We start from the raw sequence: 72,089 nt of genomic DNA on the forward strand, positions 1-72,089 counted from the left end.
TTGACCAACAAAACTCTAACTATCCATCGAAAGTCTATCTATATATTTTAAAGTTGTTTAGAAATGCTTTGCAGAGCATCAGAAACAACTGAAATAACAGTGAAGAGAAACAGTTTTATTGTAGAAATATTCTGTTTATTCCTTATACAATAAACAAGTACAGAAAAATATTTTAAAAATACAAGCAAGCACTGCGCTGTGAATACCTGATCTAATGACAAAACTATGAAAAATAATGGGCAATTCTGATCTTGGTTCCCGACCAAAAACTATGGGTGAATTTTACAACTTGCAATTAAATTTGTTCATTAATAGAATTGTAGTGGATACACCAGGAATCTCGTTAAACAGGGTTTTGAGTTGGGAATTTGAATTCCACTCTTAATGTTAAGCATCGATTGACGAGAATGACCAGTATGAGGAATTTTGGTTATGTGCAGAGACTAGAAAACACTGGGATTGTTCACCATGGAGCAGAGAAGGTTCAGGGGAGATTTATTGGAATTGTACAAGGAATGAGGGACTTCATTTACGTGGAGGGACTGGAGAAGCTGGGGTTGTTCTCCTTAAGCAGAGAGGGTTAAGTGGAGATTTAATAGTGGAGTTTAAAATCATGAGGAGTTTAGATCGTGTAGATACGGAGAAACTGTACCTACTGGCAGGAGGAGACAGATTTAAGATAATTGGAAAAAGAACCAGAGGGGGAGATGAGGACAATTTTTTTTACATCGTGAGTTGTTATGATCTGGAATGGCGGTGGAAACAGATTCAATAGTAACTTTCAAAAGGGAACTGGATATATACTTGAAGGTGAGGACACTGGCTGGGCTATGCTGAATGACTAAGCTCTAATTGGATAGCTCTTTCAAAGAGCCGGCACAGGAACGATGGGCCAAATGGCCTCCTTCTGTAAGATTTCATTCATAAATTCAACGATTCAATATTAAGATTTAAGGAACACCGATTAACAATTAATGGTAAACCATATAATCCGTAAACAGAAAAGCTCGTGTATTGCTCAATTCTTAACCTATTTAAACAAAAAACGGAGTGCCAAAAACATGAAAATAGTTATTAAAATAGAAAAGACAGAACGGGGCGTAAATCTGCTCACAGATTTCCCCGCTTAGCCGGCAGAAGTTCAGGGGTTCTGCTGGAGTTACACCAGAGCATCGGTGGACGTTTGGACCAAATTCACCGTAGGTATTCACAACACACTTAACCTTTATCCCTTTCCCAAACGTTTATCTTTGGCTTCATCGTTTTTCTGACCATCAGTCAAACCTTTTGCTGTAAGATGCCTTGTGAATATCAAAAAAGACACCGTTATTAGCATCAGTGAATCAGAGAAGGATACAGCACAGAAGGAGGCCATCCGGCTCATCGTGCCTGTGCTGACTATTTTAACAGTTATCCCATTAGTCCCACTCACCTGCCCTCTCTCCATAGCCCTGCAAATTTTTCCCTTCCATATATTTATCCAATTCCCTTTTCAAAGTTACTACTGAATCTGCTTCCACCACCATTTCAGGCAGTGCATTCCAGGTAGAAACTACTCGCTGCATTAAAAAAAATCTCCTCATCTCGCCCCTGGTTCTTTTGCCAATTGCCTTAAATCTGTCTCCTATGGTTACCGACCCTCCTGCCACTAGAAAAAGTTTCTCCCTAGCTACGCTATCAAAGCTCTTATGATTTTGAACAACTTGATCAAACCTCTCCTTAAACTCCACACAACTGAAGTCCCTCATGCCTGGTACCATTCTGGTAAATCACCTCTGCACCCCCTTCAAGGCCTCGACATTATTGCCCTGCCAAGATCAATACGTTCAGTAATAATTGGGAGGCAATTGACTCATATAAAACGTTAATTGCTGGTAATACAATCTTAATCATGAAAAACTATCTTCTAATATCACGATAAAATATTTTAAATTTCAAAATGAATATTGTAAAATCTCTGCTTAATGCTTCGACCTAAATCACCGAGCACGGTATAATGGAAATGGCTCGGGGGTTTATCATTTTAAACAAAAGGAAGTCTTGCATTTCTGGCGCACCTTTCACAACCTCAGGACGTCCCAAAGTGCTTTACGGCCAATGAGGTATTTTTTTCTAAAGAAAAGTCGCAACTGCAACGTAGGAAACTCGGCAGCCAATTTGTGCCCAGCATGATCCCATATAGAGCATTGTGTTAATGACCAGCTAATCAGTTTTTCAGTGATGTTGGTTGAGGGATAAATGTTGGCCCAGCACACCGGGGAGAACTCCGCCTGCTCGTCTTCTAAACAGTGCCTTGGGACCTACTGCTAATCTTTAGTGGGAGTGGATTCGCTTATTGTAATTCAGTATAATGGAGGATTATTCTCAATATTGTGACTGAGGAGTAAATTTGTGTATTAGAGCTCTGTACAACAGGAGTGGGGAATCCAAATCTAAGGATCATAATGTAGGTAGTCACTAATAAATCCAATATGGAATTCAGGAGAATTTTACCCAGAGAGTGGTGAGAATGTGCAACGTGAATTATTTGAGCTGAATAACATAGATGCATTTAAGGGGAAGTTAGATAAGTACATGAGGGACAAAGGAATAGAAAGTGTGAGGAGGCTCCTTCGGAGCATTAACCCCGGCTTGGATCAGTTGGGCCGAATAGTCTGTTTTCTGCTGTGAGTGAACAGATAATGGATTTCACCACTAGAATTGTGTGCAATGGGAATAGTTGGAATGAACGTGGAATGGAGTTTTGCTGTACAAAATCTACGGGATGGGAGTGCACTTGTGTGTAGGGAGCCAAGGACTGAACGAAAATTGATCTTTTACCTTCTCCGGTTATCTTCAGGAATAAAGGATCAGGAGTTGGCCATTTCGCCCCTCGAGCCTGCTCCGCCATTCAATGAGATCATGGCTGACCTGTGACCTAACTCCATATACCCGCCTGAGCCCCAAATCCCTTCATAACTTTGGTTAACAAAGAGCGATCAATCTCAGTTTTAAAATTAACAATTGAGCTAGCATGAACTGTTATTTGCGGACGACAGTTCCAAACGTCTACCACCCTTTGCGTGTTGAAGTGTTTCCGAACTTCACTCCTGAAAATCATGGCTCTAATTTTTGGGCTATGTTCTTTAGTCCGACACTCCCCAACCAGCGGAAATAGGTTTTCTTTATCAACCCCATCAGTTCCCCTTAAAATCTTGAAAACTTCGATCAAATCATCCCTTAATCTTCTAAACTCCAGAGAATATAACCCTAGTTTATGTAATCTCTCCTCGTAATTTACCACTTGGAGTCCAGGTATCATTCTGGTACATCTACGTTGCACTCCCTCCAAGGCCAAAATATCCTTCCGAAGGTGTGGTGGCCAGAACTGAACACAATACTCCAGCTGTGGTCTAACCAGGGCTTTGTATGGCTGTAGAGTATCTTGTAACCCCTTGTATTCTAGTCCTTTAGATGGAAAGGCCAGCAATCCATTCGCCTTTTTGATTATTTTCTGTACCTGTCCATGACATTTTAATGATCTGTGTACATGGACCCTTAAGTCTATTTGGACCTCCACTGTTTCAAGCTTTTCACCATTTAGAATTTTCTCTGATCTATCCTTCTTAGGTCCAAAGTGGATGACCTCACACTTGCGTACGTTGAAATCCATTTGCCACAATTTTGCCCATTAACTGAATCTATCAATATCTCTTTGTAATTTTATGCTTCCATCCACACTGCTTACAATGCTTCCTATCGTTGTGTTATCTGCAAATTTGGATATGTAGCTCTCTATCCTGTCATCTAAGTCGTTAATAAAGACAATGAATAGTTGAGGCCCCACCAGCCACATCCTGCCAATTTGAGTTCCTTTAAATGTGGAGGTTAATGTTGTGAATGCATATTTCATGAACTTTAGTCATCTTACCTTAGTTTTCCAAGCGAGTATTGAGATGAAGGCTGCGTACAAGATGCTTTTACAGATCAGGATCAGATAGGACAATTTTGCTGTCCCCATGCTTTGCATTTTCTCTTCTGTTAAGTGAATACAATGAACAATGATGTCATTTTTGATCTCTCAAGGAAAAAACGCTGGCAAATTAAACACTTCCCATTTCAAGAGCCCCGTGTCAGCGTCATTTTCCAAATCCAGCTGTGACAGAACTGGTCAACAAAATCAGCTCTATTTTGACCCACGAACTTGCCCTGGGGCCTATCTCAATACCGCAAGTCTGTTCCATTTTTTAAAAAAAACATTCGTGGGATGTGGGCGTCGCTGTCGAGGCCAACATTTATTGTTCATCCATTATTGCCGAATACGTGACATTTCCAATTTCGCAAACTTCTCGCTCCTGGGGAGTGAGGAGGGTGCTCTCTGAGCGAGACAAATGTTTACCACCAAATTTTTGGTAATTTTTGCACTGGGAACTCATTAGGTTTTGAGTTGAGAGTCATCGTTAGCCGCCACTCAGATGGTAACACTCTCCCCTCTGAGTCAGAAGGTGGTGGGTTCAAGTCTTACTCCAGAGACTTGAGCACATGATCCAGACTGACACTTTCGGTGCAGAACTGAGGGAGTGCTATACTGTCGGACCTTCAGTGCTGAGGGATTGCCGCCCTGTGGGAGGGCTAGTACAGAGGGAATGCTGTACTATTGGACAGGCAGTACTGAGGAAATGCTGCAGTGTTGAAGCTTCAGTGCTGACAGAGTGCTGCACTGCCGGAGGTGCCGTCTTTCGAATGAGAGTTAAACCATGGCCTGGTCTGTCCTCTCAGTTGATGTAAATGATGCGACGGCCACTAGTGGAGGAAGAGCATAAGAGTTCTCCTCGGTGTCCCAGCTAATATTCATCTCTCAACCAACAGCTAAAACAGATTATCTGTTCATTTATCTCATTGCCATGCATGGGATCTTGCTGTGCGCAAAATGGTTTCCGCGTTCCCGACTATACAACAATGACTACACATCAACAAGTTATTTATTGGCTGCAAAGTGCTTTGTGAAGTACTGAGGTCGTGAAAGGCGCGAAATAAATGCAAATCGTTCTTTGACTGGAGAAAAGAATTCCATCTCTCAGCCCAAGATCTCACAGAGTAAAGTGTAAGGTTTAAGACAGATCTACCCCCATCCAGGTCTTCCCTCTCCTGCATTACGGGGGAATTGCATTTCCTATGTGGGTGACATTAACCCAAGTCCCAGAGAAAACAGGATTTCGAAGCCAATCCATTGGAACTGATCTCGAAAGCCCGTTGACATGCAACGTTAACCCAACCTTAATATCCCCACAGATGTTGCTCATAAAGTTGAAAAAAAGAAACAACAGTTTGCAAATTTTGGAAGGAGAGAATATTTGAAATGATTGACACCGTAACAATGCTGGAATTCTCACACATGCGCTCAGATCACTTCAGAGAAGCAGTGGGAAACTCACCTTTACTCACACCACAGATTTCTGAAAAAACAAGAATGAAGAGAGAGAATAAAGGGTTAGCATCAGAGTAGTTCATGAAATTACTTCATAGATTCAGATTATCATATTTGTAAGTCAGACTCCAGTCTAATATATTGTGGTCGTCGTTTCAATGGAGTTTTTAATTGATGTTTCCTGCGAACATTTATTCATTTATTTCTCTATTAATTCAATCATCAATTTATTTCGTTATTTCTTGAGTTTTACTTTATTTATTTCTTTAGTTGCTTCGTTATGTAAATATTGGTTTACTGATTTATTTTGTTATTTATCAATTTACCGTTTCATCTATTATTTAGTTATTTATCGATTTTTGCTTTATTTATTGCTTGAGATGTTTAGTTATGTAAATATTGATTTACTGAATCATCTATTTATTTACTTGCTAATTTATTCATTCAGCCATTCATAACGAAGTAACTTGCTCACACCCTGTATCTACTGACGGTAATGCAAACATTCTTTGCTCAAGATTTGCCTAAAGGATATCTTAGGTCATTAATTACGCATCGATTTCCATCCGAATCTGTGTACATTGTATATTATGGGCATACTGATATGAATTACAGAACCTAGTTATACACGTGTTTATATGTCTGCAGGAATATGATTGAAAACGTATTTTCGAGTGATACATTCCGCCTTTATCAGTATACACATCCATTATAAATTTCGATGTACACACTTATAATACAGATTGCCTTTGCAAACTTAAAAGGGGTGCAGCAACAGCGAAACCTAGGCGTTTACATACAGAAATCATTGAAAATAGAAGGACAAGTTCATAAGTCAGTTAAAAAAGCATATGGGTGCTTGACATTATAAACAGAGGCACAGAGTACAAAGGCAAGGAAGTTTTACTGGTTGGGCCTCAGCTGGTGTATTGTGTTCAATTCTGGGCGCCACTCTTTAGGAAGGATGTCAAGGCCTCAGAAAGGGTGCAGAGGAGATTTACTGAACTGGTACTTGGGATGAGGGACTTCAAATACGTGGAGAGACTGGAGAAACTGTGATTTTCCTCCTTAGAGCAGAGAAGATTAGGGGGACATTGAATAGAGGCGTTCAAAATTATGAAGGGTTTTGAGGAGAAACTGTTTCCATTGGCAGAAGGGTCGGAAACCAGAGGACACAGAGTTAAGGTGAATGTAAAAAGGTGAGATGAGGAGAATTTCGTTTTTACGCAGCGAGTTGTTATGATCTGCAATGCACTGCCTGAAAGGGCAGTGGAAGCATATTCAAAAGGATCTTTCAAAAGGGAGTTTGATAATTACTTGAAGGGTGGGAAATTGCTGGGGTTTGGAGGAAAAACAGGGAAATGAGACTAATTGGATAGCTTTTTCAAAGAGCGTTCACAGGCACGATGGGTCGAATGGCCTCATTCTGCTCTGTATGATTCTATAATATCAATCAAAGATTGGGAACAGTAGGTGACGGTGACTAAATACAGAGAGTGACAAAACTGGCCCTGGAATGAAGGCGTGATTATGAATGATGGGAGGTTAACCGAGGACCGTGTCTGCTCTATCAATTGAACTGAAAAGATCCCCCGGCTACGATTGAAAGAAGGGCGGGGTGTGTGGGGGAGGTGTGGGCGGTCTCCCCGGTGTCCTGGGGGCAACATTTATCCCTCAACCGACGATCTGGTCATTGTTTGTGAGAGCTTGCTGTGTTCAAATTGGCTGCCGGGTCTCCTACATTTCAGCAGTAACTACTCTTCAAAAAAGTGCATTATTAGCTGTAAAGCGCTTTGGGACACCCTGAGGTCGTGAAAGGCGCGATAGAAATCCAAGCTTTTTCTTTCTTTTAAGCTAAAAATAATCAAATGTTACGGATCTCATTAGTGCGCCTACCAGCTTTGATATCTATTTTGGCTTTGAATGTTTCATGTTTTGATCCGATTTGGTAGTGCTCCACTTCACAAAGAACATTCTTAGACACAGCCCAATCCTTGGCTTCGAATCTCAGCCGACTGCTGATGCTGTAGTGTTTACCCCCTTCCCCTGCGATGGAATTACTGTCGGTGTGAATGCTTGTATCTTTGGAGTCTTTCTTCTTGCCATCGACCAACCAATGGATGTAAATGTTATCTGGGTAGAATCCGGTCACCAGGCAAACCACAGTCGCTTTCTCCTTTTTTTGGATCTCTTCGGGAGAGGGCTGGAACACAACGACTTTGGGATCTTGAATCTCATGTTCTGTTTGGGATTTTGTTTAATTACATGGAGAAGAAAACAAGTTTAGTCAACAAGTCAATCTGCTCAATCATATTTTACATGGAATTTCATAGAATCTACAGCACAGAAACAGGCCATTCGGCCCAACTGGTCCATGCTGGTGATCATGCTGCACACAACCTCCACCGCTCCTCACCCCTCTTCTTCTAACCCTCGTGTGTTTATCTCGCTTCCCCTTAAATGCATCAATGCTATTCGCCTCAACCACTCCACGTGGTAGCGAGTTCCACATTCTAACCACTCTCTGGGTCAAGATGTTTCTCCTGAATTCCCTATTGGATCCACTAGTGATCATTTTATATTTGTTCTCCCTGGTTTTAGTCTCCCCCACAAGCGGAAACATCTTGTCTACGTCTATCCTGATAGGATTAGATGAAGAGGGGTGGCAGGAGGCTCGTGTGAAGCATAAACACCGGCATAGACCAGTTGGGCCGAATGGCCTGGATCTGGGCTGTACATTAATGTGTACTCACACTTTACAAATGTTTTGATGGATTGCTAATCGTGAGCAGCCTTTAAACTGACTGAAGCTGACTGTTAATTTATGGAAGTTATGCTACAGTTGTATGAAGCTCTGGTCAGACCACATTTAAGGGAATGTGTTCAGGGCTGGGCACCGCACCTCAGGAAGGATATATTGGCCTTCGAGGGGGTGCATCCCATATTCAACAGAATGACACATGGGCAAAAATGATTGAATCATGAGGACAGGTTGCACAGACAAGGCTTGTATTCCCTCGAGTATAGAAGGTTAAGGAGTTATCTGATGGATGTGTTTAAGATGATTAAATGAGTTGATAGGGTGGATAGAGAGAAACTATATCCTCTGGTGGGGGAATATTTAGAGCTAGGCCGTTCAGGGGTGAAGTCAGGAAGTACTTCTTCACAAAAGGGTAGTGCAAATTTGGAACTCTCTCTTCCAAAACGCTGTTGAGGCTGGGGGATCAATTGAAAATTTCAAAGATTATATTGATAGACTTTTGTTAGGCAAGGGTTTTCAGGGTTAAGGAACCAAGGTGGTCAGATGGAGTTAAGATACAGATGATCTAATTGTATAGCGGAACAGGCTCGAAGGGCTGTATGGCCTCCTCCTGTTCCTGTGTTCCAACCTATGTTTGATTAGACCAGACTACTCGGGATGTTGGCTCCTTTACAAAAATTGTTGACAGGGGTTTCCATCCGTTTCTAAATTTACAGCGGCCCTCCCGGGCTGTTTTTAGTTTTCAAATAATCACTATGAGTTCAGGATTACGTTTTTGTATTTAACTTTGTGAAAATAAATGCATTTGGATTAACCAATGGAAGCGTAATTTGTCAGTTTCACATATTCCACATTGTTAATGTTGTATCATCGCGAAAGTAGAGAGTGGATTTCAGTACAGAGCACATTATTATAAAGCATTATGAAAACTCCTGGAGCATAATGATTTAAGAATACAACTTCGTCTGACAATAAATGGCACCAAATCTAACTCTCTGACACCATGTAACATGTTCTGTTCAACTAACTGCAGCATTTATATTTATCCGGTCTTTTCTATTCTATTCATTTCTTGATGGTTAGAATTTAACAGAAGAGAAGTTACATTAAACTTGTATAGGACTTTGCTTAGACCACACTTGGAGCACTGTGCACAGTTCTGGTCTCCATACACCTGGGTTAGACCACACTTGGAGCACTGTGCAAAATTGGTCTCCATATACCTGGGTTAGACCACACTTGGAGCGCTGTGCACAGTACTGGTCTCCATATACCTGGATTACACTACACTTGGAGCACTGTGCACAGTTCTGGTCTCCATATACCTTGATTAGACCACACTTGGAGCACTGTGTACAGTTCTGGTCTCCATATACCTGGGTTAGACCACACTTGGAGCACTGTGCATAGTTCTGGTCGCCATATACATTGATTAGACCGCATTTGGTGCACTTTTACATTTCTGGTCTCCATATACATTACTTTGACCACACTTGGAGTACAGAGAAAAGTACTACTCTCAATATTATAGAATGGTTTTAGAGGCACTGGAGAAGGTGCAAGAACGATTCAAAAGGATGATACCAGAACTAAGTAGGCTCTACTTATTCGGCAAGGCTGAACAGGCTGGGGAACTTTTCTCTCGAAAAGAGAAGGCTGAAGGATGACCTGATCGAGGTCTTACAGGTTATTAAAGGGTTCAATAGGGTAGACGAAGGGAAAATGTTTCTTCTTGTTAGGGAGACCAAAACTCGGGGTCATAAATAAAAGAAAATCATTACTAAATCCAATAGAAAATTCAGGAGTAACAGTTTTACCCAGAGAGTGGTGATAATGTGGAACTAGCTACCACAAGGAGTAGTTGAGGCGAATAGTGTAGATGGATTTAAGAGGAAGCTGGATAAGTACATGCCGGAGAAAGGGATAGAAGGACATGCTGATAGGGTGAGATGAAGAAGGGTGGGAGGAGGCTCGTTTGGAGCATGAACACAGGCATGGACCTGTTGGGCTGAATGACCTGTTTCTGAAATATAAGTTCGATGCATTTCTATGTAATTTAACACTGTTGACGATCTGCACTATAAATCCCAGTCCTTTCATCTCTCTTAATCCAATCTTCCATTCCCTCTCGTTACTTCTCTTTCTGATTTGACTCGAATTCACCCCTTTGTAATTCACCCTCTTTCCCAGTCGTTCCTCTGTATCTTTCTCCATCATTAAATCTCAAGCTTTAGAGAGATACACTGTTGGTCCCGCCTTTCAGTAAGGACCCACAGGGCCCTGTAGGCTTCTCCCCGCCGTTGTCAGCTCGCACGTCCAGCAAGTAATAACGCAATTTTAAGGAAGGGTGCATAAAAAATCCTAAATAACGGCCGACACCTCGAGATACTGAAAGCAAATTGTCGGACTATGAATAGTGCAAATAAACGACAGGTGCGTGTCTCTCTCCCTCTGTGTTAGTTAAGGGCAGGGAGGAAGTCACAGATCAGGCTGAGGCACATTGTAGCGGAGATTAAATGGAATGATGTAACGTTTAATATTCATGTTATTATCAAATGGAACCAAAATAATCTTTTTTCATTAGGTCAAGAGGTTAGCCATAACCCCCCATTGGAGGTCACCCAGTAACCATCAATCTGTAAGATGAATATAATGCTTTGATTCGTTCACCTACCTAAAACTACTAACTTGGTCCCATCGCCAAACGTACACTCATAGCTGTTTGAACACAATGCTACAGGACAGTCTTAAAACTGCCAACTGGTTAGCAATTTAAAATGCACCGTCATCAGATAGATCCTCAAAACGGTAAACTTACATACTATTAATCTGTGATGTAAAGATAGCGAGTGTTCACTCTGCAGCAACAACTTGCATTCATATAGCGTCTTCAACGTAATAAAACGTCCCAAGGTCATTCACAAGAGCATCATCAGACAAACATTGCCAGCGAGCGATATAAGGAGATATTAGGATGGGTGACCAAAAGCTTAGTCAATGAGATAGGTTTTAAGGAGCGTCTTAAAGTAGGAGAGAGTGGCGAAGAGGTTTAGGGAGGGAATTCCAGAGCTTAGGGCCTAGGCAGCCGAAGGCACGGCCGCCAATGGTGGAGCGATGGGAATCGGGGAGGCAACAATTAGAGGAGCACAGAGATCTCGGAAGGTTGAAGGGCTGGAAGAGGTTACAAAGACAGGAAGGGGTGACGACATAGAGGGATCTGAAAACAGGGATGGGAATTTTAATATCAAGGCGTTGACAGAGCGGGAGCCAACGTAGGTCAGCGAGGGGAATCTGATGCCAAGTGTATGAAGCATTTTACAACATTTAAGTTCATCTTCATAACTCAAGCGTCCTTATTTGGGGGGAACTACAAAAGCTTTAGTTCTGTAATCACCTAACATGATCATTTTTGTCCCCTTGCTGAACTAATACTGACTATTCTCTGTAAACAATGTTACCGGGCTGGAGTAAAACCACAGGCCTTCGAGGAACTCGGCTAATGCATTGTTGCAACATTTAACACGCAATCGACTGTTCATTCGAGTCCTTATATTCAGGGAGTTATGATATTAATTACAAATTCACTTTAATTGGTAACTGATTAATTCCTGGGATGAAAGGGTTGTCCGATGAGGAGAGATTGAGTAGAATGGGCCTATACTGTCTGGAGCATAGAAGATTGAGAGGTGATCTAAATGAAAGATATAAGATTATGAGGGGGCTTAACAGGGTAGATGCTGAGAGGTTATTTCCCATGGCAGAAGAGTCTAGAACGCGGGGGCACAGTCTCAGAATTTGAAAACTGAGATGAGGAGGAATTTCTTCACTCAGGGGATTGTGAATCTTTGGAATTCTCTACCTCAGAGGGCTGTGGATGCTGAGTCGTTTTATGTATTCAAGGCTGAGATCGATAGATTTCTGGACTCTAGGGGAATCAAGCGATATGGGGGTCGGGCAGGAAAGTGGAGTTGAGATCGAAGTTGAGCCATAATGTGATTGAATGGCGGGGCAGGCTCGGGTGGCCGTATGGCCTACTCCTGCTTCTATTTCTTATGTTCCTTCTTATGAACTGAATTTCAATATAGATAAGCGTGAGCTGGTGTATTTTGGTCGGAATATTAAAGAGGCCACATACAACTTGGATAATAAGAGACTAAATAGGACAGAGGAGCAAATCGATCTAATGGTACAGATACACAAATCACTAAAAGTAGCGTTGCTGGTTAATAATGCCATAAAGGCAAACCAAGCACTGAGATTCATTTCTAGAGGGATAGAATTGAAAAGCAGTGAAGTTATGTTAAACTTGTATAAAACGTTGTTCAGACCACACTTGGAGTACTGTGCACGGTTCTGGTCTCCATATTATAGAAATGATATAGAGGCAATGGAAAGCGTGCAAAAAAGATTCACAAGGATGTTACCAGAACTGGGAAGATATATTATCAGGAAAGGATGATCAGACTGAAGCTCTTTCCTTTAGACAACAGAAGGCTGAGAGGTGACCTCATAAAGTGCATTGAGATAATCAAAGGGATTGATCGGGTAACGTAGAGGAAATGTTCCCATTTGTGTGAGAGTCTAAAAGTAGAGATCATAAATACAAAATTTTCGCTAATATATCCAACAGGTAATTCAGGAGAAACTTCTTTACCCAGGGGGTGGTTAGAATGTGGAACGCGCTACCAAAGGTAATAGTTGAGGCAAATAGCATAGATACATTAAAGGGGAAGCTGGATAAACACATGAGGGAGAAAGGAATAGAAGGACATGATGAGAGAGTGAGATGAGGTCGGGGGGGAGGTGGCTCATGTGGAGCATAAACACCGGCTCAGACCAGTTGGGCCGAATGGCCTGGTCTCTGCTCTAGTTTCATTGTAACCCGATGTGATTCTCTGTCGCACTCCAATCTGACCTCTCTGGCCTCGGCCTCCTCCATTGTTTCAATGAAGCTCAAACTCAAGGAACAGCGCCTCATCTTTTAACTAAGTATTTTACAAGCTTCCGGAGTCAATATTGAGTTCAACAACTTCAGATCATGAACACCGCTCCCATTTTCTCCGACACCTCCCCTGGACCTATCTTTTAACAGAATCATAGAATCATAGAATGAGACAGCGCAGGAGGAGGCCGTACGGCCCATCGTGCCTGTGTCAGCTCTTTGAAAAAGCTATCCAATCAGTCCCATTCCACTGCTCGTTCCCCATAGCCCGACAAATGTTACCCCCCTCAAGTATTTACCCAATTCCGTTTTGAAAGTTATTATTGAATCTGTTTCCACCACCCTTTCAGGCAATGCATTCCAGATCAGAACAACTCACTGCGTAAAAGTGTTTTTCATGTCACCTCCTCTCTTCTGCCAATTATCTTAAATCTGTGCCCACTGGTTACCGATCTTTCTGCCACTGGGAACAGTTTCTACTTATTTACTCTATTAAAACCCTTCATGACTTTGAACACCTGTATTAAATCTCCCCTTAACCTTCTCTGCTGTAAGGAGAATAACCCCAGTTTCGCTATTTATATGATTATAAAAGACTTTGGGTTTCCTTTTGTGTTACCCGCTTAAATCTTCTCAGACACTGTACTTGCCCCTTTTATTTCCTTTCTCAGTTGTCCCCTGTACTTTTTGTATTCACCTTGTTTCTCTACTGAAATATGAACCTAACGTTTATCATAAGCCTCCTTTTACTATCCATTTTTTATCTCTATATCTTCAATCATCCGGGGAGCTCGAGCTTTGGGTGCTCTTCCTTTCCCCGCCATGGGAGTGTGTCTGGTCCGTACACGAACTCTCTCTACTTTGAAGGTGTAACATTGTTTCATTACTGTTTTACCTCTTGGTTTCTTTAATGTCCCATTACCACCACACTTTTTCCTTGCATCATCATTCTTTTTGTCATTTAATCACTCCTACCCTCCACCTTATCAACCGTTTGTTCTTTCCTCCCTTTCCCGACTGCAATCCCCCCGCCCCCGCCGCCCTTCAACCCGCACTCCCCCACCCCGCCTATTTTTCCCTGGCTCTACACTCACTAAAAGAATGTTAAATATCCAACTTATTTCAGTTCTAGTGAAAGGTCATCGACCTCAAACGTTAACTCTGTTTCTCTCTCCACAGAAGCTGCCTGACCTGCTGAGTGTTTCCGGCATTTTCCGCTGGTATTTTAGAATTCCAGCATCTGCAGTATTTAGGTTTTGTTATGAAACATATTATGATTTGTTACTTTCCATTTTTGGGAAGAACAATTATATCCATTTGTGTACTAGAATAACCTGCAACTGTTTAATTTTCCCTCTATGAAAATTAACATCTTTCTCTGTATATTTTACATTAAAGTCACCAGTTCTTATTTTGCAATGAGCCCTGTTTTAATACTCATTCGATTGCCCGTCTGAAATGTCTATTTTAGAAATAAGGCGGAATGATCCATTGTTCTGTGCAATTTTTCGGTTGCAAATCGGAAACTATAAACAGCAGAAGCTACAATCGTTTTATTTTAAACTTCAACTCACCCAACTCCGTCAGTTTAGCCCCGTCACCAAAGAAATAATCGTCGCCTTCAGAACACAATGGTTTAACCCAGTAGCAAAACTAATCTGACCCCTAAAGCTGCGGGGTATTGGGGGATTATAAAGGTCATGTTTGTTTGTCCACAACAAGCTAAAAATTAGAAATTCCCCATTTTTAACCACGTTTCCTTGCATACAATTCAAGAATTAGCCTTGAACCTTCTCTCCCTCTCTCACTCTCTCTCTCTCTCTCTAGTCTGGTAGCGTCCATATCTTAAAATATTGAAAATAAAACAGTCTTTCAGGAACCTTCAAGCTCTTTCCTACGAATCTTGACAACATGCATTTTCAGAGTTGACCCAACATTTCTCGACTCACCGATCACCATCAATGTGATGCCACTTCCGAAGTAATATTGATTTCCAGAACACAGTGAGAGACTTTTGTATCAAAACCTCCTGAGGCTAGATTGGTGTTTTGCCCTTTATTACAATTGGCCCCATATTCATGTTATCTGCTTTCTTTAATTGATACATTATCAACTCTACATTTCTAGTTTGCGAACAAACTCAAAGAATCATAAAATGATACAGAATAGAAGGACGCCCATCGTGCCTGTGCCCTGCTCTTTGAAAGAGTTCTCCAATTAATCCCACTCCCTTGCTCTTTCCCCGTTGCATCTGAAAATTTATCCACTTCCAGTATTGATCCAATTCCGTTTTGAAAGTTACTATTGAATCTATTTTCACCGCCCTTTCAGGCAGCGCATTGCAGATCAGAACAACTCGCTGAATTAACAACAAAATCGCCTCATCTCGCCTCTGGTTCTTTTGCTAATTATCTTAAATCTGTGTCCTCTGGTTACCAAACCTTTTGCATAGAAACAGTTTCGCCTTACTTACACTATCCAAATCTTCACGATTTTGAACACCTCTATTAAATCAACCCCTTAACCTTCTCTGCTCTATGGAGACAAGCCCAGTTTCTCCAGTCTCTCCACATAACTGAAGTCCCTCATCCCTGGCACCATTCTAGTAAATCTTCTCTGCACTTTCTCCAAGATCTTGATACCCTTTGCGATGTGTGGTGGCCAGAATGGGACGCTACACTGCAGCTGGGGTAATTTATAAAGGTTTTCCTTGTTCAATTCCTTATAAATCCTTAATATTTGAATGTTCTTTTCATCTTTATCAAATTTTCATTGCAAACCCCTTGACTCTTTATCGTTCTAGCTCAGTCACCTCAGCAACTCGCGTTAAACATTAGGTACAGGATTAGATCATTCAGCCTCTGATATCATTGATAGTTATCACAAGGCGATTCCCACAGGCACAATGGGTCAGCAATTTTGTTTTCGGAAATATTTGATATTCCATATCGGGTTCAGAAGCAATCGATGGAATCGAAGCATGAATAAGATTATGGTTACACTCATGTGTTCGTATACAGTGGAGTTCCCAGGGGTCAGTATTAAGACCACTGCTGTTTTTGACATTTATATTAACGACCTGGACTTAGGTATAGAGGGTATAATTTCAAAGTTTGCAGATGACACGAAACGCGGAAATGTAGTGAACAATGTTACGGACTTCAGGAGGACAGAGGAAGCTGGTGAAATGATCAGACACATGGCAGAGAGAATTTAATGCAGAGAAGGGACTAAAGGTAATGCATCCAAGTTTGCTGATGACACAAAGCTAGGTTGGAAAGTAAGCTTTGAGTAGGACACAAAGAGTCTGGAAGGGGATATAGACAGGTTAAGTGAATGGGCAAGAATATGGCAGATTGAGTATAACGTGGGCAAATGTGAGGTTATTCACCTTGGTAGGAAGAATAGAAAAACAGAATATTTTTTAAATGGTGCGAAATTATTGAATGTTGATGTTTAGAGGGATTTGGGTGTCCTCCTGGACGAAACACGGAAAGTTTACATGCAGGCACAGCAAACAATTAGGAAGGCTAATGGTATGTTACCCTTTATTGCAAGGGTTTCGGAGTACAAGAGTATGGAGGTTTTGCTGCAACTGAACAGGATTTGGTGAGACAACACTTGGAGTACTGCGTACAATTTTGGTCTCCCTATCTAAGGAAGGATATACTTGCCTTAGAGGCGGTGCAGCGAAGGTTCAGTAAATTAATTCCGGGAATGAGAGGGTTGTCCTGTGAGGAGAGATTGAGTAAAATGGACCGATACTCTTTGGAGTTTAGAAGAATGAGAGGTGATCTCCTTGAAATACATAAGATTTTGAGAGGGGTTGACAGAGTAGGTGCTGCGAGATTGTTTCCCCTAGCTGGAGAGTCTAGAACTATTGGGCCTAGTCTGAGGATCAGGGGTCAGCCATTTCGGACTGAGATGAGGAGAAATTTCTTCACTCAGAGGATTGTGAATCTTTAGAATTCTCTACCCAGAGGTCGGTGGATGCTGAGTCGTTGATTATATTCAAGACTGATATCGATAGATTTTTGAACTCTAGTGGAATCAAGAGATATGGGGATTGGGCAGGAAATTGTTGAGGCCGAAGATCAGCCATGGTCAGTTTGAATAGCGGTGCAGTGTCGACGGAACGTATGGCCTACTCGTGCTCCTATTTCTTATGTTCGTATGCTCTTAGAAGTGTGAAGGGATAAGTTTTGGTAGGAAGAATGAGGAGAGGCAATAAAAAGTACATGGTACAATTTTAAAGTGGGTGCAGGAATTGAGAGATCTGAGGGTGGATAATGCTTCGAAGGTGGTAGGACAAGTTGATAAGGTTGTTAAAAAGGCATATGCGATCCTTGGCTTTATTAATAGAGGCATGGAGTACACAAGCAAGGAAGTTATACTAAACCTTTATAAAACACTGGTTAGGCCTCAGCTAGAGTATTGTATTCAATTCACGGCACCGCACTTTTGGAAAGATGTCAAGACCTTAGAGAGGGTGCACACGAGATTTACGATAACTGTGCCAGGGATGAGGGGCTTCGGTTATGGGGAGAGACTCGGGAAGCTGGGATTGTTCTCCTTAGAACAGAGAAGGTTAAGTGGAGGCTTGAAAGAGGTGTTCAATATCATGAACGGTTTTGACAGAGTAAAGGAGTAGAAACTGTTTCCAGTGGCAGAAGGGTCGGGAGACAGAGGTCACAGGTTTGATGTAAGAGTCAGAGGCGATATATGATGATCTGGAAAGGGCGGTGGAAGCAGATTCAATAATAACTTTCGAAAGGGAATTAGATAAATACTTGAAGGGGGAAAATGTTAAAGGGCTACGGGGAAAGAGCAGAGGAATTGAACTAATTGGATAGCTCTTCCAAAAAGCTGGCACAGGCATTATGGGCCGAATTCCCTCCTCTTGTGCTGTACCTACTATGATATTATATATCAGGCCCATGGCGCTGTATCTAGGTTGATAGCATGGCCATTTTCAATTTCAATGAAACAATACTCTCTCAGCTCTCATGACGTGAATCTCTCTGACACCACTTTAATATGACGAGCCAAACTGGTTCCATATCACTTACCGACAACAACGAGTTTTGAGCCATGGCCAAATATATAATCGTTATTTCCTGACACACCGTTACACAGTCGTAATAAAACTAGTGACTCCTCAATTCTCCACACAACTGCCAGTAAGCACAGTTGGATCACTTTGGGTTGTGCTAAATTTATTTCCCCTCCCTGTCGCTCTCCATCTCTTTCTGTTATACTTTTTCTCCTCGTCTCTGCCTCTTTCCTCCTGCCATTCTCTCAGTTCCCAATTCTGTGCCGTTCTTTCTGTATCTCTCTCTCCTCCAGTCTCTCTCTATAGGTTGCCTCTTCCTCTCTGCCTATCGCTCCCCTCAAACTAACTTTTCTCCTACGTTTACTTGTTTTAATTTGTGCTTCTTTATTACAACTCGTCTTTCCTCTACATTTCATATTCTCTCCACTTTCAAACTCGTCGACACAATCAGTGCCCAGCCACCAGCAGTTAATTGATATATTTTGATTAAGATCTCATTTACCCAAGACGGTTAACTTAATGCCGTCTCCAAAAAATGGAAGACGAGTTGTTCCTGCTCCCACATCATAATCTCCCATCAAAAAATATTCTTCAATGGTGTTGCAGCATTTTGGACCGCCCCACTTACTTATATCTGATATTGGCCCGTAGCTAATACGAACTAACTAGAACAACAAAAACTTGCATTTATACATAAGGAGATATTAGGACAGGTGACCAAAACTTGGTCAAAGAGGTAGGTTTTTAGGAGCGACTGAAATGAGGAGAGGCAGAGAGACGGAAAGGTTTAGCGAGGGAATTCCAGAGCTCAGGACCGAGGCAGCTGAAGGCATGGCCGCCAATAGTGGAGCGATTAAAATCGGGGATGTGCAAGAGGCCAGAATTGGAGGAGCACCGAGATCTCGGAGGGTTTTTGCGATGGAGGAGGTTACAGAGATAGGGAGGGGCGAGGCCATGGAGGGATTTGAGATTAAGGATGAGAATTTTAAAATCGATGGTTTCCCGGACCGGGCGCCAATGTCGGTCAGCGAGCATCGCGGGTGATTGGAGAACGGAACTTTGTGAGAGTTAGAATACGGGCAGCTGAGTTTTGGGTGAGCTCATGATTCTGGAGCGCGGAAGATGGGAGGCCGGTCAGGAGACCATTGCAGTTGAGGAGTCCAGAGGTAAGAAAGGCACTGATGAGGGTTTCAGCAGCATATGAGCTGAGGTAGAATCGGAGGCCATAATCTAATCTAAACTCATAAACTAACCAGGATGTTTGCAATTAAAACTGACAACATCCCCAATACGTCCTGTACAGTTAACTACTTAATCCTCTTACTGTTCTCAGAACTCTTATCAGGACGGAGTTAAAACCTCTGACCTATCTCGAACTTGTGCACCCGGCGTGTTTAGATCAGCTATGATCTCAGTGAATGGCATAGCAGGCTCGAAGGGCCAAATGGCCTACTCCTGCTCCAATCTCTAATATTCTTATGTGTTCTTCGGTAGCTCTTCAACAACTGACAACATAGGAACAGGAGCAGGCCATTCAGCCCCGCGAGCCAGTTCCACCATTCAAAATGACATGGACGATCTGTTTCTCAAGTCAATCTACTCGCCTTGGTTCTGTAACCTTAATACCCCAGCCCAAGAAACAAATATCAATCTCAGTTTTGAAACTTTCAATTGACCCCCAGCCTCAACAACTTTTTGTGGGAGAGAGTTCCAAATTTCCACTCCCCTTTTTGTGAAGAAGTGCTTCCTGACATCACCACTGAACGGCCGAGCTCTACTTTTAAGAGTATGCCCCCTTGTTCTGGACTCCCCCCACCAGAGAAAATACTTTCTCTCCGTCTACCTGATCAAATCCTTATGGAGGATACATAGAGTTATATACAATGTACAGTACAGAAACAGGCCACTCGGCCCAACTGGTCTATGCCGGTATTTATGCTCCACACGAGTCTGCTCACATCCCTCTTCATCTCACCCTTTCAGCATAACCTTCTATTCCTTTCTCCCTCTTGCGTTTATCTAGCTTCCCCTTAAATGCATCTATGCTGTTCGCCTCAACTACACCTTGTGGTAGTGAGTTCCACATATTTACCATTTTTCTGAGTAACGAAATTTCTCCTGAATTCCCTTTTGGATTTATTACTGACAGCTTATATTTAAGGCCTCTAGTTCTAATCTCCCCACAAGTGGAAATGTCTTCTCCACATCGATCCCATCAAACCCTTTTCATAATCTTAAAGACCTCTATCAGGTCACCGCTCAGCCTTCTGTTTTCTAAAGAAGAGAAATCCAGCCTGTTCAGCCTTTCCCGATAGTTACATCCCCCAGTGTTGGCATCATCCTTGTAAATCTTTTTTGCACCTTCTCGTGTGCCTCTATATTATTTTCATAATATAGCGACCAGAACAGTGCACATAAAAATGCAATCTCATATTTTGTAAATTCTACAGCCGTGTCCTCTTTTAGTGATCAAGTTGAATACTTCTGTTTGCATCTGCACTGATCTGAGTATTTTAGTAAAACTCCTCTGTGTTCGCTTTCAAACCCCTTTCCTACAGTGAAAACTAATTCGTCTCTCCAAGTCTCCCTTCATAAGCTAAAGTTTTACAATCAACTTAATTCGTTCCTATATTTGCAAATTCGTGAATTGAGCCAACGTTTCTACCATTGGACATCTTTTCGCTTACCTAACACGACCAGCCTCGTCCCATCTCCGAAGTAAGCTTCCTTGTTGTACACAGCAGTATGGGGCAGTAAGAAAACCCCTTCTGCAGTCTCGATCGCTCGATCTATTCTAGTGATGTTTGAGACGGTTTTGACTATGGTAATGTCCCGTAAAGGTTATCGGAACATAAGAACATTGGGACATCGAGATATAGCGACATAGGGAAATAGGATCAGGAGTAGACCATTCAGCTCCTCGAGCTTGCTCCACTATTCAACTGGAACATGACTCATCAGCATCTTACCTCCATTTGCTCGCCTTGGTCCATTAACACCCTCGACTAACAACATTCTATCAATCTCAGTTTTGAAATTTTCAATCGGCCAACAGCCTCAACAGTTTTTTGGGGGAGAGAGCTCTAGATTTCAACTAACCTTTGTGTGAAGAAATGTTTTTTGCCATCACCCCTGGACGGCCCAACTCTAATTTTAAGGTTATGCGCTCTTGATCTGGACTCCCCACCAGAGGAAATAACTTCCCTCTATCAACCTTATGAAATCCTTTAATCATCTTAAACACCTCAATTAGAACACCCCTTTATCTCCTTTACTGGAAGGAATACAAGCCTAGTCTGTACAAACTGTTCTTTAACCCTTTTATATATCAAATATCGAAACATTACCCCAACCAATCGTTGACCCGTGTTTAGACATAGATTCTGAACGAGAGAAGAAACAGAAAAGCACAGATACCTTACCCAAAATAGCCAACTTGGTCCCGTCGCCGAAGTAAAGTATGTTCCCTGCACAATGTTCAATTCTTAGTCATGAACAGGCCCGGGATCTTTCCATTCTAACTGAAAGCGGGGGCTCTTACATGCAAACATTAACGAAGCATGTCTCGTATAGAACAGGTTTTGTAAAACTAAACATTTTAATCATCAGTAAACAATTTATCTGCCGTTCGGGGGAGAGGTTAGAGACATTATAATTGACTCACCCAGAACTGTTAATCTGGTGCCTTCTCCGAAGTAATACACTTGTGCACAGTGATACCCCACCGTCCCAAAATAGTTAGGTCTGAGTCCCAGTCTAATCTGTACCATCCCATTCTTATCTGAATTATCCCGTTCTAATCTGGATGGTCCCATTCTAATCTGTATAATCCCATTCCAATCGATAGAATCCATGTATGATTCAATTCTAATCTGCATGGAACCGATTCTAATCTGCAGGGAACCCTTTCCAATCTGCATCATCCCATTCTAATCTATAGATTCTAGGCTAATCTGTATGAGTTCATTTATAGACTAAGCATCGGTTATATTAAGTCTGTGTTCTGAGCACGGTACATTTCCCACTCTTGTATTCAACCAATTGTTACAACCACCTCCAACTTTATTGAGTTTACATACATCTTAAGGGAGGAGAGAGAGATAGAGAAGCGGAGAGGGTGAGGGACGGAATTCCAAAGCTTAGGTCCGAGGTAGCTGAAGGCACGGCCGCCAATAGTGGTGCGATTTGAGTGGAGGGATGGACAAGAGGCCAGAATTGGAGGAGTGCTGAGCTCTCGGAAGGTTGTAGGGCTAGAGCAGGTTACAGAGATGGGCAACAACGTTAGAATGCATACAGCTGGACAGGAATTTAAATAAAAACTGCCGTTTTCTTACCTAATACCGATAGTGTGCTGCCTGTTCCGAAGTAGGGAGTGGTCCCAGCACGTCACGAATTCCTCTTACATCAACACCTTCGGAAAGAAAGAGCTAAAAGTGGGTGTCTAAGCATTTCACCAACTCAGGGCGTCCCAAACCACTTGACAGCAAATTAAGTACATTTTTGAAGTGTGGTCACTATAGCAACGTAGGAAATACGGTAGCCAATGCTGCCACATACTGCAAAATGGCAATGATCAGATCGGCTGTTTTTTTTTTGCAATGTTTTTCTGAGGTTTAAATATTCGCGTTCACGGAGCTAATTGAAGGCTCGTTTATTGTAATGATACAAAACGATTAGGTTTTCCATAAAAGAGCCCTGGGTTATATGCGTGGATTATTTTAATGCACTTTTTAAAAATAAATGTCCCAGCTCTCACAATGATACAAGTGTGAAGCTCACGCTTTTAGCCTGTCCCCTGCGCCCTTGCTGATCTTTCGAGTCACGTGTAGACGTAGGTTTTTGTGCGGGGGTTGCATTGGATTCTATCACCGTGCCCCCGCTGTTCCCACGATGATACAAAGTCCTACAAAAAAGAAATATCAGATCGAGAGCAACACCGCCCCGCCTCTTGAGCAGGTACTGGAGGCTTCAACTGGTGACGTCGCTTTGAGATTCAGGTATCGGAGTTTATTTAGCACTCGGGAACATAGGAACAGGTCATTAACACCTAGAGCCTGTGACATGTGAATAGGAGTCGGCCATTCTGCCCCTTAGATCCTGTTATATAGGAAAAGGAAGAGGCCATTCAGCGCCCTCAAGGCTTTCAGATTGGAACAGGAGGAGGCCATTCAGAACCTCCAGTCTGTTACACGGGAACAGGAGGAGGCCATTCAGAACCTCCAGTCCGTTACACGGGAACAGTATGAGGCCATTCAGAACCTCCAGTCTATTACACGGGAATAGTGGGAGACCATTCAGAACCTCCAGTCTGTTACACGGGAACAGGAGGGAGCCATTCAGAACCTCCAGTCCGTTACACGGGAACAGTAGGAGGCCATTCAGAACCTCCAGTCTGTTACACGGGAACAGGAGGAGGCCATTCAGAACCTCCAGTCTTTTACACGGGAATAGGAAGAGGCCATTCAGAACCTCCAGTCTGTTACACGGGAACAGGAGGAGGCCATTCAGAATCTCCATTCTATTACACGGGAATAGGAGGAGGGAATCCAGAACCTCCAGTCTGTTACACGGGAACAGGAGGAGGCCATTCAGAATCTCCAGTCTATTACACTGGAATAGGAGGAGGCCATTCGGAACCTCCAGTCTGTGATGCGGAAAAATGAGAAGGCCATTCAGAACCTCCAGTCTGTTACACGGGAACAGGAGGAGGCCATTCAGAATCAGCAGTCTATTACACAGGAATAGGATGATGCCACTCAGAACCTCCAGTCTGTTACACGGGAACAGGAGGAGGCCATTCAGAATCTCCAGTCTGTTAAACAGGAATAGGAGTAGGTCATTCAGCCCCCTCGAGCCTGTTAGAGAGGAACAGGAGGAGGCATTTCAGCCCTTCGAGTCTGCCAGGCTTTTTTCTTGTGTCACTTGAAAATGTCCCCACAACGTGCAGGACCTCGGGAAGTAACGGCACTGTCTCTCAAACAGAGCACATGTTATACATAAATACAATAACTCTTGCACACTGTAATCTCCGAACCGATCTCTCAGAGCACCCTGTGTACCAGGTGCACGCTCGTCGGCCAGGTGTCGTGTTTAGATTTGTAACGCTATTATCTTTTCAGTTTATCTTTGTTCAAACCGCCGCACTTCCCCATACGTCTGCCCCAAACTAAAACGCCGAGATACCAAACGTTTAATTCGCTTCATATGGAACGTTATCTCCATCTGAATGAAGCTCCGGGTTATGGTCTAAACACGAAGTGTCTAACAACAAAAGCAGACGTTAAAAGAAGAAATGGGAAACCGGCGTTTGAATATTTGCAAAGAAAGGCGAATGTGCGTTCAGTTCAGTAAGTAGATTTCTCGTTGTCCTTTTGCAAACATGGTACAAAGTTTAAATCAATTGTTGCTTTCAAATGTTCCCCGGACGCAACAGAGTTATGAGCAATTATGTCATTCTTGTTTGGAAATTATTCCAGGGATAGTGGACTTTAGTTACGTGGATAAGCTGGGGTTGTTCTCCTTCGAACAGAGACGGTTGCGAGGAGATTTGATAGAGATGTTAAAAATCATGAAGGGCCTAGACAGAGTAGATAAAGAGAAACTGTTCCCATTGGCGGAAGGGTCAAGAACCAGAGGACATAGATTTAAGTTGATTGGCAAAAGAACGAAAGGTGACATGAGGAAAATCTTTTTTAGACAGCGAGTGGTTAGGATCTGGAATGCACTGCCCGAGGGGGTGGTGGAGGCAGATTCAATCGTCTTTTTTAAATGCAAACCGAATAAGTCCTTGAAAGGACAACATTTGCAGGGTTACAGGGATAGGGTAGGCGAGTGGTACTAGCTGCATTGCTCTTGCATAGAATCGGTGCGAACTTGATGGGCCAAATGGCCTCCTTCCTTGCTGTAAGCTTTCCATAATTCTATAAATTTGGTTAGACCGTACTGAGAGTACTGCGCTCAGTTCTGGATTCCTTATTACAAAAAGGGTATAGAGGCACTGGAGAATGTGCAACAAAGATTTACAAGGATGATACCAGAATAGAGAGGTTATACATATCAGGAAAGACTTAACAGGCTGGGGCTCTTTTCTCCAGAAAAGGGAAGTTGAGGGGTGACCTGATGGAGGCCTTTAAGATTATGAAAGAGTTTGCTAATGGAGACGTAGAGAAGATGTTTCCACTTGTGGGGGAGACCAAAAATAAGGGCCATAAATAAAAGATATTCACTAATAAATCCAATAGGGAATTCAGGAGAAACTTGTTTCCCAAAAGAGTGATGGAGCCGAAAAGCATAAGTGCATTTAAGGGGAAAGTACATGAGGGAGAAATGAATAGATGGATAAGCTGATAGGGTGAGATGAAGTAGGGTGGAAGGGAGCTCGTGTGGAACATAAATACCAGCATAGACTAGTTGGGCTGAATGGACTGTTTCTGTGCTGCAAACTCTATGTAATACTCGAATACATCGACTTCAGCAGCATTACACATGTGAATGTGGTTCCTATTATATGAGTTATTTGGTTTATAACCTAAACGCTTGTGTAAAATGCTGTTAAGAGGATTTGTCCACCATTAGGTTTGTGACATCGCTAACATAATAAGATAAGAAATAGGAGCAGGAGTAGGCCATTCGGCCCCTCGAGCCTGCTCCGCCATTCGATAAGGGCATGGCTGATCTTCAACCTCAACTCCACTGACCTGCCCGATCACCATATCCCCTGATTCCCTTCGAGCCCGGACATCTGTCTATCGCAGCCTTGAATATATTCAACAACTCAGCATCTACAACCCCCTAGAGTAGAGAATTCAAAAGATTCACAACCCTCTGAGTGAAGAAATTCCTCCTTATCTCGGTCTTAATTGTCTGACTCCTTATCCTGAGACTATGCCCCGTGGTTCTAGACCCGCCAGCCAGGGAAAATAATCTCTTAGCACCTACCCTTTGAAGCTGCCTCATAATCTTATGTTTCAATTAGATCACATCTCATTCTTCTAAACTCCAGAGAGCAGAGGCCCATTATGCTCAACCTCGCCTCAAACGACAACCCTCTCATCCCAGAAATTAATCTAGTGAACCTTCGCTGCACCACCTCTAAGGCAAATATATCCTTCCTTAGATAAGGAGAACAAAACTGTACACAGTATTTCATGTGAGGACTCACCAAAGCCCTGTCCAATTGTGGTAAGACTTCATTACTTTTGTGCTCCAACCCTCTTGCAATAAATGCCAACATTCCATTTGCTTTCCTAATTGCTATACCTGCTTGCTAATGTTTTGTGTTTCGTGTACGAGGACACCCAAGTCTCTCCGAACACCAACAATTAATAATTTCTCACCATTTAGAAATTATTCTGTTTTGCTATTCTTCCTACCAAAGTGAATCATCTCACATTTCCCCACATTATACTCCATCTGCCACCTTATTGCCCACTCACTTAACCTGTCTATATCACTTTGCAGACTCTTTGTGACGTCCTCACAGTTTACTTTCCCACTTAGCTCTGCATCATCAGTCAACTTGGTGCATTACATTCGGTCCCTTCATCTAAGTCATTCAGAGAGATTGAAAATAGCTGAGGCCCCAGCACTGATCCTCGCAAAACCCCACGAGTTCCAGCTTGCCAGCCTGAAAATGACCCGTTTATCCCTACTCTCTGTTTTCTGTCCGTTAACCAATCCTCGATCCATGCTAATATATTACTCCCAACCACATGAGCCCTTATCTTGTGCAACAACCTTTTATGTGGCGTCTTATCGAGCGCCTTTTGAAAATCCAAATTTACTACATCAACTGGTTCCCCTTTATCTACCTGTGAGTTACATCCTCAAAAAACTCGAATAAATTTGTCAAACACGATTTGTCTTTCATAAAACCATGTTGACTCTGCCTAATCATATTATAATTTTCTAAGTACCCTGTTACCACTTTCTTAATAATGTATTCCAGCATTTTCTCGACGACTGATGTTAGGCTAACTGGCGTGTAGTTCCCTGTTTACTCTCTCCCTCCTTTCTTGCATAGCGGGGTTACATTTGCTACCTTCCAATCCACGTGGTCTGTTCTAGAATCTAGAGTTTTTTGGAAGATAATAACCAGTGCATCCACTATCTCTGCAGCCACCTCTGTTAGAACCCTCGGATATAGGGTCAAGGGGATTTATCAGATTTTAGTCTCATTAGTTTCTCAAGCAACGCCTAAGGAAAAGAAAAAAGTCGCCGTTTTTTAGTCTAAATGGTTGCGGTGCAAATAATGTTTAATCCAGCAAATTGTCCGTCGCCGTTAACTACAGTGGAGATCTGAGCAGCGAGAATGGACTTTTTTCAGCTTTCGACAGGGTGACGCAAATGGTCCATTGATTTTGCGATGGATTGGGACATGGCTTATCTCACGTATTCCGCAAATCGCTGAATATTCTTTTCTTAAAATGTAATAATGGCGCCCGCCGTTAATACATCGTTAATATGGCTCAATTTCCCAGCAGTTCCAGGCCAGAATGGACGGTTGGGTGTATTGTGCGATAGATAAATATGTAGCAATTGTAGATGAGAGAAACTTTCCAATGGCGAATAATGGCAAGATATCAATTTGCTCGAATGACACGATTACTGACACTTTCAGACACTATTACTATTCGACACTCTTACTGCTCATGATACTGATAATGATATACTGCTGGTCCAGTTACTGATAATGACACTATTGCTGCTCCAGTTACTGATAATGGCACTATTACTGTTCCAGTTACTGATAATGGCACTATTAATGCTCCAGTTACTGATAATGACATTATTACTGTTCCAGTTACAGATAATGGCACTATTACTGCTTCAGTTACTGATATTGGCACTATTACTGTTCCAGTTACTGATAAAGACACTATTACTGTTCCAGTTACTGAGAATGACACTATTACTGCTGCAGTTACTGATAATGGCAATATTGCTGCTCCAGTTACTGATAATGACACCATTACTGCTCTAGTTACTGATAATGACACTATTACTGATCCAGTTTCTGATAATGGCACTATTACTGCTCCAGTTACTGATAATGATACTATTACTGCTCCAGTTACTGATAATGATACTATTACTGCTCCAGTTACTGATAATGAGACTATTATTTCTCCAGTTAGTGATAATAACACTATTTCTGCTCCAGTTACTGATAATGACACGACTACTGCTCCAGTTATTGATAATGATATAATTACTGCTCCAGTTACTGATAATGAGACTATTACTTCTCCAGTTACTGATAATGACATTATTACTGTTCCAGTTACTGATAATGGCAATATTACTGCTCCGGTTAATGATAATCACACTATTACTGCTTCAGTTACTGATAATGATACTATTACTGCTCCAGTTACTGATAATGACAATATTATTGCTCCAGTCACTGATAATGACACTATTACTGATCCAGTTACTGCTAATGACATTATTGCTGCTCCAGTTACTGATAATGACATTATTACTGCTCCAGTTACTGATAATGTGAAAACAAATGCATCATTGCGTGGCTTTCTCTGAACCAGGTGTGCAGTTAATCATCGAAAGCAATAATTTTCATTTTTATAGCGCCTTTCACCACCTCAGGTCCCAAAGCGCTTAACAGCCAATGATGTGCCTTTGAAGTGTAGTCACTGATGTAATGCAGGAAAAGCGGCAGGTAATTCGCGCATAGCAAGATCCTGCAGACAGCAATAAGATAAATTACTGGATAATCTGACGTAAATATTTTCTCGGACACCAGGAAGGACTCTCCTGCTCTTTTTCCAATAGTTTCAGTGGGAACGGCGCCTCGGTTTAACGTCTCATCCGCAAGTCGGCACCTGCGACAGTGTTGAACTCCCTTACTTCTGCCCCTCTGACAGTGCAGCACACCCGCAGTACTGCCCCTCTGACAGCGCAGTACCACTCTCAGTACTGCCCCACCAATAGTGCAGCACTCCGTCAGTACCGGATGTCTGATAGTGCAGCACTCCCACAGTACTGCCTCTCCGACAGTGCAGCACTCCCTCAGTACTGACCCTCCGACAGTGCAGCGCTCCCTCAACACTAGCTGTCCGACAGTGCAGCACCCTCACATTACTGCCCCTCCAACAGTACAACACTCCTTCAGTACTGGATGTCTGAAAGTGCAGCGCTCCCTCTGTACTGCCCCTCCAACAGTGTAGCACTCCCACAATACTGACCCTCTGGCAATGCTGCACTGGGAGTTTCAGCCGAGATTATATGCTCAATTTTCTGTAACGCACTACCTCTGACTCAATGGCGAGAATGCTACCCACTGAGACACGCCTGACATTCGTCATCGAAAGGACACATTCCTCCCCACGTGTTGAAGCTCTTGCATTGGTTGAAAGGAATCTGTTGTGCGATGTTTGCACATAAACTGTCATCTTAGAAATCCCAAGATTCACAATGGAGGCAGAGATCCTTGCATTTTTTCATTTCGTTTCGAACCGTGACTCAGTTAACAAAAGGCGTTTGAAGCATTGGCGGAAAGTTGGTGCTAGATGGCGCAATTGCTTTCATAATAGTACTGGGTTTGCACATCATTTCCTGCCGCCCCCGTTCCGATTAAGTCTCTCCTGCTTTATCACACTCCCCATTTATTCCAACGCCCCCACCCCCACCCTGCGCTGGGTCAAAATCCTCGAACTCCCTCCGTAACTGCACTGTGGGAGATCCTTCATTACACGGGCTGCAGCGGTTCAAGAAGGCGGCTCACCACCACGTTCTCAAGGGCAATTATGGATGGGCAATAAATGCCGGCCACGCCAGCGACGCCCACATCCCATGAATGAATAAAAGAAAAAGAGTCCAGTCTTTTGCAGTGGATCAAATTCTCTGCATTCGTGTCAGAGGCAGACAACGAGGTCATGTTGACCTCGTATCCCCATGAATCAATTTAGTCCTGGCCTATCAGCAACTTTCATTGTGGAGAGTCGACACCTGTTTGCCACTGACCCATATTGACCGTTTCCACTTCCACTAGGAATCTACTCTTAAGATAACATTCTCCGTCTCCTGTCGTTTTTCAGTCCACACTACCATGTGGCGAGTGTTTACATACTGTACTGTGACTGCCGCCGGCCGACACACGAATTAAGAGCAGGAATAGGCCATTCGGCCCCTCGAGACTGCTCTGCCTTTTGAAAAGATAATGGCTGATCCTATTGTGACCTCAGCCCTACTTTCCCGTCTACCTACTATAACCTTTGAATCCCTTGTTAATCAAGAATCGATCTAACTCAGCCTTAAACATATTCAATGACCATGCCTCCACCGCCCTCTGGGGAAGGGAATTCAACAGACTCAAGACCCTCTGAAAGAAAAACATTCTCCTCATCTCCGGGAGACTCTTATTGTTAAACTATGTCCCCTTGTTCCAGTCTCTCCCACAAGGGGAAACATCCCCTCAGCATCTACCCCTTCTAGTCCCCTCAGGACCTTATATGTTTCAATAAGATCACCTCTCATTCTTCTAACCTCCAGGGCATAACTTGTCCAACCTTTCCTCATAAGATAACCCCCTCATCCCAGGAAACGAGTGAACCTTCTCTGAACCGCCTCCAAAGCAATTATGTCCTTTCTTATATAAAGAGACCAAAACTACATTCCAAATGTGAATCTACCATCTTCTCCTTATCTCTTTCTCCTCCAAATCCCCCAAGCTCTTTGTGCCTTGGTCAAGTGACCCCATACCACAGTATGTGACGTGTCAGTGTCAGCTAGCAATAGTTTTGGGCGGTCTTCAATCCGCCCTTTGGAATTGGGTCCTCCATACTGCTGCTGGTGCAACGCACATTCGGTTCCCTTGAACAAAGAGGCTGCAAGCCGACATTTCATCTGTCACTGACTTTCATGAGGTGGCGCTGAGCTGTTTATGCTTCGACGCCTGGGGGTGGGGCAAGAGTGTGGAATGCTGGGGAATGGTAGAATTCTATCACCTGTCGCGGAGCATCTTTCTCAGATTTTAATCTTTCCTCCAACTCCTGCATTTTCTTTTGACAGTGGGTATGATTCCCCTCTCCTGCTGCACGAGGCTGGTCGCCCTGTTTCAGACTTAGGACTCCCCCTAGGGCACTACTTATGTCACCGACCTCCTTTATCCACCTTTTAGCCTGACCTTCCTGTCGTTGTAGCTCGGCATTACATACTAAATTTCTGTCTATATTTGCCCCTACGGGTTGAAGGTGGTCTCCTGACTCAGTCAAAGTCCCGTTGTAAGAAGCTATACGAGCTAAGTCATTTTCTTATTTTTTGTTCCATAAACTTTTTGTTGAGCTCTGCTTCGGTTTCTAATTGTTACTTGAGTTTTAGAATTTGACGTCCTTCCCATAACACGACTATAATTTTCCAATTTTCCTTATTCACATGTTTTTCTTTGGTTGGTGTCTTAACCAACTCTCCAAACTGTTCTAGGTATTCTGCATTCTCTGTCAAAGAGATTTATTAACTCTTCGATTATAGAACGAAACGACATTTCCAAATTCTTGTCCTAGACTTAAGAGACATCCTTTATTTCGTCTTTTCTATTTTTCAGTCTCTTTTTTCTTGTCAATGCCAATCACAAGATAAAAGGGGTGCTGTCAGTTTGCTGACAGCCATCACATTTCAGTACAGTGGAGATGATTATCACAACGTTTTAAAAATTGATGCCCTGTAATTGACAACAAGACATCGTTTTTTGATTACTGTTACACACAACATTGACACTTTACACATCAATTCACACTCAGGAATACTGAACACGACTATAATCAGATCAATTCACACTCACCAATATTCAACACAACTTCAATCAGATCAATTCACACTCACCAATACTCAACACAACTTCAATCAGATCAATTCACACTCACCAATACTCAACACAACTCGATTCAGATCAATTCACACTCGCCAATACTCAACACAACTACAATCAGAATAATTTATACTCACCAATACTCAACACAACTCCAATAAGATCAATTTATACTCACCAATACTCAACACAACTTCAATCAGATCAATTCACACTCACCAATACTCAACACAACTTCAATCAGATCAATTCATAGTCACCAATACTCAACACAACTCGATTCAGATCAATTCACACTCACCAATACTCAACACAACTCCAATAAGATCAATTCACACTCACCAATACTCAACACAACTCCAATAAGATCAATTCACACTCACCAATACTCAACACAACTCGATTCAGATCAATTCACACTCGCCAATACTCAACACGACTACAATCAGAATAATTTATACTCACCAATACTCAACACAACTCCAATAAGATCAATTTATACTCACCAATACTCAACACAACTCCAATAAGATCAATTTATAGTCACCAATACTCAACACAACTCGATTCAGATCAATTCACACTCACCAATACTCAACACAACTCCAATAAGATCAAATCACACTCATCAATATTCAACACAACTCCAATAAGATGAAATCACACTCACCAATACTCAACACAACTCCAATCAGATCAATTCACACTCATCAATACTCAACACAACTCCAATAAGATGAAATCACACTCACCAATACTCAACACAACTCCAATCAGATCAATTCACACTCACCAATACTCAACACAACTCCAATCAGATCAATTCATAGTCACCAATACTCAACACATCCTCAATCAGATCAATTCACACTCACCAATACTCAACACAACTCCAATCAGATCAAATCACACTCACCACTACTCAACACAACTCCAATCAGATCAAATCACACTCACCAATACTCAACACAACTTCAATCAGATCAATTCATAGTCACCAATACTCAACACAACTCGATTCAGATCAATTCACACTCACCAATACTCAACACAATTTCAATCAGATCAATTCACACTCACCAATACTCAACACAACTTCAATCAGATCAATTTATACACACCAATACTCAACACAACTTCAATCAGATCAATTCATAGTCACCAATACTCAACACAACTCGATTCAGATCAATTCACACTCACCAATACTCAACACAATTTCAATCAGATCAATTCACACTCACCAATACTCAACACAACTTCAATCAGATCAATTTATACACACCAATACTCAACACAACTTCAATCAGATCAATTCACACTCACCAATGCTCAACACAACTCCAATCAGATCAATTCACACTCACCAATACTCAACACAACTCCAATAAGATCAAATCACACTCACCAATACGCAACACAACTCCAATCAGATCAATTCACACTCAACATCACTCAACACAACTCCAATCAGAACAAATCACAATCACCAATAATCAAAACCACCAAAATCAATTCGTTTGAACTGAGGTTCTCTGGAATATTAGTTCGGGCCTTGGGAACACAACCACTATACCACCATTTGACGGGCAAACTGCTTGCTGGTGCAGTGATAACCTTAAAGTGGATAAGAACATAGGAAACAGGTGCAGGGGTCGCCATCCGGCCCCTCGAGCCTGCTCCACCATTCAATCAGATCATGGCTAATCTTCTACCACAATGCCATTTTCCTGCACCATTCCCAAATACCTTTATGCCTCTAATATCTAGAAATCTATCGATCTGAGTGAAGAAATTTCTCCTCACATTAGTCCTAAATGGCCTGCCCCTTATTATGAGACAGTGACCCCTGGTTCTAGACTCCCCAAAGAAGGGAAACATCCTCCCTGCATCTACCATGTCGAGCCCTGAAAGAATTTGGTAAGGTTCAATCAGATCACCTTTCATTCTTCAAAACTCTAGAGAATACAGACCTAGTCTAATCAATCTCTCGCCATATGACAATCCCGCCAACTCAGGAATCAGTCTGGTGAACCTTCGTTGCACTCCCTCTATGGCAAGTATATCCTTTCATGGTTAAGGAGACCAAAATACCATCACCGAATCCCCCATCGTCAACATTCTGGGGGTCACCATTGACCAGAAACTGAACTGGACCAGCCACATAAATACTGTGGCTACACGAGCAGGTCAGAGGCTGGGTATTCTGCGGCGAGTAACAAACCTCCTGACTCCACAAATCATTTCAACCGTCTACGAGGTGTGTGATGGAATACTCTCCACTTGCCTGGATGAGTGCAGCTCCAACAACATTCAAGAAGCTTGACACCATCCAGGACAAAGCTGCCCGCTTGATTGGCACCCTATCCATCACCTTAAACATTCACTCCCTTCACCACCGGCGCACTGTGGGTGCAGTGTGTACCATCCACAGGATTCACTATAGCAACTCGCCAAGCCTTCTTCGACAGCACCTCCAAAACCCACGGCCTCTACCAACTGGAAGGACAAGGGGAGCAGGCACATGGGAACAACACCACCTGCACGTTTCCCTCCAAGTCACACATCATCTCGACTTGGAAATACATCGCCGTTCCTTCATCGTCGCTTGGTCAAAATCCTGGAACTCCCTTCCCAACAGCACTGTGGGAGAACCTTCACCACACGGAATGTAGCGGTTCAAGAAGGCGGATCAACACCACCTTCTCAAGGGCCATTTGGGATGAGCAATAAATGCTGGCCTTTCCAGCGACGCCCACATCCCATGAACGAAAAAAAAAAATTACACAAAGATGTAAAAGCGAGGTTCGACATATCAAATTGGACCTCACACTACGTTTACATATAATAGATTTGAGTGAAAACATGAAACAGTAATAGGAACAGGTGAAAGGCGGACGCTTGGGATCCTCCTAAGGAGATCATTCTTTCGTTCGATGGAGCTCTGTGGCGTCTACTTGGGTAATTTTGACCTTTTGAAGAATGTGCGCCCAATCCACCCAGCCTCTGAAAAGCGTCGGTCGGTTCGCAAGGAAACGTCTGTGACAACAGAAGACACGCCTACAAAATATTTCAGGCAGAGAAGCCCCACCCACAAGCAGACTTCATTCATGCGATGGAATATTCTGGAAGTCATTGCAAGCAAAACATTGAATTTTAAAATATAAAAGGCAAATAAATAATTGAGTTGGATTAAAGAGACAGAAGAGAAAAGTGAAAAATAATATAACTTTTATTTTATTCTAATGACCCAAATCTATTAAAATAAGAAGGAATATTAGATGCCACATCTTTTAAATTTACTCTGTGGTTGTTTGGTAGTCAAAAAGAGTTATCACACTTTTAAAACTTAGTTTAGACCTGATATTTTCAAGCATACCGTTTGGTGGCCTAATTCGGTCGGTCCCAGCTGGACGGATGAGTAAGTTTGCGATTTTTCAGTGATTTCTATGAGTGTAGCGGGCGATGGCCCTTTAATTCGCAGTTGTCAATTCCCCTGCCAACGGATGGGTGCAATTTCAGGATTTCCGCATTTTACTGAAGATGTGCAAATTGGCCAACTTGCTCCTCCCTTTCTCCATGATAAAGGGAGAATGCTATTGAGCTCCTCTGTTATTTCGGGAGCAATCTCTGCCCAAAATTACGTTCCTTTTTCTTTCTTTCATCTTATTTTCCTTCTTTCTTTCAGCCTTTCTTTCTGTCCATCACCAGTTATCCCCTCCAAACGTTAATGTCTTCGTGAAGCAATCACTTCGTCACCGATTGTGCCTAGAATGGTTTTTTGTTCCCACGGCGGTGGTTTTTGTTCAGGCAATGAACCAATCTGAACCGCTGTGGTCCCATCACTCGCGGCGCAGTAATACACTGCCGCATCTGCCGGTTTGATTCCAAGGATCTTCAGGCTGGATTTCTTATCATTCATAGTTCGACTGATGGTAAATCCATTCTTAAACTCATTCTCGTATTCAGCTCTGCCTTCTCCAAAAGAATATCCGATTAACACGAATCCTGCTCGGGCCGATTGCCGATACCAGTACATGTAGCTTCGAGCAGTTCCATTCTGAAAGCAATTCAATTCGACCGCTCCAAGCTGTTCAACAACAATCGATCCTGGCCACTGATGCACGACATCTCCCATGGCATAGACTGAAAAAAACAATTGGGGGAGAGGAAGTAAGGAGATTCGGGTGCACGAAAAAGCAAGTCTTGTATTTCTATATCGCCATTCACGACCTCAAAACCTTTACACCAAATGGGGTACTTTTACAGGGTAGTCACTGTTGTAGCCCCTCCGACATTGCAGCACTCCTTCAATACTGGCATCGGGACTGTCGGCCTGGATTATGGGCTCAAGTCAGTCTCTCTATAATATATGTATATATAATATTTATATATATATATATATATATATGAAGTGTAGCTTGATAAAATGATTGGATGATATTACATAGAGCTTATTAAGTATATTTTTAACGAAAGTAAGGTTAAATAGAACAAGGAGAGTGATTTGACGTGAGCTTACGTGGCATCAGCAATATGAAGGCAATGAGCAAGGAATTTAATTCCATCCTTGTGAGGAATCCAAGAGATAGTCTTTCAGCGAAAAAGGTGGATGGAAAGTGAGGCCGATTGTTCAACACATCGTTGAAAAGTACAATGTACAAACCGGAAATTACGTAAAGAAAATGACATCCGCCCGATCTGAAAGTGTCCAAGTGAAGTGAAAAGGAAAGAAAAAAAATTGCATTTATTTATTGCCTTTCACGACTTCAGGGCGTCCCAATTTGCTTTAGAACCAATGAAGTACATCTGAAGTGCAATCACTATAGTAATGTAGAAAAACGTGGCAGCCAATTTGCGCACAGCAAGATCCCACAGACAGAAATGTGATCAATCGCTACATTTTTAGTGACCTTGGTTGAAAGATAAATATTGGCCAAGATACAGGTGAAATCCCTTGCTCGTCATGAAATAGATGCCGTGGGATCTTTTCAATCTACCGAAAATGTCTCATTAACAACCATGAGATAAATGATCACATAATCTGTTTTTTAGTGATGTTGGTTGAGGGAAAATATTAGCTCCAGAACAACGGGGAGAATTCCGCTACCCTTCTTCGAATAATGTCCGTGGGATCGTTTAAATCCAACGGTGAGGACATATGGGGCCGAAACACAGCACGTCTGACAGTGCAACGCTCCCTCAGTACTGCCCCTCCAAAAGTGCAGCACTCCCTCAGTACTGACCCTCCGACGGTGGAGCGATCCGCCAGTTCTGCCCCTGCATCAGTGCAGCACTCCCTCAATACTGACCCTCCGATAATGCAGCAACACCGCAGTACTGTCCCTCTGAAAGTGCAGTACTCCCTCAGTATTGCCCCTCCGACAGTGCAGCACTCCCTCAGTACTGACCCTCGGACAGTGCAGCGCTCCCTCAATACTGGCCCTCCAACAGTGCTGCACTTCCTCAGTACTGACCCTCCGACAGTGCAGTACCCCCGCGGTATTGACCCTCCGACAGAGCAGTACTCCCTCAGTACTAACCCTCCAACAGTACAGTACTCCCGCGGTACTTACCCTCCGACAGAGCAGTACTCCGTCAGTACTGACCCTCCGACAGTGCAGCGCTCCCTCAACACTGCCCCTTCAACACTGCAGCACGCCCTCAGTACTGACCCTCCGACACTGCAGCACTCCCTCAACACTGCCCCTCCAACAGTGCAGCGCTCCCTCTGTACTGACCCTCCGACAGTGCAGCGCTCCCTCAGTTGTGCCAATCCAACAGAACTATGATAACACTCTTCCTCAAAGCAATCATTTTGCGACCATGCTTTACACTGGAAGGGTTTTTGTCAGGGTTGTGAATCATCCTGAACCGCTGTGCCCAATCACCGGCGGCGCAATAATACAACGGCGTGTCGGTCCGTCCCAGGCCTGTAATCTTGAGCGTGGATTTCTTATCGCCGTCACTGCGCACCATTTGAAATCTCGTCTTAAATTCCTCTTCCATTTCTGCTTGCGACGACCAAACGGTTTTGCCAATTAACACCAGCCCCCCTCCAGCGGATTTGTACCAAAGCATGCTGGAGCGCGCAGTTCCATTCTGGAAGCAGTTTAGTTCCACGCTTTCTTGTTGAGTTACAACGATCGAAAGGGGCCACTGAGATACGAGATCTGAGAGGGAAAAACCTACAAAGGAATTGGTGAACAATGAAGATCATTCAGCGACACAATCAATTATGTATTGACTACACAACCTGAAAAGGACGTTCCGTTTATCAATAAAAAACCGGCCAGCCACGAATTAGTAAAAGTTAGAAGCAGAAAATTTACATAGAATCTTTCAGCACAGAAGGAGGCCATTCGGCCCCTGGCGCCTTTGCCGGCACTTTGATAGAGCTCTCCAATTAGTCGCACTTTTCATCTGTTCTTTCACCATAGCCCTGTAAATATCTCCTTTTCAAGAATTTATCCAATTCCCCTTTAGAATCTGCTTCAATTACCCTTTTCAGGCAGTGCGTTCCAGATCGTTACAACTTGCTGTGTAAAAAAAACACAATTCTCCTCCTCTGGTTCTTTTGCCAATTATCTTAAATCTGTGCCCTTTGGTTACCGACCCTCCTGCCAGTGGGAACAGTTTCTCCCTATCGACTCTATCAAAACCTTTCACACAATAAAAATATGCACTGGTTAAAAAAAAACATTATTGCAATAACATATTCAATAATCGATTCTTGATGTATAATCGTCCCGCCATATTCATATTACTATAATTGATTCGATGAATCTAAGAGAGACGTTGCCTAATCGGGACGCTTACGGGTCTTCAGACATAAAAGAGTTAGTTGCAGAAAATGTAAATGCATCTTCGCCAGAAGCAATCGGTCGGTTGCAGCTTTGCAGCTTGTGAGTTACCCTTGGAATTAGCAGATGAAGCGTCATAACCGGAAATTACGTCACCTGCAACCTTAAATTCGCGAACCGCAAAATGAACAGGCAAAAAGCCAAAAACAAACAAGAGCCCTTCAAAGCCACAATCAGCAACCTCATGGCTTGTCACATCACTCATTAAATCAAAAGGCCAACCACCGTTCAATGTGGAGTTAAGAGCGGCGTGTCAGGAGACTATACGTTAGAATGAAGGATTAGCCCCAGTGATGCATCTGCACAAGATTTACCTACATCACAATCCCCCTTCCCATTTACTGGCAGAGGTGATAATGAGAGAACTTTCAAAAGGGATTTGGATAAATACATGAGGAAGAAAATTACAGGGCTTGTAGAGAAAGTGCAGGGGAGGGAGACTAATTGGATTGCTCTTTGAAAGACCCGTCACAGGCACGATGGGCCGAATGTCCTCCTTCTGCGTTGTATGATTCTTTGATTGCAACTGTATCCAGGACTGGAATCCTGTATCAATAGCAGAGACCCTGAGAACGTTGTTGTAGATATGTGCACAATTTAATCGTTCACGGAATGTTTAATCCAGTCTAAAATCGCTTTTTTTTAACATATATTTATCGAATTAAATAGAATTTACGGCACAGAAACAGGACATTCGGCCCGACAGATCCATGCCGGTGTTTATGCTCCACTCGAGCCTCCTCCCACCCTACATCATCCATCCCTATCAGCATTTCCTTCTATTGCTTTTTCCATGGTGTACTTATCTAGCTTCCCCATAAATGCATCCATGCAATATATAACGTTGTGAGCTATTATCTGTTTCAATTATTTAGCAGAGAAAATTGATCAATTGGTTCACTACGACTACAGATGACTTTTATCAGTTCAGAAAATGAAGCTTACGTCACGTCAGACAATACAACGATCACATAATAAAATATTGGTTCATTACACAAGCACACAAACGTGGAGCAAACATTTAATAAATCACGCCAAGCAGTTTATGAAGGACTATTAAAAAAAAAGTCAATGAAGTGGGGAAAGGAAATAACGGTGTTGGTTGTAGGCTCATGTGAAATCTGCAAAAAAAAAGAGCGAAAGTGGGAAAGTGGAAATTTGATGTGAAATAAACCGGAGGTTGTCGATTACAGAACCAGAGTAGATGATGATGGATTTGAATTTGTATGATTTATTTGCACGAGCTGCTCCGAATGTTGCCACGCTGATGTGAGCAATTCCCGGCCCATTGTCATTGACTGCGTGTCGACAAACTGGGGGCGATGGTAGCCGCGCCGCAAAGGTTACTGAGTCACCAGAAAACACCATGGCCGATTGCAGCCCTCATTGTTCAATGACAACTGCACCGTGGCTGCAGTGTGTACCATCCACAGGATGCACTGCAGCAACTCGCCAAGGCTTCCTCGACAGCACCTCCCGAACCCGCGACCTCTACCACCTAGAAGGACAAGGGCAGCAGGCACATGGGAACAACACCACCCGCACGTTCCCCTCCAAATCACACACTATCCCGACTTGGAAATATATCGCTGTTTCTTCATCGTTGCTGGGTCAAAATCCTGGAACTCCCTTCCTAACAGCAATGTGGGACTGCAGCGGTTCAAGAAGGCGGCTCACCGCCACCTTCTCAAATGGCAATTCGGGATGGGTAATAAATGCCAGCCTCGCCAGCGTCGCCCACGTACCATGAACGAATAAAATAAGGGGAATGCTTTTTGGATCACATGGCCTTTTCTACACTTTGTCGCTGGTCCTCTTGGCGCGTAATTAATACGAGTGCCCAGTGTCACATAGAGAGCTTTCGGCCTGGAGCAGCATTACATTTCATCTGCCACTGTCCTCCTCACTGTTCACAACACTTCCAAGCTTTGTGTCATCTGCAAATTTTGAAATTTTAACCTGTACACCCAAGTCCAAGTCATTAATATATCTGGGGAGTCCAGAACGAGGGGTCACAGTCTCAGGATCCGGGGTATGCCAATTAGAAACTTGATGAGTAGAAATGTTTTCACTCAGAGGGTGGTGAACCTGTGGAATTTGCTACCACAGCAGGCAGTGGAGGCCAATCATTAGATATATACAAGAAGGAGATAGATATATTTCTTAATGCTAAAGGGATCAAGGGATATGGGGGAAAAGCGAGAACAGGGTACTGAGTTGAACGATCAGCCATGATCATTTCGAATGGCAGACCAGGCCCGAAGGGCCGAATGACCTATTCTTGCTCCTATTTTATATGTTTCTATGTTTCTAACAAGAAAAGCAATGTTCCCAGCACCAACCCCTGGTGAACACCACTGTACACCTCCCTCCAGTCCAAAAAAGCAACCGTTGACCACTACTTTCTGTTTCTTGTCCCTTAGCCAATTTTATATCCATGTTGCTGCTGTCCCTTTATTCCATGGGTTGCAATCTTGAAGATAAGCCTATCGTGCGGCACTTCATCAAACGCCTTTTGAAAGTCCATATACGCCATTTCAACTGTCTTGCCCTCATCTACCCTCTCTGTTACCTCATCAAAAACTCTATCAGGTTAGTTAAACACGATTTGCCGTTAACAAATCCGTGCTGGCTTTCCCTAATCAATGCACACGCGCCCAAGGGACTGTGAATTCAGTTCCGAATTATTGTTTCTAAAAGTTTCCCCACTATTGAGGTTAAGCTGACTGGCCATTAGTTGCTGGGTCGAACCTTGCACAATTTCTTGAACAATGGTGTAACATTTGCAATTCTCCAGTTCTCTGCCACCACCTCTGTATCTATGGATGTTTGGAAGATTATGGCCAGCACCCCAACAATTTTCACCCTTACTTCCCTCAGCAACCGAGGATGCATTCCATCCGGACCGCGTGACTTATCTACTTTAAGTACAAATAACCTTTCAAGTACCTCTTCTTTATCAATTTTTATCCCATCCAGTATCTCAACTATATCTTCCTTTTCTAAAGTATCCCATATACCTTTAGTTTAAAAAATCTATCAATCTCAGATTTAAAATGAGCAATTAAGAGAGCATCAATTGCCATTTGCGGAAGAGAGTTCCAAACTTCTATTACACTTCGCTGTAGAAGTATTTCCTAACGTTAGTCGTGAAAGTCTTGGCTCTAAGTTTGAGATTATGTCCCCTGGTCCTGGACTCACCAACCAGCAGAAATTGTTTCTATCCTATCAGCTCCCCTTAATATCTTGAAAACTTCGATCAAATCACCCCTTAAACTTCTAAATTCCAGGGAATTCAAAGGTAGTTTGTGAAATCTCTCCTCGTAATTTAACCCTTGGAGTCCTGGTGTCATTCTAGTAAATCTACGCTGCACTCCCTTCAAGGTCAACGTGTCCTTCCTAAAATGCGGTGCCTAGAACTGAACACAATACTCCAGGTGTGGTCTGAACAGGGCTTTGTATAGCTGCAGCATAAATTCTACCCTTTTGTATTCTAGTCCTCTCGATATAAAGGCCAGCATTCCATTAACCTTTCTGATTATTTCCTGTACCTGTCCATGAATTTTTAATGATCTATGTGCATGGACCCCAAAGTCTCTTTCGACCTCCACTGCTTCGAGCTTTCCGCCATTGAGAAAGTAGTCTGATCTCTCCTTTTTAGATCCAAAGTGGGTGACCACACATTTGCCTGCACTGAAATCCATTTGCCAAAGTTTTGCCCATTCACTGAAACCATTAATTGCTCTCTGTAATTTTATGCTTCCATCTACACTGCTTACAATGCTGTCTGTCTTTGTGTTATCGCCAAACTTGGATACGCGGCTCTCTCTCCTGTCATCCAAGTCGATAATAAATACAGTGAATACTTGATGCCCAAACATCGATCCCTGTGTGACACCGCTAGTCATACCCTGCCAACTTGAGCACCTGTCCATTATCCCTACTCTCTGTCTCCTGCAGCTCAGCCAATTTTATAACCACATCAATAATTTATGCTCAATTCCATGAGCTTCAACTTTAGCTAACAGCCTCTTACGAGGGGCTTTACGAAAGCCTTCTGGAAATCCAAATAAACAACATCCATTGACATTCCGCTGTCTACTACTTTAGTCACCTATTCAAAAAACTCAATCAGGATCTTCAGGCATGTGCTATCGTTTACAAATCCATGCTGGCTCTTTCTGATCAGCTAAATATGTTCAATTTGTTCACTCACTCTATACTTAATTATAGAATCAGGTAATTTGCTAGGCTAACTGGTCCAAAGTTCCATAATTTCTCTCTCTCGCCTTTCTTAAATAATGGAGTGGCATGTGGAAATTTCTGATCTAAGAGAACGGTTGAATAACCGAGAGAAGTTTTGAAGATTATAGTTAGGGCATTTGCAATGTTCTCACCTATTTCTTTTGAACCTTGAGATGGAAACCATCTGGTCCTGGGAACTTGTCACTCTTTTGTGCCATTAATTTCTTCATTACTGTTAATTTGCTTACGTTAAATATGGTGAGTCCCCGTCCCCGATTCAAAATTAGTTGCCTTGGGGATCTGGCATCTCTTCATCAACTGTAAATACTGATGCAAATTAATTATTTACCATGTCCGCCGTTCCCTTATTTTCCTTTGCAATATCAACTATATCCGCTTTCAATGGACCCACATTTCCTTTGAAAACCGTCTTATTCCGAATATAATTGTGAACATTTTTGTGTGGATTTTGATATCCCTTGCAAGTTTCTTTTCATTCTCCCTTTTTGTAGCTCCCACTATATGTGTTGTCACCCTTTGCTGTTTTTCGTATCTCTCCCAGGCGCCAGGATCTGTGTTATTGTTTGCATTTTTGTACGCTTGTTCTTTCAGTTTTATGTTGTCCATTACCTCTTCTTTCGTGCATGGCTGATTTTTTGTCAAGTAAAGCTCTTGACCATTGGGTGTAATCTGGTTCTGTATCATGTTAAATTATTTCATGAACACCGCCCACTGATTTTCTGTCGTTTTACCCATTAACAGATTTGCCCAGTTTACTGTGGACAGCCGCTGACTCATCCCGTTGAAGTTGGCCTTACCTAAATTCAGAATCTTAGTAGCTGACACGAGTTTCTCCCTTTCAAACAGAACATTGAACTCCATCATATTCTGATCACTATTTGATAAATATTCAGGCACCGTTAGGCTGTTAACTAAATCTGGCTCATTACTTAATGTTAAATCTAATATGGTCTGTCCCCTTGTTGTTTTCAGGACATATTGTTGCAGAAAGCTGTCCTGAACACACTCAAGAAATTTGCTACCTTTCTGACATGAGCTCGTCTGCTTATCCCAATCACTATGAAAGAAAAATCACTCACCTGCCTTTGCTACATGCATGTCTAATCTCTGCATTTATACATTCTGCCATTTCACAGCAACTACCAGAGGGACGATACACAACTCTCACTGCAGTCGTAAATATTTTCCTATTTCTTAATTCTACCCATAAAGTCTCGACTGCCTGCTTACCTCTCGTTATATCCTGTCTTATCATTGAATTAATTCGGTCCTAACTCACTGGGCTATTCCGCCACTCTAACAGTTTTTCTATCCTTCCTACAGACTTGATAACCTGGTGCATTCATTTCCCAGTCTTTATCGTCCTGCAGCCATGTCTCAGTAATGGCTACCGTGTCATACCCTGTAAGTTGAATTTCTGCCTGCAATTCGTTCAACCTGTTCCTTATACTCTGTGCGTTTGCATAAAGAACGCTTATTTGGGTCCCATACCGTAATTGACTGCCTTCTGGAAGTCGACATAAACATTCCCCTGTCCATTACTTTAGCCACGACTTCAAAACATTCAATTAGGATCGTCAGGCATCTGCTGTCCTTTGCAAATCCATGCAGACTCCCTTTGCTTCTGCTCTAATGTTGTTTTTCTCATTATTTCTTATTTCTCTCCCCTAATATAATTACTTTACATCTTTCAGTTTTTGCGTTGTTTGTAGTGCATAATTTTTAACTTTCCTACTCGTTTCCTTTTCGTTTGTTTTTGAATTATCATTTTTACTACCTTTTCCACCTGACCGCTCCCCCTCCACATTTACAAGTTTAAAGTCCTTGTGACCGCCCTATTTATCCTTTATGCTGGGTCATGGTGCCAGCCTGGTTAAGGTGGTGTCCGTCCCAACGGTACAGTTCCTTCCTGTCCCAGTACTGATGTCATTGTCGCATGAAATGTTGCCACTCTTTCTCTTATCACTCCTTCAGCCACGTGTTCACCTCGCTAATCTGCTTATCCCCATGCCAATTTGCACGTACCTCGGGTGATAATCCAGCGATTATTGCTCTTAGGACCTCATTATTTGAACCATATTCTGTTCGCAATTATATATTGCGATAAGTACATCAAGAGAAGGCATTTACAGGGCAATGCGAATAGGGCAGAAGAGTGGGTCAAATTGGATAGCTGTATCAAACAGGAACGTTGCGGTGAATGGCCTCCTTCGATGCTGTATCATACTATGATACAATGACACAATGACACTATTTGAAGCAATGCAAATGTAACAAATTAAGAACATAAGAACATGCGAAATAGGAGCAAGAGCAGAGCATGCAGCCCCCGAGCTTGTTTCGCCATTAAATAATTTCATGGCTGATCTTCGACCTCAACTCTACTTTCCAGCCTGTTCCCCACATCCCTTCATTCCACGAGAGTTTAAAATTCTATCGATCTCAGTCTTGAATATATTCAACTACTGAGTATACTGAGCTTCCACAGCTCTCTGGGATAGAGAACCCCAAAGATTCACAACCGTCTGAGTGAAGATATTTCTCCTCATCTCAATGCTAAATGGCCAAGAACTTACCCTGTGACAATGATCCTCAGTTCTAGACGCTCCAGCCAGGGGGTACAGCCTCTCAGCGTCTACTATGCTAAGCATTCTTGCAATCTTATATGTTTCATTGAGATCATCTCTCATTCTTCTAAACTCGAGAGAGTATAGGCCCACTCAATCTCTCCTCATGTCACAACCCTCTCATCCCAGGAATTAATCTCGTGAACCTTTGTTGCACCGCCTCAAAAGCAAGTATATCCTTCCTTAGATAAGGAGAGCAAAACTGTACGCAGTTCTCCAGGTGAGGTCTCATCAAAACCCTGTACAAATGCAGTTAGACTTCCTTACTCTCGTATTCCACCTCCTTACAATAAAGGCCAACATACCATTTGCCTTCCTAATTGTTTGATGTACCTGCATGTTACATTTCTGTGTTTCTGGTACAAGGACATCCAGATTTCTCTGAACACCAACATTCAATAGTTTCTCATCAATTAAAAATATTCCGTTTCTCTAGTCTTCCTACCAAAGTAAATAACTTCACATGTCCCCTCATTATACTTGTTCTGCCACCTTCTTGGCGACTCAGTTAACCTGTCTATTTCTCTTTGCAGAGTCTTATTGTCCTCCTCACATTTTACTTTCCCACCCAGCTTTGTAACGTCAGTAAACTTGGATAAATTATTCTCGGTTCCTTCATCCAAGTCATAAATATAGATTGTAAACAGCTGAGGCCCAAACACTGATCCTTGCGGTGCTCCATTAGTTACAGCCTGCCAAACTGAAAATGACCCTTTTATTCCAACTCTGTTTTCTGACTGTTAACCAATCCCCTATCCATGATAATATAGTACCCAAAAACCCAAGAGCCCTTATGTTATGTACCAACGTTTTGTGTAACAGCTAATGGCTTTTGAAAATACAAATATACGACATCTACTGGTTCTCCTTTTTTTATTCGTTCATGGGATGTGGGCGTCGCTGGAAAGGGGGGCATTTATTGCCCATCCCTAATTGCGCTTGAGAAGGTGGTGGTGAGCCGCCTTCTTGAACCGCTGCAGTCCGTGTTGTGAAGGTTCTCCCACAGAGCTGTTAGGAAGTGAGTTCCAGAATATTGACCCAGCGACGATGAAGAGACGGCGATATATTTCCAAGTCAGGATGGAGTGGGAATTCGAGGGGAACGTGCAGGTGGTGTTGTTCCCATGTACCTGCTGCTCTTGTCCTTCTAGGTGGTAGAGGTCGCGGGTTTGGGCGGTGCTGTCGAGGAAGCCTTGGCGGGCGAGATGCTGCAGTGCATCCCCATGGATTTTAGACACTGCAGCCACAGTGCGCCGCTGGTGAAGGGAGTGAATGTATAGGGTGGTGGATGGGCTGCCAATCAAGCGGGATGCTTTGTCCTGGATGGTGTGGAGCTTCTTGAGTGTTGTTGGAGCTGCACTCATCCAGGCAAGTGGAGAATATTCCATCACACTCCTGACTTGTATATTGTAGATGGTGGAAAGTCTTTGGGGAATCAGGACGTGAGTTCCTCGCCGCAGAATACCCAGCCTCGGACCTGTTCTTGTAGCCATAATATTTATATGGCTGGTCCAGTTAAGTTTCTGTTGAATGGTGACCCCCAAGTCCTTGATGATGGGGGATTCGGCGATGGTAATGTCATTGAATGTCAAGGGGAGGTGGTTTGACACTCTTTTGTTGGAGATGGCCATTGCCTGGCGCTTGTCTGGCGCGAATGTTCCTTGTCACTTATGAGCCCAAGCCTGGATGTTGTCCAAGTCTTGCTGCATGCAGGCTCGGACTGCTTCAGTATTTGAGGGGTTGCGAATGGAACTGAACACTGTACAATCACCAGCGAACATCCCCATTTCTGACCTTATGATGGAGGGAAGGTCATTGATGAAGCAGCTGAAGATGGTTGGGCCTAGGACACTGCCCTGAGGAACTCCTGCAGCAATGTCCTGTGTCTGAGATGAATTGCCTCCAACAAGCACTAACATCTTCCTTTGTGCTCGGTATGACTCCAGCCACTGGAGAGTTTTCCCCCTGATTCCTATTGACTTCAATTTTACTACCGTTCCTTGGTGCCACACTTGGTCAAATGCTGCCTTGATATCAAGGGCAGTCACTCTCACCTCACCTCTGCAATTCAGCTTTTTTGTCCCTGTGTGGACCAAGGCTATAATGAAGTCTGGAGCCGAGTGGTCCTGGCGGAACCCAAACTGAGCATCGGTGAGCAGGTTATTGTTGAATAAGTGCTGCTTGATAGCACTGTCGACGACACCTTCCATCACTTTGTTGATGATTGAGAGTAGACTGATGGGGCGTTAATTGGCCGGACTGGATTTGTCCTGCTTTTTGTGCACAGGACATACCTGGGCAATTTTCCACATTGTCGGGTAGATGTCAGTGTTGTAGCTGTACTGGAACAGCTTGGCTAGAGGCCGAGCTAGTTCTGCTTACTAATCTTTTTGGCAACTTTTTAGGCCTCTTCGCTTCAAGCTAATACTATCCTTAGCTTCTCAAGTTCGCCACGGTTGGATCACTCTTCGCGGGAATGATGTTATTCCTCAAGGGAATGGATACTCCTTCAAAATTATGAAATATTTCTTTAAATGTTCGCCATGGCTATTTGCCATCATAACTTTTCATCTAATTTCCTAATTAATCTTGGCCAACTCGCCCTTCATACTTATGTAATTGACTTTATTTAAGTTTAAGACTCTAGTTTCGGACTTAATGATTTCTCTCTCGAACTCAAAGTGAAATTCTGTCATATTATGACCACTCTTCCCCAGTCGATCCCTTACTATGAGATTACTAATTAACCCTGTTTCATTGCACCAGAGGAGGTATAAAATAATTTATTCCCTGGTTGGTTCCACGATATATTGTTGTAGGAAACTGTCCCGAATACATTCCAAGAACTCATCGTACAAACTATTTATTATTACTTTCCTTCCCTCGTTCTTTTCCCTTCTTTCTCTCTTTCTGTCTCTCTTTATTTATTTGTTTGCTTTTGTTTATTTTTCTTTCCTTCATTTTTTTTTCTTTCGTGTTTCTTTTTCTTTATGTTTTTCTTTCATTTATTATTCATTTTTTTCCTTTCTTTCTCCCTTCCTCGTTTTTTCGTTCTCCCTTGTTCTTTCCTTCTCTCTCCCTCCTTGTTTATTTTTGTCTTTCTCTCTTTCTTTCTTTATACCTTTTTCTTTAACTCTTTTCCTTCTTTTCGATTCTCTTCGTTTCCTTTACTTGACCTGACTTAATAAATCACAATATGCAGATTATTCAGTTTCCTTTGCAAATAAAAACAAAGAGTGAAACAAAATAACGTGGGTAGTCATTGGTATCTGGCGTCGCGAGAAAACAACAGACATAAGGAAGTCTAAGTGTTTTTTTGTGCTAAATGGTCGAGAAGTGATGGCGTTACAGGGACTCGTCGACCTCCTGCATTCTTGCTCATTCTGCGCCGAAGCGTGTACTGGTACAGGATACAATGGAGCTACAGCGAACCTAGTGGTTACAACCTGAAACTACAAGCAGCTGGGATTTCAGGCTTTCCCAGTCTCACCGATTATGTAGATATTTTCAAGTAACATATTGAAATTGATCCGCCTTCCAATTTTCTCCTCTCCTTCAGGTGCTGTCGCTTGTTACATGGATTGCGTCGAATATACAGCGCAGAATGAGGCCATTCGACCCAAGAGGTCTATGGTGGTGTTTATGCTCAACAGGAGCCTTATCCCACCCCTCTTCTTCGAACCCTATCAGCATGCTCTTCTATTTATTTTACCCTCATGCCTAGCTGCTCCTTAAATACATCTGTAATATTCGTCTCAACCACACAACGTGGTAGCGAGTTCCACATTCTCACCACTCTCTTGGTAAAGAAGTTTCTCTTGAATTCCTTATTGGATTTATTAATGACGATCTTATATTCATCAACCCTAGTTTCGGTCTCTCCCACAAATGGAAAACGCTTCACTACCTCGACCCTTTCAAATCATTTTATAATCTTTAAGACCTCTATCAGGTCACCACTCAGCCTTCTCTTTTCCAGATAAAAGAGCCCCAGCCTGTTCAGTCTTTCCTGATAGTTATAACCTCTCAGTTGAGGCAGCGTCTCTTGGGCATCGGCAGCAATTATTCACGTGCGAGCGCAGAGTATGTGCGTTGAAAGAATGTTCGACCGTGGGAAGATGAGGCCGGGGTCAGAGTGTTCTCACCTGACGCCACTTAATGCGCCCACTTTCCAGGAGGTAGTTCCCCTGATGGCAACAAAGAGAGCCAATTCCTGTCCGTGCCTGTAATTGGCCAAATGCTGCGCACACAGCGGAGATTGAACGGGTGCAGTTCTGCACTCAGTCACACGGTGGCACTCCTCTATGACGTCAGTGTTCGAGGGTTTTTGTCAATGCGCCAAATGAACCTGAGTCGCTGTGTCCCATCACCGGCCGCACAGAAATACACCGCCACGCCAATGGGTTCAACACTCTTGATCTTCAGAGTGAATTTCTTATTTTCCATTGTCCGTGTAATGGCAAACCTTTTCTCAAAATCCTTTTCATACTGAGCGTTAGCACCTTAATAAATCGAGCCGATTAAGACGAAGCCTCCGCCGGCGGACTGATAATACCACAGCATGTTATTGCGAATAGTTCCGTTCTGAAAACAGTTCAGTTCGGCGGATCCTCGATCGTTAACGCTGAGAAAGCGGGGCCATTGATGCATCACATCGCCCCGGGAAACACCTGGAAACAGTAATTGGGGAAAGAATTAGGATGCTTTATGTTGCACGTGCGACAATAGATGTGGGAGTTGCTCCGAATTAACGATGGAAATTAAATCTGCCGCCAAATCACCTACAAATACCTGGGACAATACAACTTTAAAATAGAACCGGAAAAGCTGCTTTATGGTGCAAATACGGCAAGGTTTCAGTAATATTAATAACAATTATTGAACAAAAATAACAGATTAAATATTTAACGATCATATCGTTAATAACTAATTGCTTTTATATCACCATGGCGGTGACGTTAATGAATTGCATTATTGAGATCATTAATTACACTTTTCTGTTGATCAAGAATATAATAGAACAGTGAATGTCGCTCAATTTTAACATACTCAGCGTCAGAAATAAAACAGCGAAGACCTGGAAACTGGGTCGCATCTTTGCGGGTTTCAAAGACACGTTCTGCTGGTTTTCTTGGCATTTAGGGTGCGACCCAGGGTACATGCAAATAAGCACGTCACAAGCGGAAGTGGCGTCAAAGCAACTATCTCTGTTCCTGTCTTTAAGTTATAATAGAATCAGAGAATTTAACTGTGCATTTTTTTGTTTCTTTCCCTCTTCCTTCCTTCTTTTCTGCCTTCCTTGTTTCTTTATTGCGTTCTATCCTTTATTTATTTCCCCCTCTTACTTTCTTTTGCTGCTTTTTCCTCTTTTTGTTTCTTTCCTTCTTTCATTCCGTCTTTTTATCTTTCCTTCCTCTTTCCCAATTCATCCCCCACTTTTGCTTCTCTGCAAATGTCTTCATTTTCTTTTCTCTTCAAGTTTTTTTCACTCAGAAGCGAGCAGAACATTAAAGGTAGCGAGGAGTGTGAGGCGGCACGTCATCCGACTGTCTCGGTGACAGATTTTGTCAGGGCGCCTGATGAGTGTGCGGCACTGTGCACCATCACTAGCTGCACAGAAATAATCCGCCGCATTTGAGGGGTTAACGCTCTGAATCTTCAAACTGGACATCTTATCGTTCATAGTGCGTGTGATTTCAAATCCAGTTTTGAAACCATCATCATATTCAGCTTTGCTGCTTCTGTAAATATACCCAATGATCGTCAGTCCTTGCCCAGCGGACTGCTGGTACCAGAGCATGCTATTACGGGTTGTTCCATTCTGGTAACAATTTATCTCGGCCTCTCCACCCTGGACAACAGCAATCGAACGGGGCGACTGATGTATCACATCCGCCAGCCGACAGTCTGAAAAAGAGAAGTGAGATTTTTTTTTAAATCGGATAAAATTCAGCAATTTTCTTCGCTGTTCAACTTTTGGCCTGGGCGTGTAACTGGCATTGCGGAGCCGCGCCTGAATAACGGGGGGTCGATTCGCAATGGCAGTTATACGATTAAAAATCTGCCCCCATATCTCTGGGATTATCGCCAATTTATCAATCGAATTGCAATTATCTTGCAGTTAGGTAAGAAAGAAAAGGATTATTCAAGTTTAATTTATAATAAGAACAATTCATTTATCAAAGTCAGTAAAACAGCTAAAATCACATTAAGAGCCCACTAGGCAAAAAGCGTTAAGTTTAAAATAAATTATCGATATTAAATAATTGATTGCACATACATTAATGCTCGATAATAATATTAAGGAATAGCGCTATGAGGTTCAGTAAATATTTTCGATGGAAGATTGATATTAGACTAACACTTGTAATCGTTTAACGTTAACTTACTCGGCAACAGAAATAAAAGGGCAATGAACAGCAAATAGAAATGCATCGTTGAAGGCAATGGACGATACAATGCGCCAGATGAGGCCTGACAGAGATTGCCACGCTGATTCTTAGGCATATGTAAACAGAAACGTCAGAACAAGAAGCTGTGTCAGTAATAGGAAAGAACTTGCATTTATAGAGCGCGTTCCGCGAACTCGGGCCGTCCCCACGCGCTGCACAGCCAATTGAGTACTTTTCGAAGTTATGATGTAGGAAACGCGGCAGCTAATTTGCAAACAGCAAAATCCCGCAAAGGGCAGTGTGATAATGATTTCCCTCATCTCCCCATCTGGTCTTTTTGCCAATTACCTTCAATCTGTGTCCTCTGATTACCGAACCTCCTGTCAATGGAACTGGTTTCTCCCCATCTACTCTATAAAACCCTTCAAAATTTGAACACCGCTATTAAATTACACCTGAACCTTCTTTTCTCAAAGTAGAACAATGCCATTTTTTCTACTCTCTCCCCATAACTGAAGTTCCTCATCCCTGGTTCCATGCTGGTAAATCTCCTCTGCACCGTCTCTAAGGCCTTGTCATCCTTCCTAAAGGGTGGTGCCCAGAATTGGACACAATTCTCCAGCTGAGTCCTAACCAATGATTTATAAATGTTGAGCATAACTTCCTTGCTTTTGTACTCTATGCCTCTACTTATAAAGCCCAGGATCCGATACGCTTATTTAATAGTCTTATCACCTTGTTCTGCTAGCTTCAAAGACTTGTGCTTGTAAACCCCCAAATCTCTCTGATCCCGCACTCCTTTTAAAATATGTAGCCATAGCCTCGCACTATCCTATTCTGCCAACGTTCCCCAGCCTAGATCTCGCTCCGCAGAATTTGGACTTCAATTCCGGCTTTCTGTGCAACCCTTTCCCTTTACCCACTATTGGTAACAGACCAACCATATTCCCCAAAACAAACTGTATTGATATGGCGCCTTCAGCGTGGTAAAACGTCCAAAGTGCTTCACAGGAGATGATCAGACACAATTTGTCACCGAGACACAGAAGGAGATAATAGAATAGGTCACCAAAAGATCGGTCAAAGAGGGAGGTTTTTAGGAGCGCCCTGAGGGAGACGGAGAAGTGTTGGGGTTTTGGAGCGAATTCCAGAGTTCACTGTCGAGGCAGCTGTAAGTACGGCAGCTAATGATGGAGCGATTAATATCGGGGATGGGAAAGAGGCCAGAGTTGGAGGAGCGCAGTAATCTCGGACGGTTGTAGGGGCTGGAGGAGGTTACAGAGATAGGGAGGGGCGAGGCCATGGAGAGATCTCGGAGGGTTGTAGTGCTGGAGGAGGTTACAGAGATAGGGAGGGGCGAGGCCATGGAGAGATTTCAAAACAAGAATCAGAATTTTAAAATCAGAAGAAGTCAGAAGAAGGGGCAAAAATAATTTCTTCATTTATCTTATAGTTTCTCTTAATTATTTCACGCCTAACGCTCTTCTGCACTGCAGCCTTTGGAACTTCAAATACATTTCCGATAAGAAAACAATGTCTGCAAGTTTCAAAGTAGCTGTCCCTGTTATACCAGAGCTCCCTCTAGCGGTGCTTGATCGAAGATGATTGCATTGAAACCACAGGTCGTGATGGCAATGGTAAAGTGACAGCCTACAAGTATAATGATACCTTATCGTCAGTTTCAATAAAGAAATTAACTTGTTTGAAATAAAATAATGCTAAAGTATCGGATAGAGGAATGCCATGCACGTTAAGCGTGTGAGTCTTATATCAGCAACAGGCGGATAGATCTCCGAGTCCTGGGATCGCTGTTGATCCAGTGGAACGTGATATTTCTGACCTGATATGATTGTTCAGACTCGATGAAATAACTGTAGACAATAGAACGTATGTAAGATATACCTAATTCCGTCCCATCCACTGTACGCTGAATACACCACACCATCTGGTTCAAATCTATGAATTAATTTACGTACCTGGTTTTCATCCAGGCGAATCAATAAAAGAGCAAAACTACCAATGAGATAAATTTGACAATATTCCAACTATATGAATATTATTTTGAAACGTTTCAGGAGGCGCCATCTGTACAAACGCTTTAGAAATGTTACCCTTAATTATTGGGGTTTCAGGTGGTTTCGAGACCGAACACGTTCAATCACGGGAAAAGAAAGAAACATTTAACGAGTAAACAATACTTACAAACACATTGGCGTTGATGAATTCGAAGAAAACCAATAATTAAAAGAAAGAAGGAACTTGCATTCCGATCATACCTTTTACGATCTCATGACGTCCCAATGCGCTTTACATCCAATGAAGTATTTTGATATGTAGTCACTATTGTAATGCAGGAAACGCGGCAGTAATATGCGCATAGCAAGATCCCACACACATTGATGAGATCTATTTTTAGTAATGTTAATTGAGGGACAAATATTGGCCCAGGACACCGAGGACTACTGCCCCCTGCTCTTCTTCCAATAGTGGCCCTGAGAACTTTAACGTCCACCCGCGAGGGCAGACGGGGCCTCAGTTTAACATCTCATCCAAAAGACAGGAATCTCCGATTATGCAGCTCTCCCTCAGTACTGGCCCTTCAAGAGTGCAGCGCACCCTCAGTACTGAGCCTCCGTCAGTGCAGCGTTCCCTCAGTACTGACCCTCCGACAGTGCAGCACTCCCTCAGTACTGCGCATCAGATAGTACAGCAGTCCCTCAGTACTGACCCTCCGACAGTGCAGCACTCCCTCAGTACTGCCCCTACGACAGTGCAGCGCTCCTTTAGTACTCACCCTTCGACACTGCAGCATTCCCTCAGGATTGACCCTCCGTCTGTTAAGCACTCCCATAGTACTGACCATTCGACAGATCAGCACTCACTCAGTACTGCCCCTTCGGCATTGCAGCGGTCCCTCAGTATTGGCACCGAAGTCTCGACCTGGAATTGTTGTGCTCGAGTCTTAAGAGTTTCATTCGAACCCACGACCCCCTGACACAGAGGCCCGTTGATTTCTGAAGCATTAGAAAGAGGCTGGGGTCCCAGCAGGCTTTTGGTGACCTTTCCCTGAAGTTATAACCTTCCTTCTTATTCCCAACAAGATAAGCTTTAAATGGGAATAGAGGCAACGTGTACTTCTTTAGTTGTGTAACTTTTATTACATTCAGTTAAGATCAGGACAGAAAAAAGGCTCCTTTGCATTCCTGCAAACCATATCATGTCTAGAGATAGGCCACAAAATGTTTTGTCACGTCATGACAGGTCACGTTACATGCAGGCACAGCTAGCAATTCGGAAAGCAAATGGCATGTTGACCTTTATTGCGGGGTGGTTGGAATACAAGAGTAAGGAAGTCTTGCTGCAATTGTACAGAGCTTTGTTGAGACCTCACATGAAGTATTGTGTACAATTTTGGTCTCCTTATCTAAGGAAATATATACTTGCCATATTGGCGATGCAACGAAGGTTCACTAGATTGATTCCTGGGATGAGAGGATTGTCCTATGAGGAAAGTTTGTGTAGAATGTGCTTAAACTCCCTGCAGTTTAGAAGAATGAGAGGTGATTTCATTGAAACATATAAGATTCCGAATGGGCTTGACAGGGTAGATGCTGGGAAGACCGTTCCCATGACTGGAGAGTGCAGAACGAGGGGTCATAGTCTCATAAGGGATCGACAGAGATGAGGAGGAATAAGTGGGTGATAGCGCCGCGATTGCCGCTGTGGGAAGTATTAGTAAAGAACAGAACCGCTTCTGCCCTCGCCGATACCAAGTGGAACCATGAATGGAAACAGAGCTTTCCAGTCACAGACCGACCCAGGGTACTCTCGGATCCCGCCATTCCAGCCGTTGTCTTATCAACCTCTGAATGATAATATAACAGCACTCTCTCCGCAGAGGGGGAGAGAATGAGAGAAAGAGATAGAGGAAGAGAAAGAATTAAAGGTAGGGGCAAGAGAGAGTGAGAGAGAGAGAACGAGAGAGGAAGAGAGACGGGAATGGAGAGAAAAAGAGAGAGACAGAGAGAGAATAATTGAGGCGGAGAGAGGGAGAGTAACAAAGAGAGAGACAGAGAGAGAATGAGAGAGAGGCGGAGAGAGGGAGAGTAACAAAGAGAGAGACAGAGCTACAGAATGAGAGAAGGGAAAGCGAGAGGCAGAGAGAACAAGAGAGGGAGCGAGAGACAGAAATTGAGAGAGAGAAAACGACAAAGACAGAGAGAATAAGAGTGAGAGAAAGAGAGAACACAGTGTTCTAACAAAAAAAATGTATATTATTTTTTTTATATCGATCAAGGCTTGGTTCCAATGGAAATGTTAGAGGTTTTTCGAGGAATGTTGTGTCCGCTGAGGGGAATGGTCCTCAAATCAATGGGTTAATCTTCATCTGGAGTATTGCGTCCAGTTCAGGGCACCACACATTAGGAAATATGTGAAGGCCTTTGAGAGGGTGCAAAAGAGATTTACTAGAATGATTCCAGGGATGAGAGACTTCAGTTACATGGTAGATTGGAGAAGCTGGGATTGTTCTCATTGGAGCATTGAAGGTTGAGAGGAGATTAGATAGAGGTGTTCAAAATCATGAATGGTCTAGACAGAGTAGATGGAGAGATACTATTCCCATTGGCGGAAGGGTCAAGAAGCAGAAGACATTGATTTAAGGTGATTGGCAAAAGAACCAAAAGGAAAAACTTTTTATGCAGTGAATGGTTAGGATCTGGAATACACTGTCCGGGGTGGGGGGGGGGCGGGGTTTGTGTGGGGGAGGGTGGTCGAGACAGATTCAATCATGGCCGTCAAAAGGGAACTGGATAAATACTTGAAAGGAAAAAATACTGCAGGGCTACAGGAATAGGGCGGGGGAGTGGGACTAGCTGGATTGCACTTGCGGAGAGGTGGCACGCACTCGATAGGCCGAATGGCATCCTTCCTTGCTGTGACCTTTCTATGATTCTATGACTCTAAGGCCTCGGAGAGGGTATGCAGTAGATTTACCAATATGTTAACAGGGATGAGTGAATTCAGTTATGTGGAGAGACTGGAGAAGCTGGGATTGTTCTCCTTAGAGAAGAGTAGGTGAAAACATCGATTAGTCCATCGCAGAAGGAGGCCATTCGTACCATCATGACTCTGCCACCTCTTTGAAAGATCTATCCAATCAGTTCCACTCATCCTACTTTTTCCCCGTAGCCCTGAGTATATAACAAATTCCCTTTTGAAAGCCACTATTGAATCTGTTTCCACTTCCCTTTCAGGCAGTGAATTCCAGATCATCACAACGCACTGCATAACTTTAAGTAAAAACATTTCCACTGCCATAACATTTCTTTCTATTGGTCAGCTGTAATTTCGCAAACCATCCAGAGCAAATTCGGCAAGTCCCGAATGTTTTACGTTACTTGAATTTCCATCGAAGTAAACGTTCACCCAGCTCCAGCATAACAATAATAAAACCAGAACATGCTGGAGCAGCTCAGCAAGTCAGGCAGCATCTGGGGAAAGAAACAGATTTAACGTTTCAGGTCGAAGACCTTTCGTCAGACTGGAAGATATTATAAGAGCGACAGTATTTGAGAAAGTTCCGAGCCAGGGAAAGGGAGGAGGGAGCGGGGCGGTGGAGTGAAGAACAAAAGGGATGGTCTGTGTTAGGGTAGAGGGCACGAGTGATTAAATGACAAAAGGGATGATGAAACATTACCAGCACTAGCTGACCGAAAACATTGGTGCAGTGGTTCTGATCTGAAGTCATTGAAATCAATGTTGAGTCTGAATGTTGTAAAGTGTCTGAACGACAGATGAAGTGCTGTCCCTCGAGCATCACAAACTGATCCTCATCAGAGACGAGAGTATATACAAAAGGCTGAATCTCACTTGTGCAGCTGACACTTAATGAATCCAAGTTTGAGGGGAGATTTGAGAATAATGAGGGGTTTCGATAGAGTGAATAAAGTGAAACTGTTTCCAGTGGCAGAAGGGTCGGTAACCAAAGGACACAGATTTAAGATAATTGCCAAAAGAACCAGAGTGGGGGGGGGGGGGGGGGGCGGGGCGGGTGATGAGAAGAATATTTTTTATGTTATGATCTGGAATTCCCTGCCTGAAAGAGCGTTGGAGCAGATTTAGTAGTAACTTTCAAAAGGGAATTGGATAAATACTTGAAGAGGAAAAAATTATAGGACAGGTGGGGAAAGAGCAGGGAATTGGGTTTAATTGACAGCGCTTACAAAAAGCCAGGACAGGCAAGATGGGCCGAATGTCCTCCTCCTGTGCTGTATCATTCTGTGATCCCCACAATGATTACATCAAGTTAAAATCTAGTGGATCAAAGTGCACTGAATGAGCAGTCATTACATTATTTTTTGCTGAATGCGGTGTTCTCTGGCGGGGGAGACGGTCCACTGCATCCGGTTCTGTGGCTTTTTGTCTCAGAGTAGGGATGTTTCCACACGCCGTGCATCACTGCACCCGCAGAAGTAGACGGCAGTGTTCGACGCGGAGGTTACAGCGAGTTCCAGAGTAAACTGGGCATCGCTGGGATTCGGAGCTACAAACGGTTCGGTCGTGTAATTGGAAGCGTGGCCCGCACCGACCGATTGGAAAAGGAGGGCGAGTTCCCGGTTTGCTGGGTGTCCGCACCAGAACGTGGTGGGATAGTTAGTGTTCTTCAGGATACAATACATTACCACTGATTTCCCGGAGTGAACGGAAACAGTAGTTGGTGGCTGGTCAACGAGCGAAGTGAACACTCTTGGCAAATAGAGGAAACAGTCAGGTTTGTTTTCACAGAATCGTAGAGCGAAGAAAGAGGCCATTGGGCCCATTGTGCCTGTGCAGGCTCTTTGAAGGAGTTACCCAATCTGTCCCACTCCCCTGCTCTTTCCCCGTAGCTCTGTACACTTTCCCCTTGAAGTATTTATCAAACTCCCTTTTGAAAATTACTGTTGAATCTGCTCTCACCGCCCTTTCAGGCAGTGCATTCCAGATCATCACAACTCATTGCGTAAAAAATATTATTCTCATCTGCCCTCTGGGTTTTTTGCCAATTATTTTAAATCTGTGTCCTCTGGTTGCCGACTCTTCTGCCACTGGAAACAGTTGCTCCCTATCTACTCTATCAAAACCACTCATCATTTTGAACACCTCTATTAAATCTCCCCTTCACCTGCTCTCCTCTAAGGAGAACAACTCCAGCTTCTCCAGTCTCTCGACGTAACTGAAGTCCCTCAGTCCTGGTAACATTCTGGTAAATCTCCACTGCACCTTCTCCCAGGCCTTGATATCTTTCCTATAGTTTGATGCCCAGAATTGACCACAACGCTTCAGCTGAGACCTAACTGTAGATGTCTGAAGTTTTGCAGAATTCCTTGGCGTTTTACTCAATACAAATCGATGTATTCGAGAATGAATCCACCCGAAGCAAAAAAAATATTGTGAAACATATATTTCTTTCCGACTTTTAGCTCGGTTTTGAATTACCTGAAATGAATGCAATCGACAGATTAAATATGACACTTGAACAAGCAAGTTTAGTTCCTTGGATAAGGACATGGTGATGGAGCCTGTGTGGGAACATCCAGTCTGGTCGTTTCTCCGCTGGTGAGTCGTAATATATATGAAGCGTCAGTTTGTGGCGTCATTTCTCAGCCGTGGCGAGAACTGTCGCCTCTGAGTCATCAGGTTGTGGGTTCAAGCCCCACACACGAGAATTTAGCACAGAAACCAGGCCAGCACGACCGGAGCGACTAATAAGGGAGCGCTGTACTGATGGAGGGCAGTACTGAGAGAGTGCTGCAATCTCGGAGGGTCAGTATTGACAGGTTGCTGCGCTGTTGGAGCGGCAGTACTGAGGGGGTGCTGCATTGTTGGAAGGGCAGTACTGCGGGAGTACTGCATTGTTGGAATGGCAGTACTAAGGGAGCACTGCATTGTTGGAAGGGCAGTACTGAGGGAGTACTGCATTGTTGGAAGGGCAGTACTGAGGGAGCACTGCATTGTTGGAAGGGCAGTACTAAGGGAGTACTGCATTGTTGGAAGGGCACTACTGAGGGAGTACTGCATTGTTGGAAGGGCAGTACTGCGGGAGTACTGCATTGTTGGAAGGGCAGTACTTAGGGAGTACTGCATTGTTGGAAGGGCAGTATTGAGGGAGTACTGCATTGTTGGAAGGGCTGTACTGAGGGAGCACTACATTGTTGGAAGGGCAGTACTGAGGGGGTGCTGCATTGTTGGAAGGGCAGTACTGAGGGAGCACTGCATTGTTGGAAGGTCAGTACTGAGGGAGCACTGCACTGTTGGAAGGGCAGTGCTGAGGGAGTACTGCATTGTTGGAAGGGCAGTACTGAGGGGAGAGCTGCACTGTTGGAAGGGCAGTACTGAGGGAGTACTGCACTGTTGGAAGGGCAGTACCGAGGGAGTACTGCACTGTTGGAAGGGCAGTACTGAGGGAGGACTGCATTGTTGGAAGGGCAGTACTGAGAGAGTACTGCATTGTTGGAAGGGCAGTACTGAGGGAGTGCTGCACTGTTGGAAGGGCAGTACTGGAGCACTGCACTGTCGGAATGTCAGCATTAAAGGAGCGCCGCACTGTTGTAGGGGCAGTAATGAGGGAACGCTGCACTGTCGGAATGTCAGTAATGTGGAAGCGCTGCACTGTTGGCGGGTCAGTGCTGAGGGAGTGCTGCACTGTTGGAGCGGCAGTACTGAGGGAGTGCTGCACCGTTGGAACGCCCTTCCTGAGGGAGCATTGCTCTGTCGGAAGGGCAGTAATGAGTGAGTGCTACACTCTGGTAGGCACTGAGAGCCTGCTGCACTGTCAAAGAGGCAGTTCTGAGGGGGTGTGCACTGGCGGAAGGTCCGAAACCCGACTTCCATCGCGTGCAATTTCCATCTAAGCAATTACGTTCCGTCTATTGCTGCCACCTGCTGGCTGAAAAGAAGCTGGCTGAAATTTCCAGCTGGTGCTGCCACCTGCCATTCATCCAGTGTGGTTTATGTCGCTGCGGAGCCACTTTCTCAAACGCTGTGCGATGCTGCAGGCGCAGAAATAGACAGCGGTGTGAGACGGAGAGGCTTTGCTCACTTCGAAAGTAAACCGCGTGCCACTGGTTCGATCGCCTTTAAACGACTCAGGCGTGTAATTCGAAACAGCACCTTCTCCAGCAGAATAGAAGAGAGCTTCAAATGCCTGGTTGGGTTTTTGTCTGTACCAGAACATTTGGGGATAGCCAGTATTGGTCAGGGTACATGTGACTGTGGTCGACTCTCCTGCTCCAATCGACAGGACAGAAGGCGACTGGTCGGAATGTAGTAGATTGGGACTCTACTCATTGGAGTTCAGAAGAATGAGAGGCGATCTTATTGAAACATATAAGATTGTGAAGGGTCTTGATCGGGTGGATGCAGTAAGGATGTTCCCAAAGATGGGTGAAACTAGAACTAGGGGGCATAATCTTAGAATAAGGGGCTGCTCTTTCAAAACTGAGATGAGGAGAAACTTCTTCACTCAGAGGGTGGTAGGTCTGTGGAATTTGCTGCCCCAGGAAGCTGTGGAAGCTACATCATTAAATAAATTTAAAACAGAAATAGACAGTTTCCTAGAAGTAAAGGGAATTCGGGGTTATGGGGAGCGGGCAGGAAATTGGACATGAAGCTAAGTTCGGATCGGTCAATGCCCTGTGGGTGGCGGAGAGGGCCCAGGGGCTATGTGGCCGGGTCCTGCTCCGACTTCTTGTGTTCTTTAGATTTGTGGTTGGGATCAGATCAGCCATGATCTTATTGAATGGCGGAGCAGGCTCGAGGGGCCGATTGGCCTACTCCTGCTCCAATTTCTTATGTTCTTATGTTCTTATGGTCCACGTACGAGGCGTGTGTTCCTGTCAAAAAGAACATCGATTATAAGCTTGTTCCTGTCAATAATTGAAGAGGGCAGGGACTGCAGACTACAAGAAAGAAATAAAGCTTTGCATTGAAACAGCGACTTTCACGATCTCAGGATGTCCCAAAGCGCTTTCGAACCAATTAGAAGTGAAGCCGCTGTTGTAATGTACGAAACGCAGCAGCCAATTTGCGCACAGCAAGCTCCCACAAACCACAATGAAATAAATGACCTGATCATCTAGGGTTTTTCTAGGTGTGAGTTTGAGGCATAAATGTTGGCTCAGGACACCTTGAAGAACTCCACTGCTTTTCTTACAACAATGACCATGGGATATTTTACGTCCATTCTAGAGGGCAGACGGGGCCTCGGTTCAACATCTTATACAAACGACAGCAACTCCGGCAGTGCGACGCTTCCTCAGTACTGATCCTCCAACGGTACAGTACTCCTTCAGTACAATTAACCACGATTTTGGGCTCAAAGTCTCTGGAATTAGATTCGACCCCACCACTTCCGAACTTCGAGACAAGTGCGCAATTAAATGAGCCACAGCTGACATCATAACACAGTACTTCACAAAGACCCCTTCATACGTTTACTTCGACTTACGTGGGATCAATGCAAGAAACAAGGTTAGATATTCAACCTTGTGAATCATGATTTGTTGATTCGACATTAGCTCGGTGCCTGAAACTAATTTAAAGGCGGTTTACCTTTCGCATCTGATTAAATAGGAAGCACCCGGAAGCTAGAGAGGTACATGAGGGCGAATGGGATAGAAGGTCATGCTGATAGGGTGAGATGAAAAGGGGCGGGATGAGGCTGGTGTGGGACTAATTGGATGGCTCTTTCAAAAAGCCAGCACGGGCACGACGGGCCGAATTGCCTCCATCTGTGCTGTACGATTCTATGATTCTAAAAAAAAACATTGTTGGGTCACAGTGCCAGTTTCAGTTTCCATATGCTAAACAAACATAAAAGGGTTAATTTCTTCGTTGGGCTGACATCCGAGAGTCACTGAAAAACACATCAGCAAGGAAGCTAAAATCTGACAGAGAAGTGGGTTAACGGTTTACAACGGATTCTCAAACGTCCGTCAGAAGGCAGGTGTCTGGAGACGCATCTGGAGAGGTGACTCGCCTATGAACAATATGAAACATCGGTGACAGGTTTTTTTTAAGCGGTCTGACATGAACCAGGTAATCAGCGCATCTCTTGGCAATAATTCAAATAACAGGAGGGATATGAATATACTTTGATGACGAGAGTTTGGGAATTACTCTCTAGTATCATAGGGAGACACGTGTAATATTGACAGATAGAAACAAAGATAGAGAGATAGAGAGAGAGATAGACAGATAGAGAAAGAGAGATAGAGAGACAGATAGACAGGTAGACAGAAAGATAGATAGATAGATAAATAGATGGATAGATAGTTACATAGAAAGAGAGCGATAGATGGATAGAGGGGTGGATAGATAGATAGATAGATAGATAGACATAGAGAGATAGATAGATAGAGGGGTGGATAGATAGTTAGATAGACATAGAGAAATAGAGAGACAGAGAGAGATGGAGATTGATGGACAGACGGACAGACAGAAAGGCAGATAGTTAAACAATAAGATAGATAGATAGACAGACTGACAGATAGATAGAGAGATAGAGAGAGAGAGATAGAGATAGATGGACAGACAGAGAGCGAAAGAGAGAGAGAGAGAGAACTTATCTCAGCCTCTTTCACTGATCACTCTTTCCTGATGGCGGAGGCTTTGTGGTTTTAGCGCCCTTTATTCCTCAACAACCCCCCCGACCCCTGAGGTGGCCCGGAGCTTTTTGAAGCGAGTCGCGCCGTGATCTTGACGCTGTGGTACTATCGCTAGCGCAGTAATACACAGCTGTGTCACTGGGCTGAATTTGGGTCAGGTTAAGGTGGTAGGAATCGTCCCTGCCCCTGGCTGCAGACACTCGCCCTTCGAACCCTTTGGATATCTCGGGGCTCTCCGTCCGATATGCGGAGATGAGGACCTCCATGGGCAGATTTGGGGCCTGTCGATACCAGTAGGTTCTGGGATGTTCTTTGGGTACAAAACATGTCAAAATCACCGATCCCAATCTGTACCCGGTCAGGAATCTATGCTTTTGAATAATCCTTTCGGTCACAGCCTCTGCAAAAGACACGGATGTTAATGGACATTTTCTCATGTTACATCCTCTTGAGAGATATAGGCGAGAGGGGGAGAAAGAGAGGGGGAGACAGTGGGGAGAAAATAAGAGAGAGAAGGAGAGAGAGGTGAGGGAGAGTGGGAGCGGGAGGGAGAGGGAGGCAGAGAGAAATGGATAGAGAGAGGGGGAGAGATCGATCTCTCTATCTCTCTCCATCTATCCATCTATCTATCTATCTATATCTTTCTCTCTAACTATCCATCTATCTAGCTTGCTATCTATCTATCATTAGAACTAGTTGGAGGGTCATGTCCGAGACAGGCGGAGGTTTATGTTGCACAGATCAGCCCGAATGTGTCTCTGTGCATCACTGCAGGCACAGAAATACCGCGCCGTGTCGTTCGGCTGCACGCTCGATATCCTCAGATCGAAGGAATTGTCTGCAGATTTCTTGGCAAAAAATCGCTCCGTGATCCCGTCTGCCCTGCTCGAATCTCCTCCCTGCACCGCCTGCAAGAGCAGCTCGAGTCCCAGGCCGGAATACTGACGGTACCAGTACATGTAAGCATCAGTCCCTTGTTGGGTGCACGGAATAGTCACCGACTCCCCATCTCTCACCGTCACATATTTCCGGGACTGCACGATCTTCTGACACTGGCCAACTTCTCGAAACAAATCAGGAATAAACAGCAAATACATTCATTTCCCCAGAAATAAGACACAACGAACCTGTTTAATTATTAACTGTTCCATTTAATTTCATTCGATGTGTTGCCTGTATTTGTCACTTGAATCAAATTGAGGTGTTTAAGAAGATTGAAGTATTAGATAGGGTAAATAGTGTGAAACTATTTTCTCTGGTGGGGGAGTCCTGAAGAAAGAGGACATTAAAATTAGAGATCTGCCGTTTCGGGTTGATGCAAGGAAGCACTTCTTCACAAAGGGGAGTGGAAATCTCGAAATCTCTCCTCAAAAAACTGTTGAGACTGGGGGTCAATTGAAAATTTCAAAACTGAAATTGGTAGATTTAGATTAGGCTGGGCTATTAAAGGTAACGGAACCAAGGACGGTAGATCGAGTTAAGATACAGATCGACCGTGGTCTAATTGAATGGCGAAAGAGACTCGAGGGGCTGAATGGCCTTCTCCTGCTCCTTAACAGACACATTCAATCTGCTGCACCGCTAGAAATGCTGAGCTTAATCGATTCGTCAAAAACAGAAGAATATCCTAAACCCTTATGAATATGTAGTTTGTTGGAAGCCAGTTGTTTTAATGAGGCTCTCCTTGTACAAGGGACAACTGTCAGCGATTGACATCGAAAATATCACTTACTGGTTCAAACAAAATAACAATAACCCTGTGCTCTCTCTGTCCATCCCGCCTGTATTTCAAACATAATTTATCGCCTTTATTTTTCACTGAACAGATACAGTCTCTTTGCTCCAATAATGCTGCTCTCTTTCATTCTCCCTTTCTTTCTTTCTTTCTTTCCTTCTTCCTGTTATCACTTTCTTGCTTTCTATCTTTCATTCTTTCTTTCTCTCTTTCCATCTTTCTTTCCTTTCTCTCGCCCTTCATGTGACGCTGAGCTCTCTCTTTACTTACCCGCCAATAGGAACAACGGCAACGTGCAGGACAATAGACAAATCCGCATGATCGGGGACAAAGGGTCTGAGAGGTGGAGCCCAACGGTGAACAAGTTGCCCAGATGCCCGAGCTAAGATACTGTTCTGTGCAAGAATGGAAATGGAATTGACAGACCCGCCCGCCCCGCTGGCTCGATTTTAAAGCCCCGCCCCGTCCGCTCTGATTGACAACCCCTCCGCACTCCATCTGAATGTCAGCTCCGACCTTAACAAACTGATTGACAGGCCCGCCTCGCCATTTCTGATTGACAGCCCTGCCGCTTCCTCTCTGATATACAGCACCGCCCCTCCCTCTTTGATTGACAGTAAGCAGAGCGGATGGGAGCAGGTTGTTGCAAATTGATAGGCTAAGTGAGTGGGCAAAGCTGCAGAAGACTGAGTTTAACGTGGACATGTGTGAGGTCATCCACTTTGAACCTAACAGAGATAGACCAGAATATTTTCTAAATGATGAGTAGCTCGGAACTGTGGAGGAGCAGAGAGGTTTAGGGGGTTCATGCACTGAAATCCCTAAAATCTAGTGGACAAGCAGAACAAGTAATTTAAAAAGCTAATGGAAAGTTGGCCTTTATCTCAGGAAAGCTGGAATAAAAAGGGTTGGAAGTGAACTTACAGTTGTAAAGAGTTCTGGTCAGACCCAATCTGGAGAACTGCATTCAGTTCAGGGCACCGCACCTCAGGATGGATATATTGGCCTTGGAGAGGTTGCAGTGCAGATTCACCCAAATAAAACCGGGGCTAAAAGGGTTAAATTATGAGGACAGGTTGCATAGGTTAGGCTGGTATTACCTTGAGCGTAGAAGATTGAGGGATAATCAGATTGATGCTAAAATGTTTCGCTATTATAGCTGTAGAGCAACTATGTCCTCTGGAGGGGGAGTCCAGAACAAGCTGGCATAACCTGTAGCGGTTCAAGAAGGCAGCTCACCACCGTCTTCCCAACGTCAATTAGGGATGGGCAATAAATGCCGGCCTTACCAGCGACGTCGACAAGCAATGAATGCATAAAAAACTCCTAAAATTAAAACCGCACCGTTCAGGTGTGAAGTCAGGAGGCACTTCGTCACAGAAAGGACAGTGGAAATCTGGAACTCTCTCCCCCAAAGGGCTGTGGAAGCTGGGGGTCATTTGCAGCTTTCAAGACTGAGATCGATTGATTTTTGTTACCTAAGGGTATTAATAGTTACAGCTCCAAGGCGGATACATAAAGATGAGGTACAGATCAGCTTTGATCCAATTGAATGGTGTAGCAAGCCCGAGTGGCTGAATGTCCTCCTCGTGTTTCTGTATAACAGCATCGGGGGGCTGAACGGCTTCCTCCTGTTCCGAAGTAACTGACTCGAGGGGTTGAATGGCCTCCTTCTGTTATTATTAAACAATGTTCAGGACACTTCTGCAGTTTATGTTCCTAGAGCGCCCTCTGCTGTTTGGTTGGAGAATTAAAACACAATCTCAGAGGATGAAAACTCACCAAATTTCAACATTCCTTCTTTCAATTTTTCCGTCTATCTTTATTTCCATCCTTCATTCATTCTTTCTTGATTTCTGGGATGAGGGGGTTATCTTATGTGTAAAAGTTGGACAAGTTGGGCCTGGCGTTTAGAAGAATGAGAGGTGATCTTATTGAAACATATAAGATCCTGTGGGGAAGAGAAGGAGTAGATGCTGAGGGGATGTTTCCCCTCCGAGCGAGATTAGAACAAAGGTCCACCGTTTAAAAATAAGGGGTCTTCCATTTAAGATGGAGATGTGGAGTCTGTGGATCTCCCTTCCCCAGAGAGCGGTGGAGGCAGGGTCATTGAGTATTTTTCAGGCTGAGTTAGGTAGATTCCTGATTAACAAGGGAGGCAAAGGTTATTGTTGGTAGACGGGGAAAGAAGGGTTGAGGTCGCAATCAGATCAGCCATGATCTTATCAAATGGCAGAGCAGGCTCGAGGGGCCTGATGGCCTACTCCTGATCTTAATTCGTATGTTCTTTCTTTCTCTCGCTCCCTTTTCCTCTATCCTGCCTATGTTGAACATTTGATTTGTAGGCTCTCTAATCCACTCCAGCTCCAGACCCTAAGGTTTTATATGTGACATGGGGCGTTTACCCGACAACAGGAACAACGACAAAGTGTAGAAAAGACCATGAGGTCCAAACCCGTTAAACCAATTTATTCCCACACTGACCCCTCTCCCGTAACGTCTCCCCGCGCCGCTCGATACCCAGGAGTCAGATCTCGAACTTCACAAATCAGCCCCATAATGCTTGATCCCTCCTTACTTCATCTCACCCTATAAGCATAGCCTTCTGTTCCTTTCTCCCTCGTGTACTTATCTCGCTTCCCCTCAAATGTATCTATGCTAATCACCTCAACCACTGCTTGTGGTAGCGAGTTCCACATTCTAACCTTTCTCTGAGTAAAGACACTTCTCCTGAATTTCTTATCGGATTTAATCGTGACCATTTAATTTATGGTGCCTAATGTTAGTCTTCCGACCAGAGGAAACACGTCCTCTACACCCACCCTATCAACTCTTACATCATTTTAAAGACCTCTATCAGGTCACCCCTCAGCATTCTCTTTTCTAGACAAAAGAGCACCACCCTGTTCAGTCTTTCCTGACAGTTATAACCACTCAGTTCTGGTATCATCCTTGTAAATCTTTGTTGCACCTTCTCCAGCGTCTCTATATCTAATCCCTCACGTTTATTCTAATCCGTCTCGTTTTGTCAAAGACACGTTCACTCAGCAAAAATTCCAACAGGAGGAGGCGACGCGCGGTTTTAAATTAAACAGGTGTTTCCTGCCCACTTTGGGGTTTTTGTTGAGCTCCTCGATCTCTCTGAGTCACTGTGCTGACTCCAGGCGCAGTAATACAAGGCCGAGTGATTCGCCCGCAGGCTGGAGGTCTCCAGGTTGAACTGGTGGTCATTCGAACGCTCGGCGGTAAATCCGTCCACCGTCCCCTCCGGAGTCACGAAATTAGTACCCGCAGAGTAAAACATAAACTCTGGCTCTTTCCCCGGGTATTGTCTGTACCAATAGATGCTTGGCGTAATGGTGCCCTCCACAGCGCAATTCAGTTCCACTCCCTCCCCATGAAATTTGGAGACAGTGGCGGGCGTCTGGCGGATAATCTGCGAGTTCACGTCTGCGAATGAAACGGGGGAGGAAGATATAATTAAATGGGGACATTCGGGGAAACGTAGAAAGAGAGCAAGAGAGAAAAAGAGAAAGAGGGACAATCAGAAAAAAAGAAAAATAGAGAAAGAAAGAAAGAGTGGAAGAGAGAAAGAGCGAAAGAGAGAAAGAAAGAAGGGATAAGGGAAGGAAGGTAAGAAGGAAAGGAGGAAGGAAAAAAGAGAAAGAAGCAGAGAAAGAACGAACGAAAGAAAGAAAGAAGGAAAGGGGGAAGATAATAACAAAGAAGGATCGAAGGAAGGACGGAAAGGAGATAAAGAATGAATGAATGAAAGACAGGAAGAAAGAAATAAAGAACAAAAACGTAAATAAATGTTATTAACTGAAATTATTGTTTGAAAATATCTTTTACGTTGAAATAAGATGATCAGACCCAGTAACAGAGACATCATTTACTTGAAGCTTTGTCTTAATAAGGAAAGGAATGAGAACAGCAGCGTTGAGTCTTGTGAGGAGCCAACCCGCTCTTTTCAAATCATTGAGGGAAACATGAAGAGCAGAAGGAAGTGATGCAGATTTGGACAAGCCCCGCCTTCCCTCTCCGATTGACAGCCTCGACCCTGCCTCTCTGACTTAAAGCCTCGCCCCTCACTCTCTGATTGATATCCTCGACCGTCCCACTCTGATTGACAGCCTCGACCCTCCCTCTCTGATTTAAAGCCCCGCCGCTCCTTCTCTGATTGATAGCCTCGACCCTCCCCCTCTGATTGACAACCTCGACCCTCCTTCTCAGATTGGCACCCTCGACCCTCCCTCTCTGATATAAAGCTCCAGCCCTCGATCTCTGATTGACAGCCTCGACCTTCCCTTTCTGATTGACATCCTCGACCTTACCCCTCTGAATGACATCCTCCACCCTCCCTCTCTGACTGATATCCTTGACCCTCCCTCTCTGACTGACATCCTCGACCCTCCCTCTCTGACTGACATCCTCGACCCTCCCTCTCTGACTGACATCCTCGACCCTCCCTCTCTGATTGTCATCCTCGACCCTCCCTCTCTGACTGACATCCTCGACCCTCCCTCTATGATTGTCATCCTCGACCCTCCCTCTCTGATTGTCATCCTCGACCCTCCCTCTCTGACTGACATCCTCGACCCTCCCTCTCTGACTGACATCCTCGACCCTCCATCTATGATTGTCATCCTCGACCCTCCCACTATGATTGTCATCCTCGACCCTCCCTCTATGATTGTTATCCTCGACCCTCCCTCTCTGATTGTCATCCTCGACCCTCCCTCTATGATTGTCATCCTCGACCCTCCCTCTATGATTGTCATCCTCGACCCTCCCTCTATGATTGTCATCCTCGACCCTCCCTCTATGATTGTCATCCTCGACCCTCCCTCTCTGACTGACATCCTCGACCCTCCCTCTATGATTGTCATCCTCGACCCTCCCTCTCTGATTGTCATCCTCGACCCTCCCTCTCTGATTGTCATCCTCGACCCTCCCTCTCTGATTGACAGCCTCGACCCTCCCTCTCTGATTTAAAGCCCCGCCGCTCCTTCTCTGATTTCAAGCCTGGACCCTCCCCCTCTGGTTGACAACCTCGACCCTCCCTCTCTGAATGGCACCCTCGACCCTCCCTCTCTGATATCAAGCTCCAGCCCTCGATCTCTGATTGACAGCCTCGACCTTCCCTTTCTTATTGACATCCTCGACCTTACCCCTCTTTTTGACATCCTCCACCCTCCCTCTCTGACTGACATACTCGACCCTCCCGCTCTGATTGACATCCTCGACCCTCCCTCTATGATTGACAGCCCCGCCCCTCTCTCTCTGATGAGCGATAAGTCGAGCAAATGGAAGCAAGAAGTTGCAATGGGCCCATAGAGAGTTTAATTAAGTGGTCAAAACTGCGGCAGATGGAATTCAATGTGGGCAAGTGTGAGGTCATTCAGTTTGGAACTAAGAAAGGTAAATCAGAGGGTATTTCCCAAAAGCTATGAAGCCAGGAACTGTGGAGGAGCAGAGAGATTTAGGGGTCCTTGTACGGAAATCACGAAAACTAGTGGACAGATACATGAAATACGTGAAAAGGCTGATGGAATTTTGGCCTTTTCCTCAAGGGGATTGGAATACAAAGGGGTGGAAGTTATGCTCCAGTTATATAGAGAGCTCTGGTTAGACCCCATCAGGAGAACTACATTCAGTTCTGGGCAATGCAATTCAGAAGGATATATTGGTCTTGCGGAGGGCGCAGGGCTATTTGAGCAGAATGATACCGGGGATTAGAGGGTTATATAACGAGCACAAGATGCATAAACTTGGCTTGTATTCTCTGGAATATAAAAGATTAAGGGGTGATCTAAATGAGGTGTTTCAGATCAATAAAGGATTTGACAGCGTAGTAAGAAGGAAACCATTTCCTCTGGTGGGGGAGTTCAGAACAAGGAGTGTGTGTGTGTTTGGGGTGGGGGGATCCTAACCTTACAATTAGAGCTAGGCCGTTAAGGTTGATATCAGTACGACTTCTTCACACAAAGGGGAGTGTAAATCTGGAACTCTCACCCCTCAAAAGGATGTGGATGCTGGGGGTAAATCGGGCTTACAACAGAGATATCATTAGATTTTTTGGGATAAGAGATGTTGAGCAATGGCGGGTAAATGGTGTTGAGGTGCAGACCAGCCATGAACTAATTGAATAGCGGAGCAGAGCAGAAGGACTGAATGGCCTCCTCCTGTTCCAAGTCAACCATGTTCAGGGCACTGCTCTGTTTCATGGTCGTAGATCGCCCTCTGCTGTCCCCGTGGAGAAAGCAAACGCAGTTTCGTTGGATAAAAATCCAACCGTCTTTTTACATTCTTTCTTTCTTCCTTTTTTCCCTTCTTTCCTTCTTCATCTCTTTCTCTTTTCGTCCATCCCGCCTGCATTTAACACTTGATTTGGAAGATCTCTAATGCTGCACCAGACCCGAACGCCTCTTTGTGACACCGGGCGCTCGCTTTACTTACCCGCGAACAGAAACAGCGACAAAGTGTAGAAAAGACCATGCGGTCCAAACGCGTTTGTCCCAAATTTTCCTGCACCGATGCCACATCTACCTCCCTCACCCAGCAGTCTGATCCC

The 72,089-nt window shown here is 43.7% G+C and overlaps 1 protein-coding gene and 1 gene segment (V, D, J or C); both read right to left on the reverse strand.

Moving 5' to 3' along the window:
* Window positions 1–1,214: 1,214 nt before the first annotated feature.
* On the reverse strand, window positions 1,215–36,594 carry LOC137312901 (uncharacterized). The gene is made up of 7 exons (XM_067979277.1): window positions 36,511–36,594; window positions 35,720–36,134; window positions 18,180–18,397; window positions 7,304–7,648; window positions 5,415–5,435; window positions 3,911–4,017; window positions 1,215–1,301 (listed from the first exon to the last, which is right to left on the reverse strand). The coding sequence occupies exons 1-7, from the start codon at window positions 36,554–36,556 to the stop codon at window positions 1,275–1,277; spliced, it is 1,179 nt and encodes a 392-aa protein (XP_067835378.1). The 5' UTR covers window positions 36,557–36,594; the 3' UTR covers window positions 1,215–1,274.
* Window positions 36,595–64,441: 27,847 nt separating this feature from the next.
* Window positions 64,442–65,920, reverse strand: LOC137312862 (T cell receptor beta variable 6-6-like). The segment is given in 2 exon segments: window positions 64,442–64,840; window positions 65,786–65,920. Coding segments are annotated over 2 exon segments (405 nt in total).
* Between the last annotated feature and the right edge of the window lie 6,169 nt (window positions 65,921–72,089).

This window comes from Heptranchias perlo, unplaced genomic scaffold (genome assembly GCF_035084215.1).
Source record: "Heptranchias perlo isolate sHepPer1 unplaced genomic scaffold, sHepPer1.hap1 HAP1_SCAFFOLD_44, whole genome shotgun sequence".
NCBI lineage: Eukaryota > Metazoa > Chordata > Chondrichthyes > Hexanchiformes > Hexanchidae > Heptranchias > Heptranchias perlo.

What these genes read in the sequence shown, in the direction of transcription:
- LOC137312901 (XM_067979277.1), bottom strand. Translation starts at nt 36,556, where the DNA reads ATGGAATTAAATTCCTTGCTCATTGCCTTCATATTGCTGATGCCAC. An exon ending in CTTCATATTGCTGATGCCAC is followed by an intron (nt 36,135 to 36,510) that starts GTAAGCTCACGT and finishes TGTTTTTTTCAG; the next exon opens with TCTATGCCATGGGAGATGTC. An exon ending in TACTCGCTTGGAAAACTAAG is followed by an intron (nt 1,302 to 3,910) that starts GTAAGATGACTA and finishes GATATTCACAAG; the next exon opens with GCATCTTACAGCAAAAGGTT.